The 72,089-nt window shown below is 39.7% G+C and overlaps 1 protein-coding gene and 2 pseudogenes across 1 annotated transcript; all 3 read left to right on the forward strand.

The window, feature by feature from the left end:
• Positions 1–12,183: 12,183 nt before the first annotated feature.
• LOC136885567 (zinc finger protein 892-like) lies at positions 12,184–40,303 on the forward strand. The gene is made up of 5 exons (XM_067158211.2): positions 12,184–12,297; positions 16,328–16,457; positions 23,764–23,859; positions 33,425–33,507; positions 38,026–40,303. The coding sequence occupies exons 2-5, from the start codon at positions 16,392–16,394 to the stop codon at positions 38,588–38,590; spliced, it is 810 nt and encodes a 269-aa protein (XP_067014312.2). The 5' UTR covers positions 12,184–12,297; positions 16,328–16,391; the 3' UTR covers positions 38,591–40,303.
• Positions 40,304–47,545: 7,242 nt separating this feature from the next.
• LOC136885493 (histone H2B-like) lies at positions 47,546–47,898 on the forward strand (annotated as a pseudogene).
• A 986-nt stretch (positions 47,899–48,884) lies between these two features.
• Positions 48,885–49,003, forward strand: LOC136885815 (5S ribosomal RNA; annotated as a pseudogene).
• The last annotated feature ends 23,086 nt before the right edge of the window (positions 49,004–72,089 follow it).

Genomic DNA, 72,089 nt, shown 5'->3' on the forward strand with positions numbered 1-72,089 from the left:
GTGTAGGCTGTAACTAAGACGACAAATATTAAAATATGCTCACACGCAGGATTACTGAATGTTCTCGTGGAGAAATAAAGTAAACTTGAATCTCCTATATTGAGATTCATTCCATAAGAGTTGCTAATAAACTTTCACTAATTTTGGCAGAGCGGATGTCTGCTTGCACGGCAGAGTTCTCTTTCCACGTGGTTAAGATGAACAGCAGATTGACAGCAGAGTAGACAAGAGTAGCGTAGATCAGAGTAGAGTAGAGTACGATTTACTTTGAACATGGCATTTTATAGTCTTGGCTCGGGAGGCGTGTACTTTTTGAAGACGATCATTGGTTCACGGGGTCTCATATAATTGGCTACGCCTGTTCTCGAAGTTTGCTCGCAGCCCAGGTCGTCGGCGCGTGGCAGGCTAGAAACACAGGCTGTTCACGTGATCTACCTCGCACTCAGTCGAACACGGATCAGTACATCGCCCTTCTGAATGACAAAAAATCAGTTTGGTGCTCGCTCACTGCTTCCCGAATGACGAATACAGCTCCTGGTGAACAATAAAACTTTTCGAACCCGACTTTCAACCTGTTAGGTCGTGTTACGTACATTTAGTACGTATTGAAGAGATGTTAAGTACAGAACAAAAATGGCCAACCAGACACCAGTGGGATCCGAACCCACAACCTCCCGATTTCGCGTCGGTTGCTCTACCAATTGAGCTATGGTGGCCTAGGCCATCTTTGTTCTGTTGGAAAGGATCTTAGCTACAGGTCTGGTACTACTACCATCTCACTGTAGAGTGCGTTTAAGTTGCCCGTTGAGTAACCGACGCGAAATCGGGAGGTTGTGGGTTCGGATCCCACTGGTGTCTGGTTGGCCATTTTTGTTCTGTACTTAACATCTCTTCAATACGTACTAAATGTACGTAACACGACCTAATAGGTTGAAAGTCGGTTTCGATTACTATGCGGTCGTGAAAATTCAATATTCATTAATAAAACTTTTAATGTTAGCTTGTCGTAAATATTCTAAAGATCGCCAAATTTGAAGGGGACATCTTTCCCTTGGTCGGAGCATAATTTCGTAAGCAGATGAAATTATAGAATAATAGTGTCTATTAAATATTGTTCCCGAAAATTTGAATGATAAGTGGCATGGAAGTAGCGTAGGTGAGCTCTCAACAGGTGTCCGTTCTCCTCGAGACTCGAAGTTCTCCGTTCCGCTCCCTGCATCTGGTAGCCTAGTACTTCTACACAGGGTGTTCCACAAATTTTGACTCCTTATTCAGTAAATAATTTTCCCTACAAGTAGGCGGTTACGTAATGTTGGTTCACTGTGTAGGTGTCCTGTAGACCCTTAAATTGGCTGCATTGTGGACTGCTTCGTATGACTTATCGAGACTTTGGATTTTATAAGAGTTGTTGCCAAATATTTTAATAATTTTGTATGGTCCCACGAACAATCGTGCGAACTTCGCGTAGAACTTGCTCGTAGGTTCTGACACGGCGGGTTTTCTCAATAATGCGTACTCATTTAATCGGAGAGGCCGATGGAATTTTCTTCCTTGAACTCTTCTGTTACGTCTCTCAGCATGGCGCTTCAAAGACTCAGTTGCCTTCTCGATGTTTTCTTGTGGAGTAGGTCTTACTGTACCGGGATATTGAATAATGTGGTCCCTAGGCCTTACTGGATAATTATTAAAATGAAGTAATAATGGAATCTGAGAGGTTGCCTCGTGAATAGTGCCATTAGAACACTCCATGATGATCGGGAATACATCTACCCATTTGCAATGTGCATTCCCACAGAATATCCTACAGAATTTGGCCAGTTCTTGCATTACATGTTCCACTGGATTGCTGGACGGATTTCTTACAGAATTTAGAATATGTTTGATGCCTAGCTGGGTCATGACTTGCTTGACTTCCACAGAAGTAAATTGTGGTTCGTGATCTGTTGAGATAGCCTTAGGCTTTCCCATATGAGGAATTATATTCCGGGTGATTCTCCATAGAACAGAGTGTTGGCCTTCTGGATAGGATACAGCGTTACGTATTTTGAAAATACATCAATGGTCACAATCACATGGCGGTTTCCCATCTTCGAAGTTGGAATTTGACCGAACAGGTGCATTGCATAGAGTTCTTTCGGAGCAGATGGCAAAATAGGAATGGGACTTTGCTGTAACGAGTGACATCTTGGTTTGACCCTCTGACACGTGTCGCACCTTCTGATGACATTATTTACAAAGATCCTCAATCCTTCCCACGTGAATGATTCTAATACTGTGGCGACAGTTTTATCCACTCCGCCATGACCTGTAATTCTATGTATGTGCCAGGTAAGAAGTTCCTGCCGTTTAGGTGGAATAACGGCTCTTAGTTTCGTCTGAGCTGAGTCAATACACTTATATAGAATTCCATTGACATAGCGGAAATTCTTAGCTTGCCTCCTGATTTTTCTGAACTCTGGCTCGTCTGGAGTGAGCTTGTCCTCGAGACAGTTAATGATAGGTCGTAACTTATGGTCTCGTTTCTGTGCCTGTCGAAGATAACCAAGTCTGCGTAGAAATTCGTGGTCTTCCTGTACAAATTCTATCGGATTCTATTCTGCTTAAGCAATCGGCCAGTAAGTTGTTTTCCCCAGAGCAAAGTTCCAGCTGAAGATTAAATTGTTGTACGAAGAGTGTCCATCTGAAGACTCGTTCAGAAGCCATAGTTGTTTTCAGCATGAAGGTTAATGCACGGTGGTCAGTTCTAACAACAATGGGAAATCCATAAATCAATTCTGCCAATACGTAAGAGCATGAACTATGGACAGCATCTCTAGCTCAGTTACGGAGTAATGTTTCTCGTGTTTCATGATTTTTCAACTGACGAAAGCCAAGTATGTCCTGTTTTCAGGGTGGTCGGTTTCTTCCTGGAAAAGAACTGCTCCAATCCCGATGTTTGAGGCATCTGTTTGTAGAATAAAGGGTCTGGTAAAATCAGGGTATCCCAACTTGATATTGTTTAGGAGCATCTCTTTAGTTTCAGCGATGGCCTTGTCACATTCAGCGTTCCACAGCTACGTTGACCAACTTCATCCATTAAATCATCGGGCTTAGTAGTCCATGAGTCGACCTGTACCACAATCCATTCCTGACATTCTCCGACCATGTTCTCAGGATTCAGGCTATTTCCTTTTATTGTACATGTAGGTTTTTTCACGGCGCCTTGGTTGTGTTCCTGACTCGAGTGTTTCTGTTGGCTTTCTCGAGCCTTAGCCTCTTGGTATTGAAGGCTTCCGCTCCCACGATATCCGGGTTGGTATCCTGGTTCTGGATAGCTCGTCTCCACCGTTCTTTCTCCTAAGTTGAACTGTGGAGGTCTTCCAGGTATCTTTCCTTCTCCTCTTCTCGCCAATCCCTCCGTCCTCTTGACTGGCGGAAGTCCTGGTTTCTTCTCCAGCTCCTCGGGTAGTCTGTGTACGATCGCTTTCTTCCATTTCGTCGTGAATATTCCCAGTTTCTGGCGGGCCTATTTCGACGTACAGGCGAGCGATCACAAGGCGAATCTTGCCCTCCGGGGTTACGTTGCCACGTTCTCCCTTGGTTGATCGGCTTCGATTCCTCCTCCTTACTCGTGGTGGAAACTTTATGGACTTGAGGCTCTAGATTTCGCCTCTAACGAGCTGGTTCCTTGGATGTCATATCCAGCTGTCTTAATAAAGCCTCAGCCTGGATTGCCGTTTGTATGTTCGAGGCTATCATAATACTCTGCACATCAGCCGGTAGTTGTCGGAGAATCGCCTTGACCAGTTCGGATTCGGATGGTGGTGAGTCCAGTTCTCTAAGCTTACGCAATTGACTAGAAAAGAAGTCTGCGTACTTAGTGGGCATCGACGACGCATACCTCCTGGCGTATAGCTCCGTTTTAAGGTTGTGTTGTACGTCGCTATTCCAGTACTTTTCCAAGAATGCCTTCTTGAAACCTTCAAAGTCGTCGAATGAGAATCGAAATGCCACAAACTTTTCCTCACTGCTTTCATTGTTGATGTTGTAAGTATGGAGTCTTCCAGCAATCTTTTGTATGTGTATTATAAGTGTATTTTGGTGTGTTGATGAGGTGCTCATGCACGGATTTTATTGAGAATATAGTTAGATATTTTAGAATCAGTAGAGTTATTGATGAACCTAGGTTCAGTTCCTACCTATTTAGGTGTTTTCAGAAGGTTAGGGTCTCCTGTAGCAGATGTACCAGTACGCAGCATTATGTGCACGCCCTGCTCTAACTAAATTCGAGGGATCCATTTTGGTGAACTCTGTTGCCCATATTACGGACATTTCGGTTAATTATTTTTTTAATTTAAGTTATTTTAAGTATTTTATTAAGTTTTTGAGTAATTTTATTTATTCAGTTATTTATTTATATATTTTTATTTATGATATTTTATTATTACTTATCTGGAAGAATTATTACAATAGATCAAATAGATAACACCGGTCGCGAACGGTGCGGTAGAGATGAAACAAGTACGACACATTGTGATAGTACATATATCACACCCCCGAATTATATGTAGAAGTTATAGATATTATTGTCAGTATTCGATTTATTATTATTATTATTATTATTATTATTATTATTATTATTATTATTTCATTTGTATATTTTGCCATTTATATTGGTAAGCTGGAAGATATCCACATATGTAGGTATGAGTAATTTGTTTTGCACGAGTGGGAAAACATTGCTTTAATAACTCTGGTAATTTGAATGAGTCATATGGCTACCCCAGTGTTTGTTGTGATGTACTTGTGTCGGGAAATTCATGAGTCATGTATATATTCCAGCCTGATGAGATGAGCTTGTTGTTGTATTAGGAAAATTTGGTGACTCATGGAATATACCCCAGAGTTTGTTATTGTCTTGGGAGGAAGAAGTAGTTCAGGGCTTGGGCTTGAGAAGAGGACCACTGATGATTGGCTGGCAAGCACCAATCCAGACGTATCATCTGAGAGGAGGGGGATGTTGATGTCTATAAAGGTTGATCATACGGCGGCAACCGAGAACATTGTAAGGGTGATTGTAAAGGAACGAGAAGGAAGATAACTACAACGAGTAACACTGTATAAGAGAACTACAACTGACGCACTGTACGGGAAGGAAGTGGTGCTGATACACGGTACTGGAGTGACACGGCTGCAATGGACTGGACTTCAAACGTTCGTGGAGCGTAGTCTTGTTATGTTCGTGGAAAGTGGCTGATTGTGGAGAGTGCTTGCGCATTAAGTATTGTAGCACTTGTGGCGGCCTAGCATTATATGTTGGTGAAAGCTATCTCAGACTTTCCATAAATTTATGTTGAGGATCGACAGACGTGTGTATATATCTTTACAACAAGTGTTAAAATATGTGAACACAGTAGTACAAGGTACAGTATTTGTGTGATGTGATAACTGCCGATTATGAGAATCGGTAAGCCGAATTGATATAGAGACAGTGAAGGGTATTTATCTTCATACATGTACATTGTTCATCGGACTATCTACAAATGGTAGCTTAGTTCTCGCTTTCGTTTTCCCACTGTTTTCATTATTATTATTGTTGTTGTAAATATGGAGTCTTCCAGCAATATTTTATGTGTGTATTATATGTATAATGTTGTATGTTGGTGAGGTGCTCATGCACGGAATTTGTTAAGAATATAGGTAGCTATTTTAGAATCAGTGTCATTGATGAACCTAGGTGCAGTTCCTACCAATTTAGTCGTTTTCAGGAGGTTAGGTAAGGCCTGCAGCAGATGTACCAGTACGCAGCATTATGTACACGCCCAGGGATATACAGTTTATCATGCTCTTATCTAAATTCGAGGGATCCATTCTGGTTAACTCTGGCGTCCATACTACGGACATTTCGGTTAATTATGCTTATTAATTTTATTAAGTTTTTGAGTAATTTTATTTATATATTTTTATTCATGATTTTATTTATTAAGTATTCATCAACTTATTACAACATAACCTCTCTGATATGTTGGAGATCACACCTCATGAAGAATCAGTGACGTCAGCTGTTTCTCCGATTCCTGTTTCTACCGAGCAAGTACTGATATTGCAGCCGAAACCAGTGCAACTACTTCAAGGAATCCGTGGAGTGCAAGGAATAAGCCCAATTTAAATACAGTGAAAAAGACCGAAGCTGCCAAAGCCCGTGAGAAACTTTCCGAACTGTCTGAAGAAAGACGAAAACTATGCAACCTAGAGTTGAAGAATTTAAAAGAAAAACATGATTCAGAAATGCGGTTTCTTGAAATGCAGAGAGGGACTGAACACATGAAACAAGAAAATGAAAAGCTTAAAACATCTGTGGTGCAAGCAAAACTTGCCAAGTATTTGAACAAGTAATTATTTATTTATAATGTAGTATCGCTAGTATTTAAACTATTTTTTATTTTTCTCTCGTTCCGTACATCATTCTAAGCGCTAGAGAACAATACTTCTGCATCTTTGCATTATGTGGCAAAATACATATCGGTGAAAGTGAACTAACAAAAATTACATTGATGTAGACACAATTTAATGCCAGTACATTGAAAGCAAATGAGTTAAAATGTAATAAAAATAAGTTCATATCCTTGTTTAAAAACATTTCGTTTAAATGCTTGCGAATTTGTTTGTTTAACTGGACTACTTTCTTAGAGAAAATGAGTTTCGACAATCCATTCACGAACAGCAGCAGGCACACCGTCACGAGGAACATCTACGGCGGGGGCAGTACCGCATCACATATAAGATAGTTTCTGTCATGAGCTCTTTTCTCTTGCAAATACTCACGAAGCTCTTGATCCTCGGGGGAGGGGGGATGAGGGGATCCTCCTCTTCAGTTTGTATTGCAATATTGTGATGAATACCAGTGGCTACGATGATGGCTGATGCAGTTCTGACTTTTGTTCTTAATCCTAAAGATAGCACAGGAAATCTCCTTTTCCACACACCATACTGTCTCTCCACAGTGTTTCTTGTCTCCACATGAACTTTGTTGTAGTTTTCTTGACTTTCAGTCCTTAGATTAAGAAAAAAATAGAATATTGGGGCTAAACGGTAACCATTATCAAATACAGTAGAGACAAGACGCAACACTCAGCGAGGTATCGAGGGACAGCTATTACAGCTCTCTCTAGCGGACTGACATGAGAACTACTGATTCTCTCATAAGAGCACGTGTATTTGTGTGTGAAGTTTTTGGTGTTAGTTACGCGTTTTCAGTGAGTTGACATAATTAAATAGTAGCGTGCGTCTATCTTTGATATCTCCTCTCAACATGAGGGGAAAGTTATGTCCTGAGTTTGGCTGCAGTAACTATGAAGCAGAGAAGAACACGTTTCCCTCGTGACAAGAAAATGTAAGTAATATTGTGTTTGCACATATATTCTTCCATTTACAAAGAGATTTTTATAGTACTTCTTAATCTTCTGACCTGCTCGACCCATATTTTAACTGGCTTAAAATATAATACGCATATTTTATTGTATAGTGCAGCAGTTAACCTTCAATACCGATATGTTGTTGTAGGTGTGATCTGTGGGTTTGATTTAATTCAGGAAAATACATATGCATATGAGTGTGGCTGGTTGTGTTCCAAGTTACCCCCATTTGGAATGCCGTAATGCGTTGTCAAGCACTGAAGAAAATATTGGTGATTTAAGAAATGTACACATTTTGATGAAACAATATGTTTTTGCAAATTTGCTTTACCCTAATGTAATGACATTATGGCAAGTATTGCTTATAGAGAAAGTTTGAATGTTTTTGGGGCTAAATTTATAGATTTTCTTCCTCTTAGTAGTCTTAGAGTTAAAAGGAAAATTGTCCAGCTCTTAAATGTAAATTCATTGAATAATGTGTGTAAGGAATGTTCCGATATTTTTGTTGATAAGTGTTTTAATATGATGATACAATGCTCTTAAATGAGAAAAAGGAAAATCTAGCCGTGAACGTTCAGGCAGGAATTATATAGCTAAGAAAGTAATGCTTAAATGAAAGATCAAGCCCTTTCACGGCTGTCCATTTCACATCTTGATTATCCGTCTAATTTCTGTTTTTAAATTATAACCTGTTTAATAATTCTCCATTCATTTATCCAGAATTGCTTTAGCAACTTTGAAGTTAATATCTCAGTAATACTTTCTTTCTAGACGTAATGTATTTATCCATTTCCGCATATACATTTCCATTGATATTTGAATTTGGCGCGAATTTTCAGTTCAAGCCACTAGGAGCACCACTTGCGACTTGTCTCCCATTTTAACAAGGCTAAATCCGGAAGTGTCGCGTATTGTCTCTACTGTATTTGCCCTTATCACCCAATAAATGCCCTTCTGGTATTCTTCTTCTTTCGAAAATCATTCTGATTTCTGAGTAATCAAAAATGAAGCTATCATGTACCGAGCCGGGCCATCGTGCTACTATATTTCTAGTCAGTAGATTCGCGTCTGAAATTGTCTGAACATTAATCGAAAGATAATGTTTTATGTTGCGAAACATTTCCGCATTTTTGCCACCAGGAGACTGTATTTGTACAGGAGTACAGTCAATCGCCCCTATTACACCCGGAAAATTACATATACCGTAAAATTCCAGAATGACAGCACGTACTTCATCTGCGCTGGGAAAACAAACGTAGTGATGCCTTAAACGGGCGATTGCTTCAGACACATTCTTATTGTAGCTATCGAAATTCCATTTGTATCTCCAAGTACTATTTGAAAAGAGCCAGTAGCATTAAAACGCAGTGTCAGAAGCAATTGCTGAACACAGGGGCGTAGCCAGAGGGGGGTTACTGGGGGTTAGAACCCACCCCCATTGAACTTTCACAAAAAGAAAATAAATAGAAACTGACAGTAAACAATAAACTTCTTTTATGTGATCAAGATAAACTCCCTGCAATCTACTGCTTGTTGAGAGTGTTTGCTACCCTACCTGTCACCACTGCAGCCAGTGAGAGATCATTTTCAACATTAAGACGCCTTAAAACCTACCTCAGAAATACCACAAGTGAAAGTCGACTCAACGGATTGGCTCCCTTGAACATTCACAGAGACATAGTTGTAAAACCAACAGATGTGTTAAATTTATTTTCTAGGAAGCCTCAAAAATAAGATTTTAGATTGTAAACTGAACATACCGTTTGAAATAACACTGCTGACCTCGATCATATTGTTCTTGTTCTGTATTTTAAAGTAAGAATTTTGTAGTGTATTGCAATCTGAATATCACATACAGTAATTCACTCTTGTATCAGTATCCTTATGACAGTCATACATGCGCGTACCAGACACGCACAAGCACTTTCATTATGTTATATCTTAATTTTGTAACTGTAACCCCCCCCCCCCAATTGGCCGATCCTGGCTACGCTACTGCGAACAGGAGTGAGTGGTCTACACCTATTATTGGGATTAGTGGGTTATTCACCAAATTTTGCGCGAGTAATACTTCTTTCCATCAAAAAATACTGATCTGCATTCAGGGCAGTCGCGCAGGTGGCAGATTCCCTATCTGTTGCTTCCTAGCCTTTTCCTAAATGATTTCAAAGAAATTGGAAATTGATTTAACTTCTCCCTTGGTAAGTTATTCCAATCCCTAACTCCCCTTCCTATAAGCGAATATTTGCCCCAGTTTGTCCTCTTGAATTCCAACTTAATCTTCATAATCTGATCTTTCCTACTTTTATAAATGCCACTCAAACTTATTCGTCTACTAATGTCATTCCACGCCATCTCTCCGCTGTCAGCTCGGAACATACCGCTTAGTCGAGCAGCTCGTCTTCGTTCTTCCCATTCTTCCCAGCCCAAAATTTGCAACATTTTTGTAACGCTACTCTTTTGTCGGAAATCACCCAGAACAAATCGAGCTGCTTAAAACTGAGAGTACTTTTTCCTAATTGTGAAACATACAACCTGACTTTTAATCCCGTTTATCAACATACCATTGCCTGCTGTCCATCTCACAACTTTATCGAGGTCACGTTGCAGTTGCTCACAATCTTGTACCGGTAACTTATTTATTACTCTACGCAGAATAACATCGTTTGCAAAAAGCCTTACCTCTGTTTCGACTTATTTACTCATATCATCTATATATACTCTATAAGAAAACATAAAGGTCCAATAATACTGCCTTGAGGAATTACCCTCTTAATTATTACAGGGTCAAATAAAGCTTCGCCTACTCTAATTCTCTGAGATCTATTTTCTAGAAATATAGCAACATTCAGTCACTCCTTTGTCTAGTCCAATTGCACTCATTTTTGCCAGTAGTCTCCCATGATCCACCCTATGAAATGCTTTAGAGACGTCAATCGCGATACAGTCCATTTGACCTCCTGAATCCAAGATATCTGCTATATCTGGCTGGAATCCTACAAGTTGAGCTTCAGTGGAATAACCTTTCCTAAAACCGAACTACCTTCTATCGAACCAGTTATTAATTTCGCAAACATGTCTAATGTAATCAGAAAGAATGCCTTCCCAAAGCTAACATACAATGCATCTCAAACTTACTGGCCTGTAATTTTCAGCTTTATGTCTATCACCCTTTCCTTTATACGAATGGGGCTACTATAGCAACTCTCCATTCATTTGGTATAAGAGGACTTTTGGAAGGGAATTACAATCCAAGGAGAGGAAATCAGAACCTTGAGATTTGCCGATGATATTATTTAATCTGAGACTGCAGAAGATCTCGAAAAGCTGCTGAATGGTATGGACGAAGTCTTAGGTAAGGAGTACGGTACAAGATGAAAGTGAGTAAGTTCAAAACAAAAGTAATGGAGTGCAGTCGAACTAAGGCAGGTGATGCAGGAAATATTAAATTAGGAAATGAAGTCTTAAAGGAAGTAGATGAATATTGTTGCTTGGGTAGTAAAATAACTAACGATGGCAGAAGTAAGGAGGACATAAAATGCAGATTAGCACAAGCAAGGAAAAGCTTTCTTACGAAAATCAACTTGCTCACCACAAACATTCACATAGGAATTAGAAAGATGTTTTTGAAGACTTGCGTGTGGAGCGTGGCATTGTATGGAAGTGAAACATGGACGATAACTAGCTCAGAAAGAAAGAGAATGGAAGCTTTTGAAATGTGGTGTTACAGAAGAATGCTGAAGGTGAGATGGATAGATCAAATCACAAATGAAGAGATACTGAATCGAATTGGTGAGAGGAGATCGATTTGGCTAAATTTGAAGTGAAGAAGAGATAGAATTATAGGGCACATCTTACGACACCCAGGACTTGTTCAGTTGGTTTTTGAAGGAAGTGTAGGTGGTAGGAATGGTAGGGGTAGACCAAGGTATGAATATGACAAGCAGATTAGAGCAGTTGTAGGATGCAGTAGTTACGTAGAAATGAAAAGGTTAGCACAGGATAGGGTGGCATGGAGAGCTGCATCAAACCAGTCTATGGACTGATGACTCAAACAACAACAGCTCCTTCGACCAAACAATAATCAAATAAGTACTTCATATATGGTTGTTGTCAGAGGTAATACATCATTTTCTAAATTCAGCCTGTGCTACGGAATGATAGAAATCTAATTTGTACATTATGCGTTTGTTTTAAGCAACGAGCTAGAATATTCTAGCTCGTTGGTTTTAAGTGATTAAACTACTATCTGCGCACTTTTTAGTGATAGATTTACACCCTAGTGCTGAAGTGGTCGACTTCGGTTATCTTCGAGATTCGTATTGGCAACCTTTGAAACACAAACTAAGAATTGCGTAACATCGCTGTGCAACATCTGGCGTACACTTTAAGTACTCGTACTGTTGTTGTTTACACAGCAAAGCGAAACTATAGAATTCATGCTAGGAACACGTTTCGCAACGGGAAATGTTATATAGTATTATATATTGTGTGTGTGACACAGTTGTTTGCTTAAAATAATAAAGGTTTATAAAATTCATATCGATCGATCATATTATCGATTCAATTCAGATTTCATTTCCATTCAGTTGGCAGTATTAACGGAACCCTTCTTACTTCTCCAACGAGTACAAAAATCTATCACTAAAAAGTGCGCATACAGTACATTATTCCCAGTGACTGGACGTAGTGCGCTGCGCAGAGTCCAAGAACAAACAAAGACGAAGAAGTACAGTACATTAAAATATCCGGTTTTGTTTCGAAGTGTCGGGTATGTTGTTATGTAAGACGCGTTTTAGCCAGTTGTGCAGCTTAACCGTTAATTGTGTTACAGATTTTCTTCATTGAAGAATTGTGATTTCCATCATTTTGCAGTGTGTTCACAACCACTAACATATTGTCGGTAATGTTCAAGTTCTATAATTTACTTTTGCCAAACTTATAGATCTCAATTGGGAGCCGTACTAACATAACACTAAGGTTTCTCAGTTTCAGCATTGTAGCCTGCATATTTTGTATATTTAATACCTTTAATTTTCTTCAATTTTATTTTTAGATGGTAGTTTCAGAAAGAAGTTACAAAATGTAGTGATATGTTATTTACATGTGTGTGCGAATTAAAAGTGACGTGGCCGATGACCTTCGATGTTAGGCCCGTTTAAACAACAAGCATCAAATGTGACGCTGTGAATATTAATTTTTTCTCTCACTGTAGGCTGTAAAAGAAGCATTCTAAATCTTGATAGTTGTTCCGTTTAGGATACCTGTTACATTATATGAATATGTAGAATTCTTTGGATATCAGTGTTGTTATGGAGATTCTTTTGTATCACCACATTACGCCACAACAACTATAGGCCCTATCCAGTATTTAGTCCTCATGTCTTACTCAACAGCAGACTGCCTTTCTTTTGTAACATATATCTTGATAATTATTGATGTGTAAAAGATCTTCTTCAGGGGCGAATAGCGGTGAGTTGACATGGGTTTCATTTCCACGATCGGCAGCCCTGCAGATATGTTACCATGGTTTTCCCATTTTCTCATTAATTAACCTTCATCTAGTGTGGTACAGTATTAAACTATTAGCAAGAAAGGGAGAAAAATCTTCGGGACTAAATTCTGGCTCTGGAAACTGTAAAATGTAGTTACTTGAAAGTAAAATCAATAATATATTAACAGAATAACCAGTGATGGCCAGAGCAAGTAAATGTGGTGCACTTAAGTAGTGTCCCCTATGTTGATATATACAAAATACAATTAAGCTTAGTTTCCTGAATATATATGTTTTTACATAGAAATCTGTTTCCTTGCAATGAGTAAGAATCAATGCAATTGGCCACAGGAACGAAGCTCATATTACATGTGTAAGAAATTGTAGTATTTACTGTTAGTGCAGTAAGTTCACTTTTACAGTAGAATATCATAAAGTGACTAACAAACACTGCTCTTGGCTGAAATGAAATCAGTGAGGCACCACTCACAGTATTCAACACAGACAAGTTGCGTACCACCTGGGGAACAATAAAAACTGCTAAACATTTAAACCAATTGTTTGACACTGTATTCCCTTCAAGGGGCGTTCTAGTAAGCAACCCTTGGTTGTGTCATTAGTCATGACATGCACAGACAAGTAATGAAACGACACTTAAATAAAGGTTGGTGGCATTGTCCTATGACATGAGCTGATGGCAGTGTTGTATAAATTTTTAGTCTTCAGTTCAACAGATTCTTCTTCTTCATTTTCCATTTGCAGTCTCCTGGGTACAGTTGTGCATCATGGACCTCCTCAGTTTTCTATCTCTCCATCACTCCCTTCCTCCGATATATTTTCTACATTTACACCTATCTTCTCTGTACTCTCCTACACCATATCCATCCATCACTTCAGACCTCTATCCTCTTCCATTCTCATCATGTGTCCATACAATTTCAGCTTACTGGTCTCTATACTGTCTTGCAGTTTAGGGAATTCAATTCTCTCCCTGATTCTATGTTTCTGATTTTATCTCTTTATCTTCCCTATTATTCCTCCAAGGAATTTTATCCTTGCCTCTTGGATTCTGCCTTCATCATGTTTTGCTTTTGTCCATGCGCCATTGCATATGTCATAATTGGTGTGTAATACAGTGGGTGCAATATTTTCTTGTATTCCTGTGGTATGTCCCAGTTCAGGACTATACTTCTCACACATTGGTAAAACCCATGGCTTGTTCAATTTTACTTTCCACATTCTTAGATTATTTTCCCATTTTCTGCAATTATTCTCCCCCAATTCTTGAAACTTTCCATAACTTCATATTTTCTTCCATTTACTTCAATATTCCCTCTTCCTTCTCTGTTACCTCTTGTCACTGCTGTAACCGAGGTTACACTGTTGTTCTCTTCGTTAACATTTTTAGATATGGCATTCCGCTGTGGAAATTTGTGTTTCTGGGAGTGCATGCCTGCATGTCTGTATTTTCTGGGAGTGATTTACGTATCATGGTACATCTGTCCCATTAACTGTAAGTAATGCCTTGAATTAAATAATGGTGTATTCTGGCATAGAATTCAAAAATCCTTCTGGATGATGACTTGAGCTTCTCGTGGTCATCCTTTTGAACTATGTCGTGGAGCTTGTGAATACCATGTCTACGTTACAAATCTTTGAAATTGTTTTCTTCTTAAATTTATTTCTGGTGTAACTTATATCTAAAATTTAAGCTTGCTAACAAGTTACGTGATTCCCATTTCAACTATTTCCATTTCATTTCAACTATTTTCCCTTTGCATCGGCCGATCATGTTTCAAGTAGGGTTGGTCTCCTAGTTGTTAATCTTGTTCTCATTTAAAAACTTGTTATTGTTTATACCTTTTTTACATTTTAATTGTAAATAACCTTAAATTTTGCTTTCTGTTAATTTAATTGTAAACACTAATTTTGCTCTCTGCTAATTCAATTTTAAAGCTTAATATTTTCCTAAATTCAATTTTGTTGTTCAATTTTAAGAGGTGTTTTTCTTCTAATGAGTATTAGACTGATACCGTATAGGTATGTCTTCTGATCCACTCCTTCCATGTCTCTCTCTGGGTTTTAGGGTAAGATTCCTTCCTTCTTGTGTTATTACTTGTGTCTGCTCATTTTAGTACCATTGCAATGCACCACTACTATCGTACTCTTCAGCACACTTATTTTGATCCCATATTCCTTTATTTCCTGATTCCATACAGTAACTTGTTCTTTTACTTCTATTTCATCTTCTCCCCATAGTACTATGTCATTTTACAATGCCTCCTTGGTTTCCATTTCTGTTTTAACTCTAGTGGATTTCATCTATGACTGTAATGAAGAGTAGAGGGGATAATCCACATCCTTGTTGAATTCTTGCTTCTACTTAGAATCAGTTTGTTTGTTCTGTCATAGTCTTCATACTACTCATTTTTTGTTTCTGGCTTTTTTAATTGGTTCTTTTCTTCTCCCTGCCTTCTCTTTTATCAATGCATCCAAGACCTCTTGTCAACTTGTCATGACACACTGTCATATGCCTCCTCAATATCTATAAATGTAATCACTAAATCCTTCCTAAACTCCCATCTTTTCTTCATCACGTTTTTTTAGATTCTATGGATTGAAAAACTTAAAAATTGTGTTCACACTGAGTGTGGAGTACGGCACCATATAGAAGTGAAACATGGATAATAAGTGGTGCCAAAAAAAGCAGAGTTGAAGGCTTTGAAATGCCATGTTAACGGAAGTTGTTGAAGAGTGGACGGGTAGAAAATATCTCAAATAAGGAGATATTGAATCAGCTTGGAGAGGAGAATGGTTTGTGAGAATGAGATCCTAGGAAGAAAGAGATTAAGAGAACGAATCCCATGGCACTGTGAACTTGTTCAGTTAGTTTTGAAACAAAGTGCAGAGGATAAAAATGGTAAGAAGATTCAAAGATACAGAACCGAGTGATCAGAGTGATATGCAAATGGAATAGTTACTGAATTTTCAAGGAATTTTGTTCACTTCGATCACAATCAATGTATGTTGGATTTTCAAAGAGAAAAGTTATCTTGCTGTGGACCAATTCCATACAAAACTGTATCTTATATAGCTGTGAATATGATAATAAATTGTCATATAATACAAGGGTTCCTTTGGCTGTGGTCTCAGTATTGAAATTATGTTCAATTACGTATCGTATGGAGGTGATCACTGTATTAGGAGACATGTAAAACTGGAAGTCTTTAGCTATGATCGTAGTATCAGTCATAGAAAACTTGAAGTCCTATAGGTATGATCGCGATGTCAACAGTCACCTAAAATTTTGGGTCCTTTCTGTATTATCATAATATTGACAGTCATTTAAAATTACAAGCTTGTTGTTTAGTCTATTGGCATATTACCTAATTAGCAATGACAGCAGTAAGGTAATATATTTTTCTGACCTGTGTTTCAGTGTACGGTCTTCGGAAGTAATCAACAACCCCAGTACCTTCTAACTACTTCGGTTGCAGTGTGAAATGGACCTGGAAGTGAACATCAAGGAAGAACCAGCCTGGCTTGAAGAAACAACAAGTGCATCAGTTGTAAGTCTGATCCAGATAACTTTATAGAGATCAGAAGTTAACCCTTAGTACCTGAATAAGTTTGGCAGGGGCAAAGTTCACTATGAGGTTACCCACTATTAACACCAGCAGTCACCATTTGCTGCATGGGCTCCTAGGTATGGTTTGTCTCTGTTTTGTTTCTTTGTGTGGGAATATGCCACAGTGCGCTAAACAAAGCTGCCAACTCATAGGAACTATAAACGACATTGTTGATGTTGATGTACATCTATGGGTCCAGCTAGTGACAAAGCATTGTTCATGGGACAAGGAATGAGGTTCTGATAGCACAAGCCCCCACATTAGGGCCGCTGATTGGACAATTGACTTATAGCACTTGCTAGGGAGATCGCAGTGCATTATATGTTTTGTAGTGGCAGAAAGCTGAATTAGTGTTTAGGGCTTGATAGTGAAGGAACCTTGGTTAGGCAGTGTCTGAAGATCGAGGCTTCAGGGCATTTTATGTGTTAAGTACCCATTGACTGACTGACTGTTACTATGAAAGGGTAGGAAGGGTCCACCTATTCAATACTATTAGCTTGTATATTGTCTTATAAAACTGGGACTAGTTTCAACCCCATATATATTGGGTCATTTTCAGCCATACTCCATTTGGAAGACGTAAGCACACGTATATCCAATAATGATATAAATACTGATATTACACAATTTATAGTCTTAATTTAAACCATTGAAGAAGTCTGAATAACATATCCACACTTTTTAACTAAATAACACATAAAAAATGTTGTGGTTGATGGCAAACTATTTTGTTATTTCTACAGCAGCCATTGTTTTTTTAGTTGATTTGGGAGTTGGTATCCTTTTCTGTGTAAACATCGATATAATTTGGACCATTGATGAAGTTGGAATAACATATCCACAGTTTAAGGGGACCCGGTAGGGTCTATATCTATAATGTTAAATTTACTGTATTTAGGTACATTTATCTCAGAAACGGTTCGTACTAAAGGCTTCATTTTTTTCTCATGCTTTCTTTATACCTTCTTGCGTGTTTTAACAGAGGCGTTTATTCATTGGAGATATCCGACCATTTTTTAATTTTTCTATTCAGTGATACATTTTTTGGGGAAAAAATCACTCTTTTTTTTTTTTGCTAGGGGCTTTACGTCGCACCGACACAGATAGGTCTTATGGCGACGATGGGATAGGAAAGGCCTAGGAGTTGGAAGGAAGCGGCCGTGGCCTTAATTAAGGTACAGCTCCAGCATTTGCCTGGTGTGAAAATGGGAAACCACGGAAAACCATCTTCAGGGCTGCCGATAGTGGGATTCGAACCTACTATCTCCCAGATGCAAGCTCACAGCCGCGCGCCTCTGCGCGCACGGCCAACTCGCCCGGTCACTCACTTTTTAGCCCCTTGTTTCTGTACTAAACACTTCTCTCCAAAAAGTTGTGTTAAAGTGTGTATATTATGACTACATAATATCTGAAAGTTTCAAGACTGTATACTAAATAGTTTTTGAGAAAATGTTCCCTTTGTTCAGAAAAAAGTGAACTTGCAGAAACAAACCTTCAAAGTTTTTCAATGTAATCCTGCCCCATATGATGGATCATCTGGGTTGTCTTGCATCTCATCCTCTAGTCTTCTTCTCACAGCTCTCTTACTTTGTCTTGACAGTTTTTTACAGTCCTTTTCTGCATCTACAGCCTTCCTTTTCCTTTCAGAATTGATTTTCTGCATACTTGTTATCATGTGATACCCTGGAGAGATTCCCAGTTTTTCTAAGGTTTTACACTTTATGATGTTACCTTCATTATATGTAGCCACAGCATTGTACACTCCAAAATGCAAGGTATTGACCTCTACAAAAACTCTCATGGGAATTCGGGTCCAAATCAAATTATTAACACTCTCATTGGGGTTCTGGGTTCGTCCATGAAGGCACTTTTCAAGAAGTTGTGGCTCCTCTAGATCTCTAAGCACTGGTCTTATTGCTTCCATTACACTTTTCTCTGAATAGGCTAGCAAATGTCATAAATACCCATTATGTTACGTCTACACACATATACCACCACTGGGCGGGAATAGGAGGAGGGAGCCAAGGAAACGTGTATTGTCATTGTCAACAAGGAGATCTCCCGGCAGATAAAGTTACTGCACCCGTGCAGTGTTGTCTTGAAAACACAATACAAAGCACTTATAATTAAGATATGACCATGAATGATAGCACTAATGAAAGAAGAAAGTCTCTAGATTTTTATGGAATGAAAAAGTAAAAATTCCATTTTTTGCTGAATTTCACCCTACCGGGTCCCCTTAAACTGAATAACACATCAAGAATGTTGTAGTTGATGGCGAACTATTTTGTCGTTTCTACAGCAGCCATTGTTTTTGAGTTGATCTGCGAGTTGGTTTCCTTTCTTGTGTAGACGAGCAACTTGATTGATATTCAAATTTGTTCAATAGTAATATGGGTGATGACTTATGTAGCTTTAACTCTTTCCCATGGATTGCATAGTAAAGCGTACTGGAGTCGCACATTGTCTCCCGCGGATTGCGTAGTAAAGCGTACTCGACTTTCAAAGCAACTTCCTCTGCCATCTGTCTGCTGAACATATAACTTTTTGGAACCAGTGAATTCCCTACGCTTCCTAGGTACTACTGGCATGCACGGAATCCTAAAATAAAGTGTTCTTTTATGTGTTTTCTTAGATAGATCAGACAGCTGACTGATTGTAAACACATTGCAGCAACATGGCTGCTCATAACCAGTTGAATGCGGAGGATATTTGTTACAAATTAGATCAATATGTTGACAAATGCAATGGTAGTGAGTTTGAAGTTGTAGGTATGATAATAAAAATGGTACGGGAAGCATTTGGGACAGGATATGAATCTGAGAGAAATCTAAATACGGCACAGGACAGGAAATGTTCATTCAGGTACCACCTCCTTTTAAAATATTAGGCCTACTTGTAAAAAAACATGATTATGTTTTAATTCTTCAGTTAATTCTGCTTCGGACTATGAGCCTCTACTTAATTACATATTAGCCTGTTCCGACTAATGTAAATTTACCTTGCAATTCCATTCAGTCAAAAATTGTTTATAGTTTGTATATCTGAGAGGAAGCACGATTTGCTATCTAAATGTCTTCATCCGACTGATCCCAAAAATGAAATAAATTGGGAGATTCAGGGTGAATTCCTGCGTTCTCTGCATTACCAAGAACATAAGTGCCCCATCATGTCCAGCAATTTAGACTGACTTCAAGAACAAGTAATTTAACATTAAGCACCATATTGGATGCTTCCTGATGTATCATTCTGAACACGGGGGCGGTCTTGCGTCTAATTACGTGATCTCATTGTATCATTTTAGAATAACTATTGTGTATTTTCCATTGTTACAAAATTTGAAAGTGATATCTTAAGTGGTTTTTACAGAATAAATTATTTAGTGAAGGTACTCCACAACTGTACGTGACAAGCAAATTATTACTCTAGCTTTCGCCCGACAGTGAGTCAAAGATATTCTGTGGGAAAGGGTTAACCTCTTAACTGGGTATTACTGATGTGCTATGTGTAACCTGCCCTGTGTATTTTTCCAGCATATTGTTGTTACAAGGCAAGATAGGCAGAAACGTTAGTAATATCATTAATATCATTCATCTGTGATACAAAAAGTGAAATAAAGGAGTTTTCATTAATTAATTTTAATGTTAAATAAATTTTTAACCATTTTTACATTAACTGCAAGGTCATTTACCTGGTTGGAATTTGAGATTTTGACCCATATTTTACAGCCGAAAGTTGAAACAAATAAAAGCAAGGGGTATTTATAAATGTGACATTCCGAACAATTTTTCATTAACTGCAAGGTCATTTACCTGGTTGAAATTTGAGTGTTTTTTCATATGTTTATATGTTAGCACCTAAAATTAAAACAAGTAAAAGAAAGGAATGTTTACGAATTACACATCATGCTAGTGACATCGTGAAAGATTTTACATTAACTGCACGGTCAGTTACGTCATTTATCTCAATACAACTGCAGTGATTTGTCTCGAAGATAATTTTCGAAAAGTAAGGGGTTGCGGTACTTTTTCATTTTGAGAAGTACATACTGTTTTCTACCTTATGAAGCAGCATTAGAAGTCCAATTTGAGTTTTCATCTCAGTTGGATTTGGAACCACCCAATCTCTTGCTCGTGACCGTGGTTTCAAGTTGGATGGGCTTCTAAAAACTGTTTAGCATACACATTGGTCTGTTCGGCAGTAAGTTGAAACAAAACAGTTCAAAATATTCCAACACATTGGATCCATCGTCGAAGTCCACATTTACATCACTAGACCAGAAAATATGTGTTTCTGACGTGAAAGAACACACGGCGGGAAAGCTTGAAACATTCTAGCACTTCGCCTTCATCTGATTCGTCATGTTGTTCATCTTGCTCTTCATTCTCATTCTCTGATCCACTTTCACTATCAGAGTCACCTTCATCTGTATCAAACCACTCATCTTTGCATTTCTGAGAAGATAAATCGTCACATAAGTGTTGAATAATCTCGTCTTCTTCGAGCGTTTCGAACTTACGCTTTGAACTAGATGCTGCCATATTTGGCCTACTGCAGACAAGTAGCACCGTACAGTTGTAAAATAAAAACAAATAACCTTCAAGAAGCGTCACGTGTGGTCTTTTGTTGCCATCGTGCCGGAAAACATCACTTAAGGCGACAATACACGACACGGCAAAGTAGTACTACATAAAATCAGCTTCATGGTCCATATCGCACTTCAATAGATTCACAATTAAGTATTTATTTATTTTCCACCTAGTCGATACAATGATTGCTTAAGGCAATTTTTAATGGTCAAAAGTGGTACATGTTTCGTATATTATCAACATCTTCAGCCACATAACACTGTTTAGATGAAAAATATATAAAATTGACAAAGTAATGCTTTAGAGGACGTATTGGATGAGCATGTAACAAAATTCTGCCTTGGCAGTTTATTGTGAGTATTGCTCGCCTAAGACAAACGCCCTGATGAAGGCGGAGATGCAGTGGAATATTTAGGAGAAGAAGCAAGATATTTTCATCATCTCTCCTTGCTCTGTTTGTTGCTACTGTATACACAGTCCATTGCAATCCTCTGAGTGTGTGGCTTTCAGTTCAGTGACATCTTTTGATAGCTCAGAGGGTAAACAGGTGACATGCTAATTTCATGTCAACAAGTGTGATTCGGTTTTGGTCTAGAGGTATTTGAAGAAGCTGAATTATCCCAGCACATATCTCTAGTGATACCAAAATGAAAGTGAATTCTTGCACATCATTATGGCACCTGAGAGTCTTTGAAAAACTGAAAGTTGGGAGAGGGATGTTCGATGAATAACTGTGACTTGACAGTATTAATCTATTGCAAATACTGTGAACTGCTCATTTATAGATGAGATATTGCTCAAGAGTTGCTTAAAGCAAAAATTTTGCAATAAATGCGCACTATTCTCAGAATTAATATGTGCTTGTTGATTTCTAAGTTACAGGTGCTACAGAAGAGAATGGTTTTTGAACATATCTGAGATATAAGCGTACTGCTTTTCAAAATCTCTACCTTTGATATTTCTTTTTATGCCCTGTGTCAAACTTGAACCTGACATGAGCACACTCCTGATCATGAACTCTAGGTTTTATGTTTCCTGCAATGTCACTGCATCAAACTTGTATGTTAAAGAAATGTGTGCCAGTATCGGAAACTGTTAGCGAGTGTGTTAATGTTGTGGTAGGATTAGTCTCTACATGTTACTGTCATTATCGAAATTGCTTTAGTTAGCCTGATTATAAAAGAGTTTGGTTGCCCCATAGTTCTTTTTAAAACTGTGATATTCTCAAATACTACCACACACCCGTTAGTACCCCATGTTAAAAATTATTACTCCTATCTTAATTAGTGTAGAAGAAGATAAATCACAAACTTTCGTCATTGTTTTTGAGACTGGATATACCAATCTGCTAAACAGAATGTCAACACAGTTGTGATTACTCGGGGTTACCCTCATATCCACAATCTGCTTGGAGCTATATGTGTTAAGGAAAGAGCAGTTTTGCCTATGGCATATTAGAAATAAAAAAGCTCAAAATTCCCATGTAATTTCTCTCAAAATTAGTATTTTGCTCAGACGTTGAATTCATTTTATTCCTCAAATTCAGGTCAGTGTCTATATTACATAGAGAACCATGTCTAAGGATTCTAGAATTCATGATTTCTGAGAAAATTTTCTTTAGTAGGATCTGATAATTTGGGGATTTAAGGTGCATTAAAAATTAACTTTTCTTTCCTCTTTATTATTATTTCCCTCTCCGTTTTGTGCATCTTTTTTTGATCCTTTCCTTAGTATGGCTACTGTTCTCTTCTGTGTTGAATGGGTTAAGTCGGTATATTCTAGACATTTATACTTTCATTCACTTTTATTAGTAAATGAACTTATATTAGAATGTAAGCTTCTGATCACAGTCCCTCCCCCACACCTTCAGTGCCAATGAGATTTTATGAATCCAAGTGAGAAATTTGAAGGTCCCGTAGTAGATCATGAAGGAGCTTCTGAAACTGTAGATGTACACTCCAACACTGCTGACTCTCCACTGATGGTGTTCTTATCCCCACAGTTCTTCACACAACACTACATAACATCTTTTTAGTGGTAAAACCTTTTCATTTGTACAGTAGTTGCATTGAGTTTGGACTACATCTTATCTTTCCCTGGTATCTGACTGTGATGAGCCTGCTTCTTTCATGATCGGTTTTTATATTTACACCTGGAAGCATTGAAATATTCTGTTTGAAACAGAAATGTCTCAATGCAGTATGTAGCCCCTGTGAGCTTGGCAAAACCAGAGTAGAGAATGTGATTCAAATTTTTCAAGGTATTTTAATTTCTGTAAACAAAGTCTATGCTGAGAATAAAAAAAGATTTAGAAAATTTTTTACACTTTGAAGTGGTCAAACAACTTCTAAAATTTGATTGATATGATTGGACATATGAATGCAGTTCATAAGATTTAGTGTTTATGTCTTTGGCAACTTCCTTCCAAATTCTGTGCGAGATGGCCCCAGTTCCATCCCTGGTAGGATAGTAACACCATTCTTAATAGAGCCTTTGGTTTTAAGAATCCACTGCTGGTAGGAATCGTCCTTAAACATTAGTGAAATTTTGAAAGTAACTGTAATACTGGCAGGTAGTGAAATATCATGCCCATTTGTTGTTGACCATATTTGTAGATGTGTGTTTTGTGCATACCTAATATATCTTATTTTCCACAGGAAAATTTAGAACAAGTATCAGAAGTGATAGCTCTGAAAAAAGAAGCCAAGTCAGAGTTAACAGATCCAGAGTCAACACAGGAAAACTCTCTTGAGGTAATGTACATAATTTAATAAGCCATCGTCAGTAATGAAAATAGTTAGAAAATGGCTCAACAGATATCAGTGGTTGACACTTAATTTCAATGCATACGATTGATAGACCTATAGAAAATATACTTTTTATGGGATTGACTGTTTACTTACCTAATTTTAACTTTTTCTTCAAGTTGTTCCATGCTTTTGCGTTAACCCCTTAACTGGGTATTGCGCCTAAAGGCGTCAACACCTATCACACGAGTATTGTTTTTGACGCCTTTAGACATGCTTGTAATGCTAAATGTGTTCTTACCTAGGGTTAGCTGCCTATAGGCGTCTGGCTATTCTTAATCACTTCTGCCATCTGCTATTGTAATTTAAAAAAATTCCATCCATATTATGTGGTTATTGTTGTCCTATTCATTTTTATCTGGTCTCACTCCAGCCGGGTAGTTCACGCCTAGGCAGCAGTCCGAAAACTGTCTCGTGTTGCCTCATACTTCTTCTTCTTCTATGTGCCCTGCCCAGTCTCCCGGACGTTGACGATCAATGTGGAGAGTGCTTTTCTGTTTTCAGCAACACGGTACAGTTCTTCGGTACTTTTTATGCCTGTCCAGTCTTTAATATTCTTAAGACATGTTGTTCTCCTACTGCCTACTGTGCGGCGCCCTTCAATTTTGCCTTTCAAAATTAGATGTAAAACTGCATGTTTTTCACCATGCAAAACATGCTCTAGGTGTGCAATTTTTTTTGCATTTGATGGTGGTTACCAGTTCTTTTTTGCTGTTTGCACTCTGTAGTACTTGTTTATTGGTGGCATGGTCAATCCATGAGACTCTAAGCATTCTTCTATGAAGCTAAGTTTCCAGTCTTTTGACGTCCAAGCTTCAACCCCATAAAGGAGAGTAGACCAAATATAACATTTCACCATACACTGCCAAAGTTTTAAATTTAATGAATCATCAAACAACAATGTTTTCATCTTCCTGAATGTTGAATTTGCAATTTCTATTCGGCTCCTAATTTCTAGGTCTGGATTAGTACGGTCCACGCCAAATTCTTGGTAAAGAATTTTTGTGTATATGTAAATTGAATATTACTAAATTTGCTTGTTATTGTCGTTGTTCTTGTTGTTATGATACAGTTGTTCTGCAAACTCCGTTGTCCATGTTCTGATAACCTTTTGTAAATTGGTCTGCACGTGGTGGTAAATTGTTCCATGTGACGTGAACATGGCTTGGTTGGGAAAGACGTTGAATCATCTGAGAACCCACCGACCGGAAGTAGGAATCACTCAAGAAAATGCTGTGTTGTATACCTGTCAAAGCAGAGGCGACAGAAAACTGTCTACTACTGTGAGGAATGTGACGTGGACTTTGTGCTTGCCTGTGCTTCCGTATTTACCACACTCTGCGCAATTTCTGAATGGCCTTGGAACCAGAAAGTATGTAGAACCTATTGATGAATATATGAAAACTTGAAAAATTTCATCATAATAATGAACGGAACACTTTTTATATTCACTTTTGTATGAGCACACTGTGTAAATATTTATGGGTTTACAAGAAAAATGGTAATAACATAATGCTATTAAATTTCTACTTTATTGATAATGATTTTAAAAAATCAAGTAAAATGTATTTTTCTGTTGAGTATTTACATCTGCTGCACGTTTCTGTGCCCATTTCAAAAGTGCACGCTGAGCTGAATAATTGCCCACTGGCTGGTTGATGTTATGAAACTATTCCTCACTTGTGTAGTAGTTACCGTTGGTGCTAAGACCTCTACGTTATATCATTAGAGTGCTGGTGTCATTCCTACCAATTCCTTTGCCTTAGTAAATATTTTTGAACACAGAGTTGCTATAAGATACATTCTTTTGTTACTGTTACTGGGTATTTTACTAGTTTCTTCCAAATGATACACCTTTGTTATGTTATTGATTACATTAATTACTAGCAAATGTACCACTGCCTTGCTAAGGCATTCTACATTGTGTACAGATATCGAATAAATTACTGTACATGCAGTGAATAACATTTTCAAAAATTGCATGTCTCTTAGCATTATCGGGAAGCAGCAGGGTGTGGTTCCGATACGTTGTTTTCAATGTAAATTGCAAGTAGCTAAGTTGTGATGATAACGGCATGCTCACCTGCCTACCGCTATTCATAATCATCGAGCTCGTAAGTTTTCATTATTATGCTAGGCCACATTATCTACTCAGAGGTGCCAACTATTACGTGTTGTCTGTAATTATTACGGATTTCACCTCACAAGTACGGCATTACGGTCAAAGGGAAAATTATTACGGAAAAGCAACATTATCATGAAAGTCATTTTCTGCAGACAAAAAGAAACAAAGAGGGAAATATGTTCAGTCCTTTCCAGCTTGTCTGATAAATCCCCCTTGTTTCATTGCTTGTGAGTTGGCAACAGTACTTATTTGATCGTAAGCATTGTCAAATTCATTGTGCTAATGAAGGAATTCCTCTGCTCTTTTCCAGTACAAATCCTTAAGTAATGTTGTATGTACAGAATTCAGGGCCACATTAAGCACATATACACTGGAGTCGTTTCTGGTTAAGAAGACGAAAATGTCATCACAGGGAGAAGGATGTTTCAAGAATAACTACACTGAAAATCATCTGCTGGATGCGAAGCAGGTTACAAAGAATGTTTTATCATCGAATTAACAGTTAGTGTGCAAACGTTATTGTGTAATATGATATGCTTAAGAATAGATTGCGTCGGGATGGAAGAAGGGGTATTATTATCGAGAATGGAGGACATGGTTTGGACTTAAACTCGAACATTTTCTGAGGAAAGTGATTACTGACAGTCCACTTCAAATGTTGGCACCTGTGCCTACTACATGGTCACAGTAGATTTTGGGAGTTTTTGTTACAATGGTAGGTGCCCTTTCCTACTTCCAGACACATTACAGTTGAGGAGTTTTTATTATAATAGCAGGCACTTCTTACTGCTTGTCAGAATTGAGTTGTGCTGTAATCATTATAAGGACAAGCCCCTTTTCGTAATGACAGTCACACCAAGTTGGTGAGTTTCCATTATAATAGCAAGGCCACCATGCCTAATACCATTCACATTTAAATGGGTTAAGATTTTATGATAATGGTTGGCACACTTGCCTACTCCCAAACACAATCGATTAGGGGAGTTTTGAACAAAATTGCATGCTCCCCGGACTTCTGCCAGCCAAATCAAGAAGTGAATTACTCATTACAATGTTAGTTCCTCCTTACTAATTCCAGTTACACAGGAGTTGGAAAGGATTCCATTCCTACTGCCATTTAAAGTTGATGTGGAGAGTAATGATTACAATAGCTGATGCCCTGCTGCTGAGAGTCACTATTGGTTTGTAAAATATTAATTATAATGGTGGACACACACCCTTTCTGCATCTGTACAAATAGACATTAACCCGCCCGTGCACGGGTCACAAAGGGTTACATGATTAAACAGGTTGGGACTCACAGACCCATCGTGAAATGTTTTTTTATAGTATGCTAATATATATTTATTTTCAGCATTAATTCCCTCCTATTCCAATAACATTATAAACACATTGGTGTCACAAAACCGTTGGTGATTAACACTTATTTAACATTTTAATTAGCATTTCAGTAACCAATGAATATTTACACCCAATATTTTATTTGATCACAAAATTCAGAACTTATCAAGTCAAAATTTATGAAATCATCATAACCTAATCGTCACTATCCAGAAAGTTCACTAGAACATTCACATTTGAGCTTTACATTCACTGCACACAAATATGGAGTGTTCAAGACACAGGAACTTTCTGCACAAATAGCACGGGTAGCGGGTCTTCCTGTCTCAACATTATGCACAATGTCCTCTTTTATTTTCTGTGTTTTCTCATCCTGCTTCTTCCATCACCCCAGATATCCTTCTTGCAGTAATGCAAATGTTCTTTGGAACATATCTTGAGACAGCCCTTTCTCTTATTTGTTCTTCACTTAGAAGAAACAAGAGTTTCTTCAAAAAATTTCTTCTGTTCCTTGCGTTTGGAGAGTTAGGTTTTTGGCTCTAACTATTAAATATGCATTAAAGCATTCAATATTCAGCAATGCATAGAAAACCACCATTGTCCAACGTCTGGTGTCTCTCATCTACACAGTCTATACCACACTTAGTTAAATTATGGAATGTAACTATTTCAGGCTTCCTCTTTTCTCCTGTACTTTAATTAATTTTATCATCACTATGCATCGACGACAGGAAAACAACCGTTCTTCCTTTCTTTGGAACATAGGAAACCAACATCATGTCCGCTTGGAAGCCAAATAAACTGCTGTAAGTTTTTTCGTTTTGCAGCTACAAAGAAACTTGTGGGCAACTCTCTCTTATTTTTTCGAACATTATTGATCATGGTAATATTAAGTTCTCGATTCATTTTTTTTGACAATAGGGTATGAAGTAAACCAGTCAAATGTCAAATTACGTCCACTTACGGACACAGCGATGCACATTCTCTCTACAACATCAGCAGATTTGAAACTCACATCGAAATATGGGCCTTCAGGTTGCTTAACACAGTAAATTTCTAAATTGTATGTATAAAACATCTTTGGATCAACTAGAGTGAATACTTTAATTCCGTATTAACCTGGTTTTGTGGGAATGTATGTTCTAAAACTGCACCGTCCATGGATAGACCAAAGCATATCAGCTAATGTCATGAATTCCCCAAGGTAGTAGGCTTTCCTACAGTTTCCATTGAATGTGTTCATTTCTCTTACAGCTGCCAATTTATCACCTTCTCTTCTCTGTTGCCTGGTCCCCACATCATCAAAGTGAATATATTTCAGAAGAAATCTGAAACGTCTGAAAGCCATAGTCACTGGAAAGCACTCCGTTCCCAAGCCATGAGTAGACCAGAAATCATGAGTATTCATTCTTCCACTGTGAAGGAAACCCATACCTTACAGAAGTCCTATATGTGCTCTAATTCCCGAAACTGTTGTAGGTTTACATTCGGATCTTCATATCAGGAAGAAATATCCACATTGAAGATATTCATGTATGTAACTATACTTTCGATCATACCATTGTTGAAAAACAAATTCCAGCAATTCTTAGCTTCCTTTGTTCCTTTAGCAGCCCCTATTACCCTGGGCAATTTATGCACAATATTGTGCCTTGTGCTCACATTTGCAGTGGGGCTCATTTTCTTCCATCTTGCAGTTTAATCTCTACCAATGAACTGATTGTTGGATTGAGACTGGTTCATTTTTAATCATTTCCTTCTACTTCTTCTTCTGCTTCTTCTTCTTCTTGTACATTGGCATCAGTCTCCAAGTCTGTATTATGGTCACTTGCAATAGCAAACTCGGGTTCTACATCAAAATAACTGACATTATGTATATCATCATCTGATAATGGTTCCTACAATAATGCTGCAACTCGTTCCATATCACATGGATTACTGACAATGTATCACTCCTTTTTCTTAGACCTACGAAGAAACGAGCTCATTAGCCCAGGTCAACCCATTTTCAGTTCAGCTTTGTACTAAAAAGCCAAGGAACTAAGGTGAAAGACAGCCAGGCTAGCTAACCACTACACCACGGGTTTAGACAAGATGCTACAATATAATCACCCTGTAAACCAACATTAAATCTTCTTTATGTACACGATTAAAATTGAAAGACCAAATCTTATGATACAAAAACTTACATGACCTCACGAGTTGCGTCTCACAGGCCCTCAGAACACTACAACTTGCCGCAGCTCACGTACTAATGTAATCATTTCCTTGTCCGTCTGCAGGAATACAATACCAGTGAAAGCAGGAAGGTAGCAGAAGCCGGAAATATGCAGTTCCCGCCGTCTATTAGAAAATCTAGGTATTAGCAGCGTATGGGTCCTACAGACACAACCCGTGCACTGGCAGGTTAATGAATATATACTGACCGAGCAAATGTCATGGGATAGCAGAGCACTGATACGCAGGTGTGTTGTCTGGGCACCACACGCCCCCTGTGCCAGCAGCAGTTGTATAGGAGACCTTGTGAGCAGGGCTGTGCATGTGACGGGTGTAACATGGAACATCAGATCAAAAATTAGATGGATGGCTTTTCCGGCGTTTACTCAGAAGAGTCTAGTGTCAGACCTAAGACGAAACGCTGGTTAATAGAGCAAACGCCGGAAAAGCCATCCATCTAATTTTTGATCTGATTTTTGATATGCTCTATTGGTGGAAAAGAATCTAATTCCCTCCATGGGAACTTAGAATTTCCATTTGTAACATGGAACGTCGTCGTGAGCTGACACTGTTCAAACGGAGTATGGTGGTCGGTGCCTGACTGATGGGAAGTGCGATTTTGGAAATGTTGCGGGAATTTGGCTTCACACGATCAACAGTGTCCAGGGTGTATCGTGAATGGTTGAGCGCGGGTGTAGCCGTCCACAACAGATGAATGACCAGCCGTCCAGCCACCCTCGATGACCGTGAGCAGCGACATCTGAGATGGATTGTCAATAGTGACAGATGGGCAACCGTGCAACAAATCACGGCTCAATTCAACACAGGCCATACTAGACACGTCTCCCAGTGGACAATCCATAGGAATATGGGTTCTATGGAGTATGGGAGCTGGTGCCACTGCTAACTCAATGTCATCGGGCACAAAGATGCCCATTTGTCGCCATTCATCAGGGATGGACACTGGAACAATGGCGTAGTGTGATATGGTCGGATGAATCACGATTTCAACTGCACCATGCCGATGGGAGGCACGGTGTATGCGCAGACCACATGAAGCGATGTATCCTGCCTGCCCCAAAGGTGTGGTCCAGGGCGCTAGTGTCCATGTTATGGTCTGGGGTGCATTTTCCTGGTATGAAATGTGCCCCCTACTTGTTCTGGAAGAGACTTCGAATGGTACGCGGTATGTTGAGCTGCTCGGAGACTATCTGCACCTATTTTTGGACTTCCAGTGTCCAGGCGGTTCAGCGGTTTTTCAAGATGATAACGCGCTGCCACATTTGCTGGACTAATGTGCTAGTATGGGTTTAGCAGTTATGAATACATTCTTTAAGCATAAAGCTATTCACCACTACACATGGGAGGCTAGGCGTACCAGATCCAGATTCGACCATATCTTAACCAACTTCGAATTCAGGAAATCTGTTAGGAACATATGAGTTTTCTGGGGATTTTTCGATGATACAGATCACTGTCTGACCTGTAGTGAACTAAGTGTCTCTAGGCCTGGGGTAGAGAAAGTGAAATCTGTCTGCAAACGAATATGGATAGAAAATCTCCAGGACGAGGAAATTGGACAGAAGTACACAGATATGATTAGTGAGAAATTTCGAACAGTAGACAGTAAGCAGGTTCAGGATAGAGAAAGAGAATGGTTGGCGTACAGGGATGCTGTAGTAGAAACACCAATGAAATTCCTAGGCACAACTGTGTGTAAAGATGGGAAAAGGCGAACATCTTGGTGGAATGATTAAGTGAGAGCAGCTTGTAAACGTAAAAGGAAGGCTTATCAGAAATGGCTCCGAACAAGGGCCGAGGCAGATAGGGATTTGTATGTAGATGGAAGAAACAGAGCGAAACAAATAGTTGTTGAATCCAGAAATGAGTCATGGAAAGATTTTGGTAATAACCTGGAAAGGCTAGCTCAAGCAGCAGGGAAACCTTTCTGGACAGTAATACAGAATCTTAGGAAGGGAAGGAGTAGGAAATGAACAGTGTTTTGAGTAATTCAGGTGAACTCATAATAGATCCCAGGGAAACACTGGAGAGGTGGAGGGAATATTTTGATCATCTCCTCAACGTGAGAGGAAATCTTCCTGGTGAAGTTGCGAACAGCCAAGCTCATGGGGAGGAGGTAAACAATGATGGTGAAATTACACTTGAGGAAGTGGAAAGGATGGTAAATAACCTCCAGTGTCATAAAGCAGCAGGAATAGATGAAATTTGACCTGAAATGGTGTATAGTGGGGAGGCAGCGAAGAAATGGCTTCATTGAGTAGTAAAATTAGCAGTGAATGTTGGTAAGGTATCTTCAGATTGGACAAAATCAGGAATTGCACCTATCTATAAGCAAGGGAACAGGAAGGATTGCAACAACTATCGAGGTATCTCATTTATTAGTATACCAGGCAAAGTATTCAGTGGCATCTTGGAAGGGAGGGTGCGATCAGTCATTGAGAGGAAGTTGGATGAAAACCAGTGTGGTTTCAGACCACAGAGGGGCTGTCAGGATCAGATTTTCAGTATGCGCAAGGTAATTGAAAAATGCTACGAGATGAATAGGCAGTTGTGTTTATGTTTCGTAGATCTAGACAAAGCATATGACAGGGTACCGAGGGAAAAGATGTTCACCATACTGGGGGACTATGGCATTAAAGGTAGATTATTAAAATCAATCAAGGGCATTTATATCGACAATTGGGCTTTAGTGAGAATTGATGGTAGAAAGAGTTCTTGATTCAGAGTACTTACAGGTGTTAGGCAAGGCTGTTATCTTTCACCTTTGCTGTTCAAGGTATAAAATGGCAGGGAGGGATTCAATTAGGTGGAAATTTAGGAAGTTGTCTGGCCTGTGCTGAAAACTTGGTCTTAATGGCAGATTGTGCCCAAAGCCTGCAGTCTAATATCTTGGAACTTGAAAATAGGTGCAAAGAGTATGGTATGAAAATTAGCCTTTCAAAGACTAAATTGATGTCAGTAGGTAAGAAATTCAACAGAATTGAATGTCAGATTGGTGATACAAAGCGAGAGCAGGTTGATAATTTCAAGTATTTAGGGTGTGTGTTCTCCCAGGTTGGTAATATAGCAAGTGAGATTGAATCAAGGTGTAGTAAAGCTAATGCAGTGAGCTCGCAGTTGCGAGCAACGGTATACTGTAAGAAGGATGTCAGCTCCCAGACAAAACTATCTTTACATCGGTCTGTCTTCAGACCAACTTTGCTTTACGGGAGCGAAATCTGGGTGGACTGAAGATGTCTTATTCATAAGTTAGAAGTAACAGACATGAAAGTAGAGAGAATGATTGCTGGTAGAAACAGGTGGGTACTAGGAATGAGGAGATAAAGGCTAATTTAGGAATGAACTTGATGGATGAAGCTGTACGCATAAACCGGCCTCGGTGGTGGGGTCATGTGAGGCGAACGGAGGAGGATAGGTTACGTAGGAGAATAATGGACTCTGTTATGGAGGGTAAGAAAAGTAGAAGGATACCAAGATGTTGATGGTTAGTCTAGATTTCTAACAATTTAATGATAAAAGGTACAGAACTAAATGAGGCTACAGCACTATTTGCAAATGGAGATTTTGGCGACGTTTAGTTAATTCACAGAGGTTTGCAGACTGAATGCTGAAAGGCATAACAGTCTATAATGATAATGTATGTATGTTACTTTCCATTCTTATATATTTATATTTTAAATTGTGAGATAAATTTATTATACTCTTATGATATTTATTTCCTCAGTTGTTTCATGGTTAGGCCTACAGTATATACATGTATTTTTATTCCTTTACTTCTTTTTCACAGTTCTTATTTCTTACTTACAGCCTTCAGAAAACATTAAGAAGGAAATATTCATAGAACAAAATACTGATGATCAGCTGCCTGTGTACATCAAAGAAGAAACAAAGTACGTACACCACAAACCCTATACAATATGAATATGTTGTACCTATTCACAGTTGTGTTCAGCAGTGGTTGTTTTATCTTTGAAACTTACCATCTTTATCAGTTAATCCGGTCTTTACAAGGTTACGTTTAAACACTAATATCTTAAAATTCTTTTGGTAAAAATTGTCTAAAATATTCAGGAATTTTAAGATCAAATTTATTGTTACTTCTTGTAGTTTTATTGAATATATATCCACAAAATAATCTCTAGAAGAACTAGATATTTCTGAAGTATATTTGCTTACAGTACCTTTGATTGTCGTCATAAGACGTATCTGTGTCAGTGCGTCATAAAGTATATGTGTCAGGGCAACATAAAGCAACTAGCCAAAAGAAAACAATATCTCTAAGCAGCTGTGAAAAATGCATTCTTTCTTTCACTGTCACTGCATTATTTGTTCATCATATTCTTGTCATCTGAAATGCCATCTGCAACGCCATCTGCAACTACTGCCTCCGCATATTCTCAGTAAAGAAAAAGGAATATCTGTAGATTATAAACTAAATCTACAAATTCAAAATTATTGTTATGTACATTGTAAACAACGTAATAATTTCGAAGTAATGTAATTTAGTTTCATTAATCAGTATGTTGATGGCTCAGTTCAATAGTGTTATAACTCAAATATTGTCAGTTTTGGAATTATTTATTTGGTTAGATTCCTCTTTTATGATCTTTCCAGTTCTATTTTGTGTTAAGTCAAATATCTGCATTTGTGAACGCCAAGGCAGATAATGTGTTGTAGAATTGAAACGTTCAGTTCATTAGTGCTACATCTTAGATATCATAGTTTTCAAATAAAATTCCCACATTGTTGTAAGCTTATAAAGAAATCATGGCATTGAATTTATGCTTGTTCCAGTGTTCTGGTCACACTTCCGGATTGTCGCTATTTCCCACTTTTCATTTAAGTGCTCATTGTCAGTCAAGTGCTTGTACTTTGTTGTTTGCAAACACATTTACACAGTTATTATAATCTAATAAAATGACAGCGACAAGAGAAGTTTTAAATTTTTACTGGTTGCCTAAAAAAGTTTCCAGAATTCTTCCAGTAAGTGAATTTATTATCTCTTAGGAATAGGTAAATAATGATGTTATGATAGAATATTATTTAATTTTTGTTATTTTTATCAGCGGTGTAACAGAGTCATGCAAGTGTGTATCTTTTTTCAAACTTTTAATGCAGTAGTGTGTTTGAACTGTAGGTGTGCCATTGGACTACTTGCGAATTAATATTTTGCTGTCACATCTTTCTTGTTTACTGTGTGGAGCGATCTTTGATAGTCCCTGGGAAACGATTGTATAAGGCCGGCTTTGTGCTCTTAGCCACACTCTTGTATCGGCAGGTCCTGTAATGGCTAGTCATAGCCGAATGTTTTACTTCAAACCGGATTATTGATAGAAACTATGAATTCTGAAAGATTTATTGGACTTTGTTGGTGGTTAGAATCTTCTCATCTGTCATGTGATGCTTTGAATTGTTCCTACTGTACATTCACAAGTAGTGGCATGAAATATTCATTTCAATCCTCAGAACTGCCCAGTATCAGCTTACACTCACTCATTATACACAGCAGAACCGTGTACACAACTGAAGAACGCCCAAATACATCATATCTTCGAGGTTCAAATTCTGCTGTTTCTTTGTAATTCTTGTGTTACAGGAGACAATAGGCTATGTTAGACAACAATCTTGTAATATGACCACTAATAAAAATGTTGCTTATGAATACTTTTCACACACAAAATGAATATTACTATTTTTGAATAGAGCTTAATTTAGCTTTGTTCTCCCTAAACGTATCTTGTGCAGAGGCACTCTCAAACCAGCAAAGTGACAAGCCTTTTGTGTATTCTTTTATATCTCACCTCTGACGCTGATCATGACTCTCATTTCACCAGTCTACAAGTATCATGCAGGAAATTAAATGACTTCTTTCAAAATATGTAAGAGGTTTGCAGTGTCAATTTCTTACTGAATTACATATGAACAGGTTTTAATTTTCATAAAATTTTCTAATTGCTGACTTGTCGAAAGACACATATTCCTGCTTACCAATTAGTGATGACGTTACCTTCCATTTGTTAAGAGACACATTGCCATGAGGTAAATAATTAGTGATGAGATTAACTTCTGTTTGTGTTGAAACACATGGCCCTGTGCTGACCACTTTGTGCCTCTCCTCCATTGTCTTCATACTTATAGACTTGGTCAGAGTGAAAATAAATTGATTGATGTGATCATCTGCTATCTATGATGGATGTAAGCAGAAATATGAATGGCGAAATTCCATTCAGCCTAGAATACACTAGTTGGTGCCCATAGAATTTCACTGAATATAGAAACTATCACTTCTGAATAATACAGATAATCCTGAAATTTCCTTTTGCTGAGTTATATATATTTTTTTAAATACATTTAATGCAGTCACTTAAACATTAAATCCAGAAGCGTTCTGTTGTTCAAACACTATTTTGTAAAAATGAGACATAGGCTTTAGGACAGAGAATTGAAACGTATTAAGTTGAATGCTAGGATGTGCAACATATACATTATATCCCATTTTTGCAATAGAATTTCCATCGATCTGCTTCTTGTTATACTTCTTCTTTAGTATTAGTCCTGCCTTGTGGCAGGGTCCAGTGTTGTGATACGTTGTCTCCAGTTAAATCGGTCTCGGGCCATGTCTGTATGTAGTTTCACAGCTTTCGGGCCGTTATGCACTTTATCTGTCCTTTGCTGTCTTGTTCGTCACTTACGCCTCTTTCCGCTTACTTCCTGTATTAATGCTGACTTTCAGAATGTATTATCCTCTGCACGCAAACCAGCGCACATGGCTTTCCTCAATTTTCTTCTGGATCGGTGCAATGACAAGACCTGTCTGTGTCGGTGCGACGTAAAGCCCCTAGCAAAAAAAAAAGAGATTTCCTAATAACATCATTTGAAATGTGATTCACTCTATTTGTGCCAGTCTTCCACCTAAGCATAATTGTATCCGTGGTGCTTAGTTGGAGTTCTACCTCCTTTGTAGCTGGCCAGCATTCGTTGCTGTGGTAAACGACAGGGCAAATAACAGTTCGGTAGATAGTAGATTTCAGATTTCCCTTCAACCGACGGCCGCAAGGGTGCCAGTTGTCACTTTCAACATCAGCCAAGCTTTGTAGATCCTTAAGTTGACTTCATCAGTAAGACGGCCATCTTCAGAGAATTGTGGAGCCATAATTCTTAAAATTCACAACTCACTATATCTTAACCGTCAACATGCATGGTTCCAACTTCTCGATGATGTAATGTCATGTTTTCTGTCTTCTTTTTGTTGAGGCACGAGACACATTCCACTAGTCGATTGTTCCAATCTTCTGCTTGGTGCTGCAGATCAAGCTTATTCTCTGCAGCAAAAAAAGACATCAATAGCATAGAGAAGTGTCCATGACATTGACTTGTGCAGGTCTAATATAATGTTGTCCATCACAAGAATGAACAGCATTGGTAATACGGCAGGGCCTTGGTGGACGTCTCCTACAGTTATGCGGAAGTCATCAGATGCTCCTGCGGTAGCTTGAACATAACCTCTCCATTCTACGTAGAGCAATATTGTACCTTCCCAACAAGGTGCTCTTGAATGCCGCATTCTTGTAGCGCTGACCAGATAAAGTCACGAGGCACCCGATAGAAGGCTATCTCATGATCCAGAAAGTCGAGATGAAGCCTCTTATTCTTTTCACAGTGTCTCTCAACTAACAGCCATGCAGTGTGTATTGCTATGGTTGTGCCACAAGTTTACACAAATCCAGGTTGGCTGGTTGTACTTTTGGCTAAATCGCAATCCTATTGTCGAGGATTTGTTCGAAAACTGTCATAGCTTGGCTCAGAAGTGTGATCTGGCAGTAATTATAAAAATCGGCAGGGCTTCCCTTATTTTTGAGCGGAGGTGATTGGGACTGGCAGATACGAAAATTACAAGATGAAACTTTGTCAAAGTAGCAGTGACCAGCAAGTTTTAGAAGTTATGGATGGCAGTCCATAAATAGCCGAAACATTCAGATAGATTATGTTAAATACACTTTTAAAAACAACACCGTAATTGTAAAATGAAAATATGAGCATTATTTTATAACACAGAAGCATTTTCAATTTTATTGATCAACAAAGATTGCTGATTTATGTGCTTATTATAGATTTTCTTAAAATATGTATTTACATTTTTAAAATGTGAAAATATGTGTTTTTATGGGAAATAAGATTCAGTTTTTACGCTTGTGGATGCACAATAGAAATAATGAACTTCGTAACTTGCGTTAAAACTTACGCAAAAAAATATGTAATTACGTAAAAAAATCGCTCCCTAGTAATGAGCACTATACATATGATATCAGTGAGTGGAATGTTCATTAGCATTTCCCTTGTGTGAGAGATGTACCTGAGTTGACTGTTAAAAAATATATTTTCACATCATTTTATTATTTCCACCGTAGATCGAGACCCGAGGTGAGCTACGAAGATCATCAACCTCCAGATGACGTGGGAGCTACTTTCAGGTGCAATGTGTGTGGGAAATCCTACAGCCAGAAAGTCAGTCTAAGTTTTCATATGCGGAATCACACGGAGGAGAACCCACCCCAATGTATTGTCTGTGGTAAATCCTTCAGCCTCAAAAGCTGTCTGACACGTCACATGCGGACTCACACAGACGAGAAGCCACACCAATGCAATGTCTGTGGTAAATCATTCAGACGTACTGACGGTCTAACAAATCACATGCGAACTCACACAGGCGAGAAGCCATACAAGTGCAATGTCTGTGCCAAATTGTTTAGCCAAAGAACCAGTCTTGCAAATCACATGCGTACTCACAATGTGGAGGGGCTATTCTGTTGCAATGTCTGTGGCAAATCTTTTCCCCGGAAAAAAAGTCTAATAAACCACATGTGGACTCATACGGGCAAGAAGCTACACTACTGCTATGTCTGTGGTAAAGCATTCAGCCGCGATGACTGTCTAAGAGATCACATCAGTACTCACACAGGCATTATGACGTAGTGTTCCTATATATGTGGAAAATCCTTTACCACGAAATTTAAAGCAGTCGTTTACCTACGTTCGCACAATGGTGAGAGGCCAAATTGTTGAACTCCATGTGCCAAATCCTTCAGCCAAAAAAAAAAAAAAAAAAAAAACAATCTTCCAGGTCACATTCTTTCTCACACCGTCGAGAAGCTTCACTGTTGCAATGTCTGTGGTAAATCATTCAGGCGCAATTTCGGTCTAACAGATCACATGCTGATTCACACGAGTGAGAAACCAGAATGCTGCATCTGGGGTAAATCCTTCAGCCAGAAAGTCCATTTAAGTGTTCTAACGCGGTCCCACAAAGGCGAGGAGCCACACCGATGCGATGTCTGTGGCGAATCTCAAAGGCAAAAGGTCGATTTAACAGTCGAAATTCGGACTCAAACAGACGAGAGACCACCCTGATACACTGTCTGCGGCAAATGTTTCTGCCCCAAAGCCAGTCTAACTGTTCGCATGAGGACCCATACGGGCGATAAGCCACAACTCTTCAATGTCTGGCAAATCCTTCAATCAAGAAGTCACTGACATGTCACATGCGGAATCACACAGACGGAAAGCACAACAGCTGCAATGTCTGTGGCAAATCCTTTAGCAATAAAGTCAGCCTAACAGTTGCCATGCCAACTCAGACGGCGAGAACCCATACTGCCGCAATATCTGTGGTAAATCCTTCAGCCACCATGTCGGTTTAACAGACCAGATGCGGTCTCACACTGGCGTAAATCCACACTGCCGCAATATCTGTGTTAAATTTCTTCAGCCGCAAAGTCAGTCGGACACGTCACATGACAATTCACATGGGCGAGAATCCGTACTTTCGCAGTATATGTGGTGCATCATCAGCCACAATGCGTGACTAACAATTCGCATGCTACCCACACGGGCGAGAAGCCAAACTGCTGCAATGTCTGTGACAAATCCATCAACCAGGAAGTCCACCTAGCACTCCACAGGCGTACTCTCACGGGCGAGAAGCCACTTCGCTGCAGTATCTGTAGTAAGTTCTTAACAGATAGTAGTGCACTCTCGAAACACGTGCAATCGCATACAGACGAGAAGCAAAACCGGTGCAATGACAGTGGCAAGTCCTTCAGCAAGAAAGTCCACCTAGCAGTTCACATGCTTTCTCGTACTGGCTCGACGCCTCACCCTTGCAGTATCAGCAGCATGCAGTTCACTGGGGGAAGAGCGCTCCTGAAATACTTGAAAACTCAAAGGGTGAGAAGCCATACTGCGAAAAGTCTGGCAAATCTTTCAGCCAGGAAGTAAGTCTAAAAGTTTACTTGCGAACTAACATGTGTGTGAACGTGAACTCGTGCTCAGTAATGCTCTAAAATGTTCAGAGTATCGTATAATTTACTCATACGTTTGTCTTTCCTGGAAACATATTTTACTCTGCACGTGAATAGTAGATTTACAGGATTTCAATGTACTTAAATGATTTTAAATGGAAGAAATGATCCGAAAGGATCAGGTTATGTTTGGTTAAGGTTCCAAGGTATCCAGTTTATATACCTACAATTCATAATTGTCACTAAGAATTATATTACACTACGATATATGTAATATGTACAGTATTTGTTGTCTTCACAGTGTTTCTTCGTTTACAGCTATTCATTGCGTTACACACGGAAGCAGATCATGTTATATACCCTCTCTCGGTTTCACATAATTTGTAAGATTCCATTCCGAAACGCGATTGTTTTCTTGGTATGTAAACTTTCCACCCATACCGTAACAAGGTGTTCTCATCAATTGACACATTGCCATCAGTGGTATGAGCTTCCAAAGATTTTGCTACCAGGTCATATAATGCCTTTATCTTTTATACTTTGGGTGTAATGTTTCATTAGATGCCTCATACTCAGATAAGTGTAAAAATATTTGGAGGAATATCTAATAATAATAATAATGGCTTTACGGTCCTCTAACTAATTTTACGGTTTTCGGAGACGCCAATGTGCTGAAATTAAGTCAAGCAGGAGTTCCTTTCATGCCATTAAATCTACTGACATGAGACTGATGTATTCGAGCACCTTCGGACTGAGCCCGGTATGAACCTGCCAAGTTGGTGTCTGAAGTCGGCCAGCGCTTCAACCGTCTGAGCCACTCAGCCTCGCACTCCGTATAATCAGTTCATAGGTAATAGGAGTTCATAGTCACCAAGCAATTGCAAGAAATATAATGACCGTATTCAGTTTTCTATACAATCCTCTGTGGCAACAGTATGGCCATAAGATTCTTAATTCCGTCCTTATTTGTACAGACCCGGTCTTGATTTCTACCCCTTCGCTTTTAAACTGAGTTTTTTATGCGATCTTCTGCTGGGCACCTTTTGTCTGTACAGCTACAGCATGTTCTTGCATACCTCATCATGAAAGAAATAAAATATTTCACTCGTACATGTTTTCTCCAAAAACTCGCCCTTTACATCATGATTGAATTTTGGTTCAAAGCGGGGCCTTCCTTCTCTAGTTTAGGTCCAGGTTGACGGAAAAGTTACACTGGTTGGACTGTTATCAGTATTATCGTCACTAATGTCACGGTCATGATCGCTAGTTGAACAGGAATCGATCACGTGTCATCACTTTCGGACTTTTTTCGTATCAGCTGGGCCCGAACTCTGTTCATTCGAGCCTGCAGTACTTGTTCCATGAAAATTTCTGTCACGAATTCCCCTGCGGCAGAACTTTTCCAACTAAATATCAATTTTTCGTTTATCATGACCTTTAAATCATCTTTCTCTAACAGTGGGGACTGGTGATTCCTTTCAGGCATTTTAGCGGGAAAAATGTAAGAAAAGGCTTTGAATAGAATCCTGGTCTCTACAGTTTGGAGGGAAATCTGGAATTGTACCTGTATTACTGAACACATACGTAAGATTGTAAATATCGTGTAAATCGCAGTAAACACACACTCCAGTCGTGAAGTAAGAACCCAAGAACTCAAAGTCACAGTTCTAAAGTGTCACCAGTGATATCTGTTGAGTATCACGATCTCCAGTAATACCTTCTACTGCGACATTATTTCATCCAATGGACGATTAAGCTTTGAGCTAACCATTCGGCGCGGGCCTACTTGGCTTTAGGTCGTTCTTGCCCAGGCGTAAGTTGCGTTCTGTATGATCCATCTCTTGGATTACACATTGGAATTGAGCGAATATAGTTAAAAATTTCACAGCAGAGGGTAGACTCATCCAGTATACGCTTCTGAAAAAGAAATAAACCTCTGCAGGCAGGTAGCTGAGAAAAATATATTTATAATTGGCGGATATATCCACGTGCCCTGCGGAGCAAGCTACTTGTAGCCACGGATCTCCACGCATCGCCCACCGGAGGGGTTAATGCCCCAAGAGCAGAATTTCCCTAAGCAAATATATAGTGTACCTAAACCTTAATATTCTGACTCTAAAATCTCATCAGTTGCATATTGCTCTCAAATTCTACCGTTAAACGTAGGTAAGTCTGTAAAGAAGACAGAACAGATCATACAAATTGAATGAGAGAATTTGAATCTGACCGTAGTGGACGAACTGCGAACTTTCAACTAGGGCCAAGCTTGGGAAATTTTAAGATAGAGAAACTGAAGCATTTGTATCATATCAAATGAGCATTTAAGATTTACTTATACAGAGTCATCATCTTGTACCCACTGTCGAATAAATAATTAATTAACTCTTTGAACACGACAATAGTAATACAGATTGCATGATGTTATGATTTAAATTACTTCGCAATGAATAACGCCAAATCCAAGTATACAGAGGTGCGCATGCGTGAGCATGTGATTGTTAAGTTAGCTACCACCCCGGCATTTGCCCGGAAGAGAAGTGGGAAATCACGGAAAATCACTTCGAGGATAATGGCATAACAAAAAATACCGATATATGCTCTTTAACAACACTTCCAGATCGCCTCTATGATGTAGCAGTTAGTGTGATTAGCTGCCATCCCAGGAGGCCCGGGTTCGATTCGCAGCTCTGACACGAAATTTGAATAGTTGTACGAGGGCTGGAACTGGGTCCACTCAGCTTGAGGAAGTAACTGAATAGATGGGGGTTCGAGTTCCATCTCAGCAATCTTAGAGATGGTTTTCTGTGGTTTCCCACTTCTCCTGCAGGCAAATGCTGGGATGGTATCTAACAAGGCCACTGCCGCTTCCTTCCCTCTTTCTTGTCTATCCTTTCCGATATTCCCATCCTCCAGAAGGCTGCTGTTCAGCATAGCAGGTGAGGCTGCCTGGGCGAGGTAGTGGTCCCCGTCCCCACTTGTATCCTCAACCAAATGTGTCACACTCCAGGAAATTTTCCTTGAGGTGGTAGAGGTGGGATCTTTCGCTATGTCTGAGGGAGGAACCAACCCTGGAGGTTACACAGATTAAGAAAGAATAATAATATTTGTCGGAGTGCTAAAATAGAACAAAAAGTAAAACACAGCGCTATGACAATGGACTGGCCAGCCAGCTGGACTCGGGCCAACACCTCGCATTCTATGCTTTAGTGAAGGACTTCATTAAGATACGTTCCAGATTTCAAGTTCCTAAGAATTTAAACAGAAATAAAAATAAATGTTTATACATTTCTAAATATTTGAGTGTGATTTGATAAAATCGGATTATGTTCTTTCAAGAATGAAACGTAACTTTATTTTAATTTGCATGCTGGACAAGTTCTTGTAGTGACTTTGTGTGATGAACGTGACTGATAGCTCCCTCTGTACTAAGACTTCACGTGCCACACGGACAGGATTTCGTGAATACGTGTTCTTAGTCTGAAGGAATGCTCGTTAATATATTTTTCAGCACGAGTGAATTGTGTGTGCCCTTCTCTTCCTTCGGTTTTATATAAATTCGTGTACATATATGAACCTAAAATACAAACTGTGTAATTTACTTTGAGCTCACCTCATCCTGTCCCGTTCCCATTAAAGTTGTGGGTTTGTGGTTCATAGAATAGCTTATGCAATTTAAGTGTGATAATCTTAGTAAATATAGGTATTTTATTCATTATGCAATACTTACCAGTCACAGTTTTTATTTACTTGTATTCCATGACGCGTTTCAAAGCTTATAGTTTATTGGCAGGTAGTGAAATGGGACATTTAATTGTTCCTCTATTTCATACACAGTTGTTTTCAAAGAATATTATATTATTATATGGAAGTCCAATGACTATGTACATTGTGAGTTTTATGAGTCAACTATGGGTGTGTGTCGTCTCGGAAATATTCAGTTACTGCTAAAGCTTAGGTTCATATATTCACTTTGAATATTATCAGTGAGTATGTGTTAAGAATCTGTTAATTGATGTCTATAAATTTCTAGAGCTCTAAAATGTTCAGTTTTATCCCATTTGGATGTGTCTGCAAAACAGTGAAAGTATTATGTATATTTGATACTAAATGGCCTGTGTCATGCAGATGTGCAACTGCTGTTTTTTCATGCTTCTCTAAATAAAACAAAATATTATTATTATTATAATAAATGCACTTTCAATATAAGGAACATTGGACGATCCCGTATCTTTCGGGCACTTGTTCGGAGATATAAAGGGCGAATACCAGTAAATGAGGCTAAAATAAAAGATCTCAAAACAAAATGGAAATTGTACCAGTGAACAAGAGACTGGAATGATTTCCTTGCAGAACAGAAGAACACGAGGAATGAAGATCAAATGACGAAATGGAAACTTGGAGCATTTAAGTGCTAGATACCTATAATACCGGACGAGTTGGCCATGCGGTTAGGGTCGCGCATCTGTGAACTTGAATCCAGAAAATACATAGGTTGGAATCCCACTGTCGACAACCCAGAAGTTGGTTTTCCGTGGTTTCCCATTTCAGTAAGGTGTGGCACAAATAGCACTAGAAATAAATTATGAAAAGAGAAAATGCCCAAACATTTAAAAACTGTAATGTTTTTTCTATATGATACAGATTTATGTCTATATATTGCAGAATATGGTTAATTTATTCAGAAATAATACATATTTTTCTGAGAGAAAACCAATAGAATAGTTCAATAAAAGTTATACATGCCCTTCTAAGGTAGAGATATCACTTCCGTATAAAAGATGTGTCATAAAATACAGATTGTACACACTTTCTTTTTGTTCTCTTTATTAGTTACGAAATTTCAGTTAGTACCCTTCTAATGCTGAACCCTTCAATTGTGCATCATATGGAGTATAAGCGAGCTCTGAAATGCGTTCTGGAATACACGTTAATACAAATTGTGACTGATAACAGTATTAATTATGTCATAACGAATGAATTCACAGTCACACTATGTTTAAGATTGACGATTTCGGGCCAAATGCGAACGTTGTGGTGCTGCTACTGCTGTCGCTGTGGTTGGCCATGTTGGCTACTATCGGGAACAGCGCTGGTGTGGTCATCGTCATCGTGCTCGTGCTGGAGCTACGTCGTGCTACAAGTTGGACCGTTCATCTTCTGGCTGGGGATCATCCGAACGTAACGCGACAAGATGTGTGTAACCATAGCAGTGATGAAGGTTACGTCAGACCGTAACGCGACAGGATGTGTGTAACCGTAGCAGTGATGTAAGGTTACATCAGACCGTAACGCAACAAGATGTGTGTAACCGTAGCAGTGATGTAAGGTTACGTCAAACCGTAACGCGACAAGATGTGTGTAACCGTAGCGGTGATGTAAGGTTACATCAGACCGTAACGCGACAAGATGTGTGTAACCGTAGCAGTGATGTAAGGTTACATCAGACCGTAACGCAACAAGATGTGTGTAACCGTAGCAGTGATGTAAGGTTACGTCAGACCGTAACGCTGACCCGTACGTAGTCAAACCCAGGAACACTACGGTAAGGCCAGCAAGATATAAATCAATAAGAAATAAAATAGGACACGCCAAGAGACAAAATAGACCAAAGTACGTCAGGAAGCGTAACTAGGCACCCACAGAACGTAACCTTAAAATCAGTAAATTACTTACCACAAGAAGAAGTGGGTGACACATCAAACCATGTAAAATAAAAATCCAGTATCAGATGAGTAATTCATTTGAAAGAACAACACCAGTGTTTTTGTGCAAAGGTAAGTAGAATTTATTAGAGAAAAGTTAAACCTTGCAATTGGTAATAAGAAAACGCCCACGTAATAAAATGGAGAGACTAGTAATTAACATGAAATAAAATTATTACCAAGAAAATAAATTAATCATATTTAAAAATATTAGGGGGCCCCACTATACTAGAAGTAATGTAATAATGAAAATCGTATCAGCTAAAAATAAAGAAACAGCCTTTAAACTACTAAAAAACACATGAACCACCTAGTCCTACTCCAGAACAGGTCTTACCAGGAACCCGGAAAGAAAATTCACCTTAAACACTACGGGCAGGGAGAAGTTAAAAATATAAATTGAATTAGGGAAATTCAAAACAAAGGTACAAGAAAAGGGGAAGCACAAAACATTCAAAAAATAGAAAGGAAACGCAGGTAACCAAGCCCAGAAAGGCAAACAAGGAACCAAAATCCTTCCTCAACGGAAATGTTTTCATTAACAATCACCGTACAACATACGTTGTCATGGTAACAGGCCCACGCTCAAAACAATGCAAAATCAAAGATACACACCGAAAGGAAACTAGGAACGAGGCAAAAAGGTAACGATTTAGGTAGTACGGACAAAGACAGAAGAAAATATAAAACCGGACCGCAAAAATTAAATAAACAAACCGGTTCTTGGTTAGGGCTAAGTAGTTCAAGTTACACCAAATGGTGATGAGCTTAACAGCAGAGTAAAAATTAGTATTATAACATATTCCTTTTTCCTCTTGAACAATTTAGAATGAAATTTACCATACGTCCAGAACAACGTTACAAGTTTATATCACCATTACAGCACGTGATTAAATGAATATGCTCTTAAAGGACATACTACCCAAGTTATTTTTCTTTTTGAAAACATATCATTAAAATTTAGCCGAGAGTGAACAAATTTTAACCATTATAGTCTAAGACACGTCTAACATTTCCGAATAGTTTTTCTTTTTGGGGGTTCGACAATATCGAAAATAGAACAGAAGCTTGAAGCCACTCCGCGTCGCCATTTAAAACTCTGGTTGCCAAAACGCAGACAGATAGACTTAAATTAAATACATACAGTCTGTGGACGTTTTCACGATGAATGAGGTATCACCTCATGTTGAGGGCTAGGAGGAGAGCCCTCACACACGTAGTATTCAGCCGTTCTCCATAGTTCCAAGTAAAATCTTCATCATCACGAGGCACCTACTACACGCGTCCATTACCAACCAGACGCCAGCACAAGAATGAGTCTCCCGCTTCGAGCGAGCTTCAACAAGCCAGCGCTCTGTGTCCAAGACGACCTCTCATTGGTCAAGGAGCTGGGCATCGTAGTACCAGTTCTCGGCACAGATGTCAGTACGTACAAGGAGCCCTTTAGATCAGGTCGTTACACGGACCAGGCCGTTACCATAAAGTGGTAGAGAATCATAAAACTAGAAGGAGATAAGAAATTCAGCGAACTGAATACACAGAAAATTGAGGTAGAAAGACACTAATTTCCACAGGTCCAAAAACGTTAGGGGGGGGAGAAGACGATTAAATGTGACACCTCGGTGTCAACGCGACAAGATGTGTGTAACCGTAGCAGTGATGTAAGGTTACGTCAGACCGTAACTTGACAAGATGTGTGTAACCATAGCAGTGATGTAGTGTTACATCAGACTTTTTTCTCCACAACAGATCGTCTTTCCTCCGCCAGTGCACGTGAGGTTGATTTTCCGACCCATCGGCTATGTCGGGGAAACAGATGAGTAGAGGGCATAGTTTTCGTCCCGGGACTCTCATGTACTCTCTCTCTCAACAACAACAACCACAAAAAAGGCGCAGAAATTACTTCCTAGGAGAAATCCGAGACAACCATGCCACCAAAGACAAGTGGAAAGGCAGCCAAGAAAGCCGGCAAGGCCCAGAAGAACATCTCCAAGGTAGACAAGGAGAAGCGCAAGAGGAAGGAAAGCTATGTCATCACATGTACAAGGTTCTTATACAGGTACATCCTGATACTGGCATCTCCAGCAAGGCGATGAGCATCATGAACAGCTTTGTCAACGATATCTTCGAGGCTTCCCGTCTCGCCCACTACAACAAGCGCTCCACCATCACCAGTCGGGAGATCCAGACTGCCGTCAGCCTCCAGCTGCCCGGTGAGCTGGCCAAGCACGCCGTCAGTGAGGGCACCAAGGCAGTTACCAAATACACGAGCTCGAAGTAAGGAGCCAGGATTTTTGCCTTGCTGCACTCTTAATAAAAGGCCCTTTTCAGGGCCACCACACTTTAAAAAAAAAGAGCAGCATCTGTTAGCCCTGCTATCAACTCCATTCTAATTTTCTCTAACAGTCAAACTTCAAATAAATGGAAAGATAATGTTAAACATTCAAATCATTAGCTAAGAAGGGAAGAAAAACAACTACTACTTTCTTTCTTTCTTTCTTTCTTTCTTTCTTTCTTTCTTTCTTAATCAGCTTACCCTCCAGGGTTGGCTTTTCCCTCGGATTCGGCCACTGATTCCACCGCTACAGCCTCATGGGCAATGTCCTGGAGCTTCAGACTCTGGATCGGGGGATACAACTGGGGAGGATAACCAGTACCTCGCCCAGGCGGCCTCACCTGCCATACTGAACAGAGGCCTTGGTGGAGGATGGGAAGATTGGAAGGGACAGACCAGAAAGAGGGAAGGAAGCTGCCGTGGCCTTAAGTTAGGTACCATCCCGGCGTTTGCCTGGAGGAGAGTTGGGAAACCATGGAAGACCACTTCCAGCATGGCTGAGGTGGGAATCGAACTCACCTCTACTCAGTTGACCTCCCGAGGCTGAGTGGACCCCGTTCCAGCCTTCCTACCACTTTTCAAATTTCGTGGCATAGCCGAGAATCGAACACGGGGCCTCCGGCTACGAGGCCTGCCCCTACACTATCGGGCCGGCCCCTTGATAACTACCTTCAGGAATTATTATTACTACAGCAACCTTCGACACGTCCCGGGGTGTGTTCGTGCGTGCGTCCACTTGAGGTTAGGTTACGAGAAGTGGGGTTAAGTCGAGTTAGGTCACGTTTTGCCGAGGAGCGCGACAACCACCCGCGCCCGCTCTGCGACGGCGACCTCTGAGCACACCCCTGCACCATTGCCAACGCCCCCGTGCCACAAAGACCTCCACGAAATCGCTTTGCGGTTCGTATGGATGTTTTAAGCTCTCTTCTTTCGCTAACGGTCATACCATGTTGAATACACCGGTTTTCGTCCGATCACCGCAATTAAGCAACATTGGGTGTGGTCAATACTTGGATGTGTGACCGCTTGGGAAAACAACGTGCCGTTGGTTCAATTCCCCTTTTACCAAGATTCCTAGTCTCAGTACGACAACTTACTATCAACTTTTGCCTCAGGCCAGCAGAAATTTCTTATATGACGTTTTTTGTTGCATCTGAAACTAACTAGACCTTTTCAGCTCTCCTACCCTGTGGCTATACAGGAATAAAGCTTAACGTAGAATTTCATTACCTCTAAGGTGACCGGCCTAACCTGGCATTCATCGTCGTCTCTCTCTTTCTCTCTCTCTCTCTCTCTCTCTCTCTCTCTCTCTCTGTGTATGTGTGTGGCGACCTTGAGGATCCTTGCTGGGCCCAGCACCGCTTTCAATTACTCGTGCCGGGATTTTAACTTTCGTTCCTCCTATCGTACGTCCCTACGTCTGAATTTGCTGTTCTTATTCTTTTAGGTTAGTGTAGCCTTTCCTGCCGGCCTCTTACGGTATATAACGCCCTTCTATGTCCTATTTCTCCTAAGATTAACGTTAAAAGGGCGGATTGAGGGTTCTAAACTCCCCGCCCACCATGGAAATCACGGGGAAGGCGGTTTCTAAGCAACGTCATCGGCACTGTTGTGATTACAATGAAACCCATGTCCTAGCAACCGAACACCATATTTAGCAGCTCCTCAAGGAGTCGAACAATTTCGTTTTATGTTCCTTCAAGTAAATAGCTATTCAAATTACGACAAGGCTCGGTAATAAGTTAGAAGTTTGTTGTACGCTGGTGTCTCTCCTAGGCTTTCTTACGAACGGTGGGGCACCAGTGCAGTACTGTGGCCTACACACAGCCCGTGATCTTCGAAGTGCGTGTGTTCCGATGTAACGTAGTTTTGAAGCCTAGGAACTTGTAAAGCTCTTTCATTTGTACCAAAGATGAGGCGGCTTCCAAATAAGACGGAGAAAGTAACCTTTTGACAACAAGGGTTAGTTCAAAGATTCGTGACGTTCTAGGTCAGGTGAAGTGAGGAAAACAATCGATTTTTTGCTTCTACGTCAGCTGACTGACCGTTTGACAAGTGAAAAAATTCAATAGAACGAATCAGAGCTCCCTATAGTTACTGTTACCATCCTAGAATTTATATTAGACCACTCTGAGCTCAACTTGTTAGGTTCGAACCCGGCTCACTCCCGTGATATTTCGATGGTCGTTTACGTCAGACCCATGTCTATAGATACGGGCACGTAAAAAGAACTCCTGCGGGACAAACTTCCGGCCCCTCAGCATCTCCGAAAGGCATAAGATTGTAGTTGCATTGGGGTGAACTAAATAACGTAACACTACTACTACTACCACTACCATTACTACTATTTAATACGACTACTACTAAAGCCAGTAGACAATTTCGAACTCAAGCAATGATAGGTCCATTTGCTGAGCACCTGAACACTGCCTCTTGCCTTACCACTACTGGCTAGCGTTCAAAGAAAGAAAGAAAGAAAGAAAGAAAGAAATATGTTACCATACTTCACCAGTCAGGTTAGGATTTGTGCATCAAACATGGCCAGAGCTGATCGTGGATCTGCTAATACTTAACATGCTAAATTGTGCACGGTTTTATCATCACCTGTCTTGAAATCGCAGCTGCATCTTTTCATTACAGTTTAGATGCTAGATATTTCTGGCAATATATAACCCAGGTTTGGCTTGGATAACCTAAAAATTTTCATGTACTGGGTGTGGCCTAGTTATATGAAGCGTCACCCTAAACCAGCTGGGCTAAGAATCATCAGGTCTCTGTCATGAATTTAAATGGCTTAGTACCCCTCACTATGGTGTACTTCCCTTCATATTTGAGGGAAGAGGAGTAAAACTTAAACCTTTATTGCCTGTCTTAAACCACCTGCTTTCTTCGGGGTTTGTCTAGCACAAACTTCTGAGGAGACCATATCACCCAGCCCGATGCTTGAATACAGCTTGAGCAGTGGTGCTGGTGGAGCTGGTGTAGGTGGTGGTTAGTGGTTGCAGGAAGGGTCCTGCAAGAGAGGGATAATAAGCCGGTACGTCACTTTCTCTTAAATCTGTACCGTTCATTATACGGTTTCCTTAACTACTTTTCACCTGTTGTGTAGTATGGTACAATTTAGTAACAGTTATCTAGAGTTTAGCCTGGAAAAACCTTCAATGAAAGTAGTTTTCAGGAGTGGTTAGGTACCCCTATACTTTATTTCTTCTTTCTTTCTTTCTTTCTTTCTTTCTTTCATAGATTACAAGGTATCGGTAAAGTTGCAGTTGGAAGATTTAGACCCATTTTCACCTCACATTCAATAACACAAGAGCAATGGGTCCTTTTCTCTGTCTCAGCAGCTGGCTTTTAGCATGAAGGACAGAAGCTGTTGTTACGCAATTTCTCAAGGAAAGTAGGAAATAGTCTCCCTCAATCATCAGACAGAGCGCAGTGTTTGCGTGTCAGGCGAAGCAGAGTAAACTGGGGGCGTGCACGAGGCAGCGCGCAGCTTGTCGCACCAAACACAAATCAGGGCCCTTTCCGAAAGGTATTCCGTGGTAGGTGCATAGGAATGAAGGGGGATAGCAACAAATAAATAGCCAAAAGGGATCAGGTTTTTAGAATCATGACGTATATTGTGACAACATCAAAGAAGGCTTATAAACATGATACATAGTAATAGTATTTCACAAATCTTTGGTATAGGTCAGGTACTGGATACAATAGACATCTAGGATAATGAAGTTAAGAAATTAAGGGGTAAATGCAAGTGCTTTGTGAGAATTAAAGACGGACAACTAGATTTAAATAGTTACAATAGTACCAACATTGCGACAGGGTGTCACCTCGAATATGCTTCAAAGAAAAAAAGAAACACTACTGGTAGAATGATGTATTCAATAAACATAGACACAGCAATGCGTAGAAATCTCCACATTAATACTTGACAATATTTAATCCCCCGGATACAAATTTCGTTAAGGTAAAAGAACAAGTTGACAACAATTTTAGAAACCTCCAAACAGTAAGGACACCTATCAAAATTCGCAGACCATTACAAATGCTTTTTGTGTATTTTAATTTCTCATAGAAGAAGAAGGAAATAACGAGGGCATACACCGGTAGAAGGAAAGGTAGGTATAATAGATAAAGAGAAAAAGAACAAACCAGGTAAGGACATTAAGAGAACAGGCAAGGATCAGGCTGCAAAGTCCCGCATGACGTTAAGTCCATATTACACACGACATTAAGTTTTAGCTCGCTTATAGGTCCGCCAAGGTTAACTCCCCAATCAGTTGTCATTGTTCACAGAAATGTAAAAAAAGAGCTCCATAGTGTAAAATAAGGTCCATGAGGAGCCGAAATTTTAAAAGCTGATGTTTGTAAATAAAGTCTCTGTGGAGCTAGAAGAATATCAACATGAACAAGTGAAATAAACATGAATTTGCTCACCCAGCAAGACATAGACAGTTTCCACATAGGTTGAAAAGGTCAACACGGACCAGCCGCGGACAATATAAGACTCCCACTGCTTACGTTGACATAATCCACACACCTGATCAAAGATTGAGGCGAGACGGCAGGTTTATATAGGCCGGAGAGCCAGCCGTGGAACATACGGGAACAATGACGACGTCAGGAGGGGAGAGGAAGGCAGGCACACACACAGTCGTGATACAGCGAAGACAACAGACGGATGGTAAGCGCAGCAGTCCAATGTCACTACCCGGAAGCGATGAATATACACAAGGTAAGAAAACATATTTTCGGAGCACGCTACACTGTGATGATGATAATGATGATTATCGAGTGATACTGTTCAGCTAAGACCATTTAGGGGGTTAATATTAACAACAGACTTCCTTACGGACATGATTAGGGAACGTTGTGCGGAATCTTTCAGTAAAGATGTATTGGAAGGGTTGGATTGAGCATAATACACCATCAACTTTCGCAGGAGAAGTTATGTTACACTCTCTCTGCAATATGTACCTCTCTTTGCTCCTACAACTTGTGTCACCAAGTGAAGATCTCACACATACCGTAGTTACTGCACTGTACGTAATTTCACGCTGACTTCAACTGCTAGTAAGATACGCACTTCGAAACATGCAGAAACCTGCACGATTTCAAACGACTGCCGACTACATTCCGACAAGGTCGAAGACAGAATGAAAGAGAGAATGGAACGGCATTTTATATTTTGAGAGCAACACTTCATTTTACTAGGTTAGGGTTACCGCATTGTTCTCTTAGCCAAAGAAATAAAGAAGCAATTTCGCTGGTAAGAGCCGAAGTAACCTCAATTTTGAATACAGTTATTATAACTACCATCATCGCCTTCATCATCATCATCATCATACGCTACTGCGAAGGTAGTACTACTGTGTGTGATGAAAGTGGGTAGCGAGATCAAATCTCGGCGCGATCAGTTGGCTTAAAGTTCTGCTTCACCTCGTTCACAGTATACATATTCAAGGTAAAAACACTGGCTTCTCTCAAAAATAAACTCCTTCTTCTTAGTTTCTTTCTTTTTTCTTTCAGGACAATTTAAGTGAGAAGTTAGCTGTATATATCATAGTTTATACACTCTCCTCACAAATGAGTGTTGCTGTACCTCAACTCTTTTTCTTTTGTCCCTCTAAGCTATGGTAAAGACATGCAGAGAAGTTCGTTGGAAAACCATGATCCTTCGTTCCTTCCTTCCTTCCTTCCTTCCTTCCTTCCTTCCTTCCTTCCTTCCTTCCTTCCACTAAATCTGCTAAGTTGCTGTCTCAAAGCTTCCCTCTTCCTAAAGGAATCTGACCGAAGGTAAGGGATGTTACCAGGTCTATCAAACTGACAGACTTATCTACCAGTGCAGGAATTCTGTTCCTTGAAGAGTCTGGACTGATTGTCCCTTCCTCCGTCACGGCGTACTTGATCCTGCCTTTACAGCTCACTGGAGGCAGTGAGATACGGCTCACAGTGCCTCCATCCAGCAGGCGAGGGGTGAATTCTCTCCTGAGGCGGTACAAGCTCTGTAGCGGACTGGACATGTAACTATTCCCTTACAAACATCTAGAGATCCCCTTAGGCAGGCTGTCCCTTTTCCACACCTGTGCTTTCGACCCCCGACAGGGGCTGAAAGCTGCTGGATGTGAGAGACTGTACGGAGTTGAGAGCCCTATAAATAGAGGCCTAAAGGCTAGGACTTTACGAGATTGGCGGTACCAGCAGCTAAGCAGGAGTCGAACGAGTCATGCAGGCTAGCTTCTAACTTACGTCCTTTATCCTGTAGGTCCTTTCAAGCAAAGCTACGAGAGGTAGATTACAGCAGGTCATCTTCGCTCTGTGGAAAATAACCTAAAGGCTGAATGGCCTTTGCTCTCACTCGGAAGGGGTTAGAGCTTGAGAATGGCGGGTCGGCTCCACCGCTAGAGGAAGGATTGGGCTTCCTTCAGGTAAGAGGGGTTACAGCATTTGCCTAAGAGGAGAATACTACTCAGAAATATTCCCCATCTGACCGAAGAATCGAACTCCCGGCTACGAACAATCTTTAGATGTATGTTAAAAAATTCTAACCTGGCCTGGAATCGAACCCCGAGCCCTCCGGATCCCTAGATAGCGGGTTCAAACTCGGCGGAGGCAGTCGGCGGTAGTTATTATTCTTTACGGAGTACCCGGAGAAAAATCTGACCCTCCTCCACTTTGTTCACTATAAATCTCGCATAGAGTGACAGGGATTTGAACCACGGAACCCAGCGGTAAAGGTTCGGTGCTCTGATGCCTGAGCTACGGAGGCTCTCTCATCGTTTAATATGTCTCTCAATGATATTACACGTATGATAATGTTTTACCGGGCGGGTTGGCCATGTGGTTACGGCCGCGCAGATGTGAGATTGCATCCGGGAGATGGTGGGTTCTCTTGCCCAGTTTTACGGCCAAAAAGTTCTTGATGAACATTATTTGTGGTTTTCTTGTGTAATGTTGACATAACCAAACTACAGTCCACTAACAGGTTAATCAAGAAGGCGGTGACTTGGTAGTCAAGAGACACTTCCCGATCTTGATATTTTGACATTTTATTACGGTTAATATTCGTGTTTATTATAGTTTTTCTGGTCTTGATGATATTTTGAAATATGTTTTATAGTTTACATTGTGGCTTGTATCGTTTTCTGCGTTTATAGTTGTTTTGTCGTATACTTATATGTTAGTACACGTGTTGTTTGTTTACGTTCATCGAATGCTTGCTATGTTATTTATATCACGAATATTTTAAAAAGATTTTCTGGGACAATCTCCGTTTAGGACTGTACCGTTTGGTACACCTGTACGCCGCACATTTGAAGTTTCCGCCTTAAATTACTTCTCTACCGGAGAAACTCTGAACTTTAACAACTGAATTAATTCAACAGTTCCTCAGAAGATGCCACTGTGTGTATTTCGATTTGTTTTTGTTTTTTTGGTTGACCAAGAAGTGTGGACCTTCTCTGACAGATGTCTCTACTAAAAAACTATGATCATGCACCCTGGTGCGAAGGGAAGGAACCTTTTCAAGAAATTTTGTATTCGAAAGTTTGTCTTTACTAATTTTGTTCTTTCATTTTTTGGGTTGGCAATATTAATCTTTCTTTCCGCCAGTTTTGAACTCAGCCAATCTCGAATTTCTTCAATTAATTTTTGACCAATAGTGTTTTTCTTCTTCGATGTTGATGTATAACTCTTAGCTACCCAGTTAAGTTGAGTGGGTGTGTCTTAATTATTCATGAAAGGTCTCGAAGCTTCCACGAGGGTTTAAAAACTGCTGATTTTTACGGCTCTTGGCCACTCGAACGACATCTAGCTCAGTGTGTTGATATGTAGCAGGGGGCGGGAAGCGCCTCTTTCTTCAGGCAGCCGTTCTTCAACAAGGTAATGGTCGTTTAACATCTTTATTTCTTGCTAGCTCAGCAGTTTAACCCTCGGGGCAGATCCGAGATCTTTAATATGTAAACAATCCATTGAAACATGTAAAATCTTATCGGTCTTTGTAAAATTTTCATATAACTTGAAATCGGGGATAGAGAGTGCCTTACCCTCTCGAGCTTCTCTTCATCTTGATTTTGAGGTGACTACGTTTTTGTAACCGTTCTTCTATTCCTTCTTAATGTGTCAAATTTATTCTGTATACGTGTCTCCTCCATAGTATGGGAATAGCCCCTGCTTATCGGCCTAGCGCCACTTAGGTTTTAACCAGCTTTCATGTAGGAGTGCAAGGACTCGCCCCCATTCAGCTTTGTATTTTGGGCCATTAACTTAACCCGTTTTGTTTTCCTTCGTGCGAAGCCCCAGTAGATTGGGTACGAAGTACCCCTGTTCCAATATAAGTTGTCACTTGATGGCAGTTTAGTGTAATAATCTGTTATTGCCTTTAATAGGCTTGGAGAATTGAGAGCGGATCAGCTCTTTCTGGTATTTTGAAAGGTGCCTCTAGGAGACTTGACATTACGAGGTGGGAGCAAATGCTCCATGTAATTAGGGGTTTTCTGCCCTTTGGTAATTTGTGGTTATGTGCTGAGAGCTCGGGAATTGTTAAACTTTGGGGCTCGTGGCCCAGAATTTGTAAAGACCCCTTAACTTGTGCTTTCGTTTGTAAAGTTGCATTGTACCTGATTGTTCTTTGTTATTTCACCTCGTGAAAATTGTTAAATCTTGTTATCAGTTGAAAATATAACCTTTATTTAAATTTTTAAATTCATCTTTCGAACTTGTAGTTAGTCCCATTCCAGCCCGCACCTTCTTTCACCTCTGGTGATCCAACAAAACCCGGTAACAAGGACAATTGGCAGTCTTTAGGCTCTTATGAGTAAGAATTGTATCATCTCGTGACCATATTGTTTGTGGCTAAACAGTCTAATCTGCTTACATACGATGCCAACAATCTAGGTTAGGTGCTGCATTTGGACATTTGGTTGGATATATATTGAATTTATATAACAAATCTTACAATATAATTAACGGGATGGAAGTACTGCGGTAGAACCTTTATGATATAGTATAGATTATTTTAATGATCTGCATCTGATTTTCCTCTGTTACATTACCAATGGATAACCTCCGTGATAACATTGTGGGGTACCTTCTATGACGGCTTCGTTGGTTGATTTCTGTACCACTGTCGTTGAACATATGACGATATATAAGCATTATTATTATTCTGACACTTCACACCAGCTATTTACCTTTGTGTTAGCAGTGGAGAGAACCGTCTGACTCGGTAAGATCTATCATTCAAAAACAGCATTATTACAGATTAGCCAAACACTCCAGAGCATGGTCGATTCTCGGGAAGCATCAAGCACTTCAAGTACTGTGCCTACATTTATTGAATGCAAGATATGTCACAGAAAGTTTACAAAGAGGGGCATTAACAAACACATAGCAAGAGCTCACGAGCCACCATCTCAGGACTCATCATTGGTAGATAGTGAACAATTGCACGTTAATTTAGGAATTCCTCAGGCATTTCAAACTCTTTATAAAAATTTATCAGCTAGACACAGTGCGAATTCTTCAAATCAGGCATTTGACAACATAAATTGTCAGTGTCCACACTGCGGATGTTATTACTCCAGTTCCCGTGGGGTCAAAATACACATCAGCAGAGCTCATCCTGATATTCACCGTCAAATTTTAGTTTCTAGAAATCGGCAGAGGGTTGATCCCACTCAAAATGTCGAAACAACCTTTCAAGGAAGTGTCCCTCATGCTAATACCGAAACTAAAGATGTCAACACATTACCGCGTGAATTTAAGCAGAAAATGATGCAGTGGCGAAGTCGATTTTTAAACAATTTGACAGACGAGCAATTTGACCATGAGATTAACATTTGGTGTGTGTTTTTGGTCTCTGCGATTGATCTACTCCCTGGCCCCAAACATCCGTCACGGAAATACTACCAGTATAGGAATAATAAACAAACCACAGACAACGAAAGGAAATATAAACAGACAACAAACCCTGAACGGGCAACAAAACGGGACGGAATAAAACGCCGCTTACCCAGTATCACTTCTACAACCAGCGCAGAAAGGCTGTTAGATCTGTTTTAAATTCCAATGCTGAAAACTGTAAAATTCCTTCGGATGAAATATTTCATTATCTCTCTGAAATTCTCGGGCAACCTAATGACATGATTCGATCCGAATACCCATCTCATACAAGTGATATTGATAGAGAACAAATTGACGTTTTATTTAATGACACTATAAGCCCAGATGAAATCAGCTTTGCTGTTAATCATATAGCCGTAGACACATCACCCGGTCCAGACCACGTCCTCGTCAGAGTTACCAAAGACAGTATTGCAATCGACATAATATCTCACATTGCCACACGTATGTTGAAAACTGGGGTTGTACCTTCTATCTTCAAAAAGGCCACGACTGTTCTAATTCATAAAGGTGGAGATACACTCAATATTAAGAACTGGAGACCTATCAAAATCTGTTCAGTAATAAGGAGAATAATTGAGCGGGTCCTTGACAGGCGTCTTCGTGAACATGTTGTCTTAAACCACAATCAACGAGGATTTACTAACCCCTCTGGAACGCATGTCAACACTGCGATACTCGACTCTCTTCTCCGTGAAGCCAAAAACAAACAAGCTAATCTGACTGCTATATTCTTAGATATCCAGAAAGCCTTTGACTACGTTGGTCATACCCATTTAAATGAGACACTAAAGTCGTTACCAATTCCAACGAAACTTACGAATTCAATCACGAATCTGCAAACAGGAAATGTCACACAAATTCAGACGCAGGGAAGCAAAACAAGACCTCTCTTGATAACCAAGTGAGTTATGCAAGGTTCTCCTCTGTCGCCAATCCTGTTCAATCTCGCCATCAATCATATTCTGGATGACCTTAGCGAAACGTCGATATCTACCCAGTATGGCTTTCAGCTGAGTCCAGATCTTGAAGCTCTAACAGTATTTTTGCTGATGATGTAGTTATTGTTGGAAAAGATTCTGAGTCAGCTTTAGTACTTGCTCATGCGGCCATACATCAACTACAAGAAACTGTACTTAGCATCAATATTGGAAAATGTAAAGGAATATGCATCAAACATGGTCACCTATCAGAAGAAAAACTATTCACGGCAGATGAAAATCAGATACCTTGTCTGTAAAAAGGAGAATCTATCAAATACTTGGGTGTAAATTTTTCAAATGAAATTACTTTCCAGTCCGTCGAGGTCCTAAATAATCTCAAAAACATCCTAGAGCTCCTCATTTCTTCACCGCTTTTGCATTCCGATCAAAAATTTGTAATCATACACACTTCAATCTGTCCCAGTTTGGTATATAAATTTCAGACAGTACCACCACAAAAGATTCCAGTCAAATTTACAAATGACGCCGATATTATGGTTAGGGGGCATTAAAGGATATTCTGCAACTTCCCATGGATGTGTTGAATGATATGATATACGCTGAAATGAAATTTAAAGGTCTGGGTTTATTTTGTGTATCATGGGAAATATATCTGCAACATATTAATGCATGCAGAATTTTGAAATCATCCAATAATAATTTTCTACACTCAACGAGAAACTTATGTCAAGAAATCAGCACAAGCCTCGGCGCATTGAATGTAGCAGAAACAGAATCTATTCGAGACAAAATGCATGGTTTTGTAGATACAAAGAAAGTCCGACTCGAATTGAGAAGAAGAGCTTTTAACAACTGGAGGAAGAAAGAGCATAAAGGCAAAGGTGTAGTCCTATTTAAACAGTATACTCCAGCGAATACATGGATTCGTGATCATAAAGGACTGTCTTGCAGTGAATGGCGTGATGCAATAAAAATGAACACCAATGTCTCTGCTGTGCGTACTGTACCTGGCAGATCCCAGGGCAACAGCCTCTGTCATCGTTGCCGCAGAGAGTTCGAAACTCTTTCACATGTCCTGGGAGCCTGTCCACATGGTGAATTACTACGCACCTCACGTCATAATGTAGCCAGATCAATGATAGCTAACGCTCGGAGAGGACAAGGTTATAATGTCCGTGAAGAAGTACACGGTCTTTCCAACAGAGGAAGCAACCGACGCAATGACATTATTGCTTTTAAGCCATCCTGTTCTGAAGGTTTCATCATTGATCCAACAATTAGATTTGAGACCAACGAAAACCAGCTGGAAGAGGTCGATGCAGAAAAAAAGAAGAATTTATGAAGAAACGGTGGACTTCTACAAGCGAAAATATAGGCTCTCATCCATCTCTGTAATCGGTTTGATGTTTAGGTGCTCGAGGAACCATACCTACATTTTTGTCAACTTCTGCAATACCTTTGGGCTAAATAGAGATTTTATCTATAACATCGCCATTACCACACTCAAGAAGTCCATCATGATCTTCAAGAACCATGCTTCCGGACCTCAAATAAATGTTTGACATGCCTCACTCCACTGCCTACATTTAACATCATACGATCACATTATCTATTGTATCCCACAGTCTAGCTCGAGCGGTCGAGGAGAGAGGTTGCGTAGTGAAGTGCGTGCTGTAAACATGGTCGGCATTGAACAGTACCGGGCCGCTATTGGGAAATGGCAGGCAAGGCAGAAGAAGGAGACCAGGAATGGATTGGTGATAAGTACGGACGGATTAAAAATGAGTGAAGCGGTACTGGTAGTGACAGTGATAGCGGTGCTACTGGTTATTGGGGGGGTGGAAGTAAACCCAGGCCCAAATACCAGTGGAAAATATAGTACGGAGGATTTGGCCGCACTCAGGGTGGTTGTAAGTGAAGTTATGCAGGAAAAGTGTCAATGGGATAAGGTGCAGGAAATAAAGGACTTGATAGAGGAGCAGAGGAAGGAGATAGGGAACATGAAGAAATGGCTTGAAACGAAGACGGAGGAATCGAGTAGGAGAGTGGACAATAATGAGAAAGAAATCGAGTTATTGAGAGGGGAAGTGAAACATCTGAAAGAGGAGGTGATGAAGATGAAGAAAGAAGCGGAGGGGTACAGGCAGGAGAGATTGAAGAAAGCCATATTTATATATGGAGTTGAGGAAGGGGCGAGGGAGAGCAAGATTGAACTGATATCTAAGGTGGTGGAAGTTATACGTGATACAATGAAGATAAGCTTTAGTGAGATAGACATAGACGATGTAGAGAGAGCTGGTAAAATCAAAGGTCGGAGGCCAATTAGGGTCAAATTTTTCTCAACCGTAATGGCAGAAATTGTGTTAAGTAACAGTAAGAATTTACAGGGACTGAAAATGGGGGTGAAAGGAGACATGGGAAGAGAAGGAAGTGAAAATAGGAGGATCTTGAATAGGCACTTATGGAGAGCGAGGAACCAGGGGCTAAAGGCCCGAATAAGAGGACTGAGGTTGGAGGTGACAAACGGGCGATGGGTTAGAGTGCACTCAGTGGCGAAGCTAAAGGAGATGGACGCAAACGAGAGCGCTGAGGGTGGCGAGATGACAAGGCAAGATGAGAAGAAGAAGGAAGAAAAGGAGAGGAGGAGAGACGTGGAAAGGGAGGATATCATCGCAGAAGAGAACGGGCAGTGCAGTCCGGATACAGAAGATCAAGATAGTGAAGTGGTCAGCGAGAGAGAACAGCAAGAAACTGTGAGAGCAGAGTGTAGTGTTTTAGTGAGCGAGAAAGGACAAGGGAAGACGAATCAACAGGAAGGTAAAGTAATTTTGAGTAAGAAAAGAAGTATGAGTCTGAAGGATCTATGGGGAAAAGGTCGGAATGGCAAGGAGGATAGGGAGGAAGGGGAAGGGAATAGATCGGTTAAAAGAGATGGGAGGGAAACACGAGATGAGAGGGTGATAACGACTGATAGGTCGATAATGACTAGGAGCAAGAACAGAGGGGGAGATACAGAAGGGAGTGAGGGAAAGTTATAACTAGATTGGAAAATAGGATGTGTAAATATAGAGGGATTAATGAACAAATTAGGAAATAAGAAAGTTCGGGAAGTAATTGAAGGTTTTGATGTTGTGGCACTCTTGGAGACGTGGCTGGAAACAGGGAAGGAGATTACATGGAAGGGGTTTGTGATAAAATATAAATATAGAAGAAAAGAGAGGACTAGAGGCCGCGCACCAGGAGGGATGATAGTTTTAATTAGGGAAGAAATTAGTGAAATGGTGGAGGATATAGAGACCGATATGAAAGAAACCATATGGATGAGATTGAATATGAGAGGGGTTGAGGGAAGGAGAAGAAAAATAAATCTAGCCTTTGTTTACTGCCATCCTAGTAATTCAGCATATGCAAATAAATATTTTTTTGAAGAGTTACTGGTAGATATCGGTAGGATAAGAGGAATGTTTCCAGGGGAAGAGGACATGTTGTTATTCGGGGATTGGAACGCGAGAATAGGGGAACAGAGCCCAATATATAGTAGGGAGGATGGAATGTGTATGCCGAAAAGTAGAAGGAGTGAGGACAAAATTATAAATAGTTATGGAGAGAAGCTCCTGGAGATGTGTGCGGTGGGAAATTTGTATATTTTGAATGGGTGGATAGAGGGGGACAGGATGGGGAAATTGACATATGTTACTGAGAAAGGTGGTAGTGTGATAGATATGGTTTTGAGCTCGGAGGGGATGATTGAGGATATTGTAAGAATGGAAATAGGAGACTGGATTGAATCACACCATTTCCCGGTGGGGGTTATGTTGAAAAGGAGGGAAGAGAAGTGCACAAGGAAGTCAGGGACGAGTGATAAACGGGGGAGTGGATATAATAAGTATAAATGGTCAGAGAAAGTGGGCCGAGATTGGAATAGAGTAGTAAAAGAGGAGTTACAATTCCTGAAATATGGGTGGGAAGGGGCCTTAGAAGAGAATAATACTGATAAAGCTTTAGAGTTGCTGCTACATCCAATAAAGATAATAGCACAGACGACGGGATCTAGTAAGAGAAATAAGAAGGAAGGAGAAGAATGGTTTAATAGAGAGTGTGAAGGAATGCGGAGGAAGGTGATGATTGCGTTAGAAGATTATAGAAGGAAGGGTGGGGACCAAGAAAGGGAGATTTTCTGTAAATTGAGGAAGGAGTATAAAAAGAAAATTTGTGAGACAAGAAAGGCGTGGCTAGAGGAACAAATTGAAGCCATAAATAAGGATTGCAAGACAAATAATTTTGAGAGAGTTTGGGACAAGATTAATAAAATTATTAAGGGTGGAAGGAATAAAGAGAAAACGAGTATTGAGGAAGAGCAATGGATGAGGCACTTTGATGAATTACTAGGGGAAAAGGGAGAAGAAGGATGGAGAGGGGCGGAGAAAGAGGTAATTTGGAGGAATAGGAGAGTGGCAATATATGATCTGGATAAAGAAATCTCAAGGGAGGAAGTCCTGGGAGTGATAAGCAGAGTTAGAGCCAAGTCGGCCGGGGGATGTAATGGTTTAAATAACAAGTTTTGGAAAGAAATTGGCAAAAATGAGATAATGATAGAGGGCATAGTTAAACTATTTAATAAGATATTTGAGGGAGGGAAGTTCCCGAAGGAATGGGAAACAGGAATTATATGCCCAATATACAAAGGGAAGGGTAGTAGGAGTAGTGTGAACAATTACAGGGGCATATCTCTGCTGGATTCCTTGAGTAAAATATACACTGGAGTGCTAGCGAGCAGGATAAGTAGGTGGGCGGAAGAAAATGAAATATTGACAGATTATCAAGGAGGATTTAGGAAAAAGAAAAGAACGGTGGACAATATTATGATAGTAAAGACTATTCTAGAAAAGTATAAAAGTATGGCTAGAAGTACGGTTTACGTAGCAGCAATAGATTTTGAGAAAGCTTTTGACAAGGTGAATAGAGAGGCCCTATTAGAGAAATTAGGCAGGTTAGGGATTTCGGAAAAGATGTTGAGGGCAGTGGAAGGAATATATAGGGTGGTTAGGTTTTGTGTAAAATTGGGAGAAGAGAGACTGAGTAGACCCTTAGAGTCCAGGGTGGGTTTAAAGCAAGGGTGTAAATTATCGCCAATACTGTTTATTTTATTTATCAACGATATTTTAGAGGGGTTTGGGGCAGAAAATTGGGCTGTGCCGGTAATTAATGGTGTAGAGGTACCAGGACTGATATTTGCGGATGATGTATTATTGATGACGCTAACTTCAGGGGGGTTGAATAGAGCGTTAAATGCAGTGACGCTATTTGCGAGTAAATGGGGATTGAGAATTAATGGAAATAAGTCTAAAGTATTAGTAGTCCAGGTAGACAAAAGAAGAAAGATAAAAGGTAATTGGGTAATACAGGGAGAAAGTTTGGAACAGGTAAGGAAGTTGGAATATCTAGGAGTTATTTTTAATGACAAAGGAACGTGGAATGATCAGATCAGAAGGGCAAAAAACAGGGGATTGGCAGCCCTAGCCTCAGTTAGAAACATGCTAACCAAATATCCGGGTATCAGTTATAAAACCCTGAGGCTAGTGTTAAGGTCGGTAATTTTTGGGAGGGTATTGTACGGTGCAGAAGTTTGGGGGCTGGATGAGAAAAGAGAGGAACTAAGAAGGATTATTAGTAGTTTTGCTAAGTTAGTAATGGGCTTACCGAGGTGCACAGCAAATGCAGGGGCGGAACTAATGTGTGGGGAGGATTTGGAATCAGAGGGGGTAAAAAGAATAGTGAGATACTGGATGAATTTAAAAAGACAGGAAGGTGGGAAGATAGTGCAGGCCGCGTATGAACAGCAATGTAAGAGCATGTATAGGGGAGGCTGGCTAGAAAAAATAAAGGGATATGTGGAGAGGATAGGATTAGGACATCTGTGGGGGGAGGTATGGTCGAAGACAGAAGTTAGAGGGATGAAGATACTGGAAAGGAGGATTAGAGATATCCATAGGCAGAAATTATTAGGGGAAAGCAGACTGAGAAATTCGTTAAAGGTTTTGACGAAAATAGAGGAGATAGCAGGGTTGAATATTAGATACGTTGAGAGGTCAAAACGATATGGAATGATGTGGTGGTTGTTAGGTTTACCAAGGAATACTGGTTGGTTACAGGGGAGGGATAAGACAAGATGTATACTTTGTGGAGCAGTGAATGATGAATTTCATTTGCTAAGAGACTGCGAGGAAACGAGGGAGATAAGACATGGATTATTGAGTGAAGAGCATCGGAAAATATTGGGAAGGGGGGATGAGAAAGCAATCTTGAGATGGATTATTAAACAGTGGGAAAAAGGGGGTGAATTGAACAGGTATTTATGCGCGGCAAAAAAGACCTGCGAGAGCAAAATGAAGGAGGCTGAGTTAGAGGTTGGACAAGGGAGTAGGGGGATGGAATTGTTTTGTATGTATATGGGAAGAGTGTGGATATAAGGGAAGGGGATAGTATGATAAGATTCAAATGAGATAGGGAAGATAGGAGTTGTGTACTTAGTTGAGTATGGGGAGTTGGGTAATGATATGGGATTACATGAAGGCAAGGTCTTTCTGTTTGTGTTAGAGTTGGTGAGAATGCAAGTGTTGAAATGCTGAGTGGTGTGGTTTGCAGTATTGATTAGGTGTAGGTCAGTAACAATAAAGTGACGAAAGCGCAGAACGAAATAAGGACACTTGATGAGCATGCTTGAATATTGAGTAAGAGACTGCTACAGCAAATGACTGTTACGAATAATACTCTTATACATAAATTATTATTATTATTACTATTATTATTACTTTCATTATTATTATTACTATGATTCTCTCTTTTAGTTTTACTCTCTTGATTCCGGGGTGTTAATTCTACGGAATGAGGGGCATGGCACGAGGCTCTGAGGATGACTGCTGTGGTGGCTCTACTTTAGGGGTTTCACGTTTCCGGGGTGTCCATCGAGCCTTATGGCATGCCCAGGGGATACGATAATTTTCTCTTTTTTTTTGGTGATCTGAGTGGTTTATTATTATTATTATTATTATTATTATTATTATTATTATTATTATTATTATTATTATTATTATTATTATGAAATTAGGGCAGGTGCCTTTTCTCGCCATTCATGCATATTAGGGGGGGGGATAAGGGAGGATGGGCAAGGGAAATGACGGGGTGGGTAAGGCCCACTCCAAATAAGCAAAGAAAGGGAAGAATGCGATAGGTAGGATAGGAGAGGAGAGAGGATCCAGTTAGATGTGGTTTGTTGCAATGGAATGGTGAGAATAAACGCACTGTCATCTGATTAGAATTGTTGGGGTTTCGCCTTAGGGCCCCACAGTTAGTGCCGGCTGTGTCATCATGAGGAGGGCGGCCTTTTTCTCACCAGGGTGATGACACGGCCGGACGGTAGCAGTAGTTAGTTAATTTGTATTCTCTATTGTTTATTTTTCTTTTCTCTGTATGTGAACATGTATAGGGGCGAAATCGCCTGTTATGTTCAATAAATTATCTTCTTCTTCTTCTATTGTATCCACATCCATTATTGTTGTGAAGGTACTCTTACTCTTTGGGCAACCTGCAGCTGTTGCAGGAAGATTGTATAATAAAATAATAAATTTCGTCAGTCCACCGAGTGTGTACCCTCGTTTCTCTTATCCACTTCATTTTCTGGTGACTGAGATTTCATATTCTAAATGTTCTTCCCTTCTTTTCGGACTTGCACTTTTCTTATCTTAGTGTGACCGGACCTTGTGCTAGGAGTGCTTCCATTTCATTTTGGTTCTCGGCTCTTCTTGGCCGTGTGGCTTCTGTATTTACTAACTCACCTATGAAATTAGGGCAGCATTTAAGAGCAGAATTCTGCTAAATGCAACTCGAGGTGCTTTGATGTAAAATAATTAACGTAATGTGAATTCGAGGCCCATTAGGTCACTGTAAAATGTTAATTGTGAATAGCGGTTCAGGGTTCGACAACCGTCTGGTATGTAACTTTAAATTCGAGGGTTCGATTCCCCTCTTCGTAAATCTATTCTACAAGCCTATTCTTCTTTCTTTTCCATCAAAGTAAGGCTTTATATTACCTCTGCTGGGGGACTTCATTTGTAAAAGCTAGTGTCTCAATATTTCTGCCAAAAATTTGTAAATTTTAAGAACTATTGCCAGGCTTCGGCTGTAAGTGTTGTGGGAAAATGGGAGTCCTTTCTTCCCTGGTTGTGAATTGACTAAACTTCTAAGCTTGTCCGCTTTTTATCTGTTGTTAAATGTCTGTCATTAATCTTCTTCTTGTTTTCTTGAAATATTTATTTCCTCTAAAAAAATAAAACATTCATTAAACGTAATTTTTAAAATTTAAACTTAAGTTCATGCTTTCTCCATCTATTTAGCCGTCACGTTTACTTCCTTCTCCGGATCACGGGATAAACAGGAACTATTATTATTATTATTATTATTATTATTATTATTATTATTATTATTATTATTATTATTATTATTATTATTATTATTATTATTATTAAGGAGTTTCCGTGGAGCAGAAAGAGGTGAAAGGAGGTGCTTGGTAGAATGGGTCTATCTACGATATCAAAAATTAAATTTAAATATTCAAACAAAGGTTATATTTCTTTACAAATCACAAATATAACAAATTTTCCACTGAGTGAAAAAACAAAATCTCAGGTACAATGCCAATTTTTCTACAAGGGTGGAACGAACAAAAATAGGGAATTTAACAGCTATGGACTTCAAGCCCCAGATTTACAAGTTATGAGCTACAAGCTCCAGTTTGCAAAATTTACAACGTCTGCAAAATCTCAATGTTTAGACAAGGACAGGTATATCCCAATTAATGAGCATTTTGCTCCAAGAAATTTACAGCCTTCCAGAGGCACCCCTCAATATTACAGTTGAAGTTAGAAAAGAGCTAACATGCTCTCCAACATTAACCAAGGAGACTGCGTTCCCAATTTCTTACAGCCTATTCAAGGCAACATTACATCAAGAATCTTACAAATATCTGGCCTCTCTAGGCCCAACTTATACATTAAAATTTAGTGCACAGGGGTAACTAGTACCCAAACTACTGCGCCTTCGTGGAAAAGAAAAACAGGTTAAATAACTGGCCCGAACACAAACAGAATGGAGGTGTACGCTAGCGCTCCTAGAAAATTAAGTAGGGAATCCTAATTGGGCTCTCGGCCTGATGATACAGGGGCTAATCCCAAGCTATTGAGGTGACTCGAATGAAGGTTAATTTAATGCATTAAAGGAAAGAAAAACCGTTACAAAATCGTAGTAACCTCAAATCAAGTTGAACGGGAACTCTAGAGGGTAACGCACTCTCTATCCCTGATTTACAGTTAAAGACTTGATGAAATTTTACATTGGCCGAAAGAAAATTTATATTTCAGAAACGTTTGGTTACATAGTTAGAAATTCGATCCTTCCCCTTGGATAAGTTTGCAGAGACAGCTAGAAATATAGAATATTGGTGGCCATAACTTGGGCTGTTGTTCTGCCTGCCGAAGAATGAGGCGCCGCGCCTCCTGCATTAACGCACACACTCTCAGAAAGACGACGACCAATGAGACAAGGTAGCCAGAAAAGCCTCAGCTTATATACCCGAGGAGAGTGTTCGAGAGGATTCTGGACTAAATCCGGAACCCCCTCTTATTTTATTGGCCGATTCAAAAGTTACACCCAAAAATCAACAAGAAGCCTGTGATAGGCTAAAAAATAATTACAGAAACATAGTGACTGGTCAGATTTAAAAACTGGCGGAATAAGAGAGAAGTGTCGCAAACCTACTAATATATAAAAAAATATACTTGAGAAAACCTATAAACACCAAATTTCTTTCAATAACAAATTATTGCACTTTGCACCAGAGTACGTGACCTCAGTTTGTTGAGACATCTATGGAGTTCAAACTTCTTCAGGTAAACAAACACAAAGCAAATAGATCCAGTCAGTTTAGGAAACTTAGAAATGACAAAATTATCAGATATCTTATGATTTACGTCCCAACTTCATGCAGTGGCAGTTTCACGTTTCGTATGATAGATAGAGTTCTTTTGAATAAGCGGACTTGAGGTGTACCTCCGGTACAATGATTATTATTATTATTATTATTATTATTATTATTATTATTATTATTATTGTATCGGGTTAACCGTGAAGCAGAAAGAGGTTACAGAAGGTGCGGGCTTGAATGGGTCTTACTACAAGATCAAATTTAATTTAAAATATGAACTGAAGGGTATATTTCTTCAAAAATAAGAAGTCAAGAAATAACAGAATATCAGGTACACGACTAGGAAAATCCAAGATCCAGAACTTTAACAATTTCGGGCTTTAAGCCCCTAGTTTACAATGTCAGAGATACCGGATCCAGTTTACGAAACCTTGATTCAGACTAAGGAATCATTTATCCAAGGGCAGAAATCCCCTTAATTCAAGAGCACTTGCTCCTTATAAAGAATATCAAGCCCTCCAGAGGCGCTCTTTACAATTACCAAAACTTGAAAAAGAGCTAACAGGCTCTCAGTTTCTCAAGCCTACTCAAGGCAACACCAGAAATCTTACACTCTTTGGCCTTCCATAGTCCAACTTACAAATTGAAACAGGGGTAACTCGTACCCAACTTATAGGGCTTTTGCGGAAAGAACAGGTTAAGTAAATGGCCCGAAACACAAACTGAATGGAGGCGTACAATGCTCCATGATAGTGAACAATTAAAACCTAAAGGGCTCTAGGCCGATGAAACAGGAGCTATTCCCAAACTACTGAGGTGACTCGTATAGAAATTACTTTACCTCATTACAGAATGAAAAACCGTTATAAAACGTAGTCACCTCAAACCAAGATGAAGGGGGCTCGAGAGGGTAATTCACTCTCTATCCCCAATTTACACTTAACGATTTTATGAAGTTTTTACATTAGCTGGAAGGAAGTTACATGTTAGAAAAGTTGTTCCATTTTAAAGAGTCGGATCTTTCCCTCGAGTTAAACTGCGGAGGTAGCATGAAAGAATAAAGTTATGTGGCCACTACCTTATAGATGTTCTGGTTGTCGACGAAAGAGGCAGCCCGCCTCCTGCTTAACACACACACTCAGATAGACAACGATCAATTGGCGAAGATACGTGAAAAGCCACAGTTTATAAACCCTCAGGGAAGGTTCGAGATCATTCAAGATTAATCAGGACACACCCTCTTAAATTTTATTGGCAGATACAAAGTAAAGAAGAAATACGGAATGGGTCGGAAATTAATTACAAAAATAAGTGATTGGCTAGATTCAAATCTGGCGGTATGAAAAGGAAGAATTGCCAACCCAAAAATAAATGAACATCAATCAGTTACAAGAACCGAGAAATACAAAACTTCTTTAAATTAGAAGTTCTTACACCTTGCACCAGGGTGCATGATCATAGTATTTTAGTGGTGTCTTCTGTAGAAAAATGCCCAAACTTCTTGATGAATGGCAAACAAAATAAGGAGAAATTCACTCAGGTTAGGAAACTGCACAATAACCAAATTATATAATATTTCGGTGGTGACATCTTCTGATTAAAGTTCTAAGTTCCTGTTGTAGTAGTTTCCACTTTATTTCGATAGAGGAGTTCATTTAGGCGCTAATTTTGAATGTGCGGCGTTGAGGTGTACCTCCCGGTACAGAGCCCCCCCAAATGTCCTTGCTTGGGGTGACACAGAAGAATTTTAAGAAAACATTTCCATGTGGAGAACATTTCTATGTCTTTTCCGGATGTTAATTTGTAGAAAAAAATATTAACAGCAGATTTAGGTTGCCCTTGTCGTTGTTGATAATTTTGACGGCAAGTCCTGCCGCCGCTTGCCGATACCCAGGTGAAGGTCGCCGGGACCCCCGGTGTACTCTGAGATAAACCTCTCCCGCTACTATGAGAGGGGTAGTCGTGGTGATGGTCGCCGCAGATTAGAAGTATCTGTACAGTCCCCAGATGAGTTGGCGGTAGGGTCACCGCACTTCAGCCTCCGGCGCGCCGTTCACAAGGAGGCATAACTAGAGCGAAGTGGGCCCTTTCTTCTCTCTTGTGTCCCTCACAAGATGTTACAGTACGGCGGCAGGCAGCTGAGGGGGCACTGAAACAGTAAGATCTTGGCGACAGAGAAGTGTTGTTGCTTGAAATTAGAGAGTACGATCTTTATTGGTGATGCAGAGGGGCGGACGGCGTGGAAGGTACTTATGTGCGAATAGTGCGTGAATGAAGGAGACGGGGCTTGGTAATGGCCACCAAGGAATTTGACAGCAGGAAAACCAGAGGGGAAGATCGTACATAACAGGTCATACACAAAAACAAATAAAACCATACGGAAGAAGGCCTTAAATTTAAAAAAAATATAACCTTCAAAACTCCTGATAAATTTTTGTGGCAAAATGTAGTGCAATTATACAGGTTTCACCTGGGAGAGGTGCACTCTAAAGATCCTCTCTGTGGCTGGATTGCTTATCAATAATATAACTGGCGTCAAAAAATCCAATATAATGCACGGCAGGCATGAGGTAGGTTTAAAAGTAACTATGAGCGGTGGAAAACGGTAAAGAAAAATGTAAACAGACCTAGGATGGGTTTAAAGCAATTGATGAGGAATGTGAAAATAGGTCTGTACCATTAAAGGTGGTAAGGAATGTTAAAGATCCAACTTATTATAATACAGAAATAAAGAGACTAAGGAGGAGGTGCAGACTGGAAAGAAATAGAGTTAGAAATAGCTGTGGAAGTAAGGAGAAATTGAAGGAACGTACTAGAAAATTGAATTTAGCAAAGAAGTCAGCTAAGGATAACATGATGGCAAGCATAATTGGCAGTCATACAAATTTTAGTGAAAAGTAGAATGGTATGTATAGGTACTTAAAGGCAGAAAGAGGTTCCAAGGAGGACATTCCGGGAATCATTAATGAACAAGCGGAGTGTGTATGTGAGGATCTTCAAAAGGCAGAAGTATTCAGATAGCAGTATATAGAGATTGCTGGTTACAAGGATAATGTCCAAATAGAGGAGGTGACTAATTCTAAAGGAGTATTAAAATTTACATATGATAAGAGTGACATTTGCAATAAGGTACACAATTGGAAAACTAGGAAGTTGGCTGGAACTGATAAGATTTCTGGTGATATACTAAAGACAATGTGTTGGTATATAGTACCATATCTGAAGTACTTGTTTGATTATTGCTTGGTTTAAGGAACTGTACCAGATGAATGGAGAGTTGCTATAGTAAGCCCTGTGTATAAAGGAAAGGG

The sequence above is a fragment of the Anabrus simplex genome, chromosome 14, assembly GCF_040414725.1.
Source record: "Anabrus simplex isolate iqAnaSimp1 chromosome 14, ASM4041472v1, whole genome shotgun sequence".
In the NCBI taxonomy this organism is placed as follows: Eukaryota; Metazoa; Arthropoda; class Insecta; order Orthoptera; family Tettigoniidae; genus Anabrus; species Anabrus simplex.

Excerpts from the sequence above, each read along its gene's own strand:
- LOC136885567 (XM_067158211.2), top strand. The coding sequence starts at position 16,392 with ATGGACCTGGAAGTGAACATCAAGGAAGAACCAGCCTGGCTTGAAGAA. Across the intron at positions 16,458-23,763 it reads AAACAACAAGTGCATCAGTT|GAAAATTTAGAACAAGTATC; the intron begins GTAAGTCTGATC and ends TATTTTCCACAG. Across the intron at positions 23,860-33,424 it reads CACAGGAAAACTCTCTTGAG|CCTTCAGAAAACATTAAGAA; the intron begins GTAATGTACATA and ends TCTTACTTACAG.